The sequence below is a fragment of the Homo sapiens genome, chromosome 4 (assembly GCF_000001405.40).
Source record: "Homo sapiens chromosome 4, GRCh38.p14 Primary Assembly".
In the NCBI taxonomy this organism is placed as follows: domain Eukaryota; kingdom Metazoa; phylum Chordata; class Mammalia; order Primates; family Hominidae; genus Homo; species Homo sapiens.
The window spans coordinates 188,155,162-188,226,921 of NC_000004.12; the positions used below are offsets into that span (position 1 = coordinate 188,155,162).

The 71,760-nt window shown below is 43.9% G+C and overlaps 2 long non-coding RNA genes across 9 annotated transcripts, besides 3 other annotated features; both read left to right on the forward strand.

Moving 5' to 3' along the window:
- Positions 4,089-5,288: an enhancer, noted in NCBI's record as "P300/CBP strongly-dependent group 1 enhancer chr4:189080404-189081603 (GRCh37/hg19 assembly coordinates)". NCBI's record gives its function as "activates an origin of replication core promoter dependent on BRD2, BRD4, P300/CBP, MED14 and CDK7 cofactors, with strong dependence on P300/CBP, by STARR-seq in HCT116 cells {active_cell/tissue: HCT116}" and the evidence as "EXISTENCE:reporter gene assay evidence [ECO:0000049][PMID:35650434]".
- LINC02434 (long intergenic non-protein coding RNA 2434) lies at positions 4,892-5,978 on the forward strand. Of its 8 annotated transcripts, none has more exons than NR_187420.1 (3): positions 4,892-4,958; positions 5,055-5,171; positions 5,340-5,978. It is a non-coding gene; the product is annotated as a long intergenic non-protein coding RNA 2434 (long non-coding RNA). The 8 variants fall into 8 exon arrangements; NR_187422.1 differs by having other exon boundaries at positions 5,356-5,978; NR_187423.1 differs by having other exon boundaries at positions 4,892-4,941.
- A 14,003-nt stretch (positions 5,979-19,981) lies between these two features.
- Positions 19,982-26,629, forward strand: LOC105377607 (uncharacterized). Its single transcript, XR_939619.4, has 3 exons — positions 19,982-20,196; positions 22,962-23,119; positions 24,698-26,629. It is a non-coding gene; the product is annotated as an uncharacterized LOC105377607 (long non-coding RNA).
- Positions 33,477-33,646: an enhancer, noted in NCBI's record as "experimental_76925 CRE fragment used in MPRA reporter constructs". NCBI's record gives its function as "activates a minimal promoter by MPRAs in K562 erythroleukemia cells, with activity observed for both the introgressed and non-introgressed 4:189109877 variant alleles {active_cell/tissue: K562}" and the evidence as "EXISTENCE:reporter gene assay evidence [ECO:0000049][PMID:34662402]".
- Positions 40,739-41,437: an enhancer, noted in NCBI's record as "H3K4me1 hESC enhancer chr4:189117054-189117752 (GRCh37/hg19 assembly coordinates)". NCBI's record gives its function as "activates a minimal SCP1, AML or CMV promoter by ChIP-STARR-seq in primed H9 embryonic stem cells {active_cell/tissue: H9 hESC(primed)}" and the evidence as "EXISTENCE:reporter gene assay evidence [ECO:0000049][PMID:30033119]".

The following is a 71,760-nucleotide window of genomic DNA, read 5'->3' on the forward strand; positions in this document are numbered from 1 at the left end:
ATCTTTATCTACTCTTTTGCTCTGATTATTCCCAACTTCCTGGTGTACCTCCCCCTGCCCCTGCCACAATCAACCTATTATGCTTGGAGAGTACCGGTACCTTATCTGACCTTAGATTACTTTACAAGGCCCTCTTACACTAAGTAACTGAAGAATGTGGCCAATCCAGCCTTCTATATTCTTGGATTTATCCCTGGCTTGTACCTTGGAAGGATGAGATCCAATACGCCACCATAGGAAAATGAAAAAATGCTGAAATGTGCAAAGGTTAAAATAAAAATTGCATGCAATTTTACAACATGCAGATAACCAGTGCTTATATTTTTGTGTATATTTTTCTAACCCTTTGTTTTTTAATGTATGTATGTTTTTAACAAAATGAAAAAAAGGTTACCTTAATATTACATAGTGAACTTCCTTCAATCATTAGATAGTTCTTTAAAATATGAACTTTTATATTCCTAAATGTATAAGCATGTGTCTTCTACAAATTAGCACATTTTATTACATTTCTTATGCAAAAATCTACATTCAATAAATGATACGATATTATCTAATAAACACTTCATATAAAAATTTCTCACTTGTCCTTGTAATGTTCTTTATAGTTGTTTTTCAGTCTTCCAGTAACCAGAAATAATATAGGAGCATGCATTGAATTTAATTGTCTCAGAAACTATGATTTTTTTTTTTTTTTTACTTTTTTTTTTTTTTTGAGATGGTGTCTCACTCTGTTACCCAGGCTGGAGTGCAGTGGTGCGATCTGGGCTCACTGCAACCTCTGCCTCCCAGGTTCAAACAATTCTCCTGTCTCAGCCTCCCCAGTAGCTGGGACTACAGGCGCACACCACCATGCCTGGCTCATTTTTGTATTATTATTATTATTTTTCAATAGAGACTGGGTTTCACCATATTGGTCAGGCTTGTCTCGTACTCCTGACCTCAGGTGATCCACCCGCTTCGGCCTCCCAAAGCACTGGGGGATTACAGGTGTGAGCCACCACACCCGGCCTGATTTTTTTTTTTTTTTTTTTGAGATGGAGTCCCACTCTGTCGCCCAGGCTGGAGTGCAATGGCATGATCTTGGCTCACTGTAACCTCCACCTCCCGGGTTCAAGTGATTCTCCTGCGTCAGCCTCCCTAGTAGCTGGGTTTACAGGCACGTGCCACCACACTCGGCTAATTTTTGTATTTTTAGTAGAGATGGGGTTTCACTATGTTGGCCAGGCTGGTCTTGAACTCCTGACCTCGTGATCCACCTGCCTTGGCCTCCCAAAGTGCTGGGATTACAGGCATGAGCCACCACGTCCGGCAGAAAATATGATTTTTAATGGGAGTAGTATTTCATTATATGACTGTCCCTAATTTATGTAATCATTCCACTATTGTGCAGCATTCAGATTTTCTGTTGGTAACTATTATACCTCCCACTGTGGTGAACACAGTGCACATAAGCCCCTGGGTGTCTCTCTAATTCTTCCCCAAGTGTGTCTCCGGCAGGCAGGAAAGCTTACTGTGTGTCCTGCACCGTGTGCGTGTTGGTTGTACCCTCCCTTCGTTCTACCTGCACTGCAAGGCGTCCCAAAGGCTTCCCTCACACCCCCACACCGAAGGGACAGACACACTAGTTCCAGACCAGAGAAAGACCATGTTTGCCCCTGCCTTGCGGTCTCACCAGAGCATTGCGTTTATTCCCCAAGAAACTACACTGAGTGGAATTGGAGTAGGGCTTAGACTTTGAAACTAGACACTCAGGCTGGGCGATGGCTCACACCTGTAATCCCAGCACTTTGGGAGGCTGAGGCGAGTGGATCACCTGAGATCAGGAGTTCGAGACCAGCCTGACCAACATGGAGAAACCCCGTCTCTACTAAAAATACAAAAATTAGCCGGGTGTGGTGGTGTGGATCTGTAATCCCAGCTACTCAGGAGGCTGAGGCAGGAGAATCGCTTGAACCCAGGAGGCAGAGATTGCGGTGAGCTGAGATTGCGCCATTGTACTCCACCCTGGACAACAAGAGCAAAACTCTGTCTCAAAAAAAAAAAAAAAAAAAAAAAGGCCTGGCGCAGTGGCTCACGCCTGTAATCCCAGCACTTTGGGAGGCCGAGGCGGGCAGATCACGAGGTCGAGAGATTGAGACCATCCTGGCTAACACAGTGAAACCCCGTCTCTACTAAAAATACAAAAATTAGCCAGGCGTGGTGGCGCATGCCTGTAATTCCAACTACTTGGGAGGCTGAGGCAGGAGAATCACTTGAACCCGGGAGACAGAGGTTGCAGTGAGCCGAGATGGCGCCACTGCACTCCAGCCTGGTGGCAGAGAGAGACTCTGTCTCAAAAAAAAAAAAAAGAAAAAATAATTTAAAAATTACAAATGATAAAATTAGGCCCAGTGTCTTAGAGAGTATCAAATAAATAAGGGCCTGAAACTTAAGTTTCTCTAGCTCCATTGTACATCTGCCTCTGGGTTAGCCAGATACGAAGATGAAGCACAAAGGCAGTAAAGCCAGGTCTGCTGGGTTCAAATCTCAGCTCCACCACTCACCACTTACTAACTGTACCAGCTTGTCTCCCCATGCCTCAGTCCCCTCATCAGGAAAATGTGTTTGAAAATAATATCCGGGCCAGTACATGGTAACCTCAGCAAGTTGGGAGGCCCAGGCAGGAGGATCGCTTGAGCCCCGCTCAAGACCAGCCTGGGCAATATAGTGAGACCCCAAGTAATACTATTACCAAAAATAAAAAGAATGAGCCAGGTATGGTGGCACACACCTGTGGTCCCAGTTACTAAGGAGGCTGAGGTGGGAGCATCACTTAAGCCTGGGAGGTCGAGGCTGCAGTGAGCCGTGATTGTGCCATTGCATTCCAGCCTGAGCGACAGAGCGATACCCTCTCTCAAAAAAAAAAAAAAAAAAAAAGGAAATAATACTGCTTCACAGGGCTGTCTAGGGCTGTCGTATGCATGAAATGACATAACACTTGTACTTGGAGCATCACTTAATTTCAGGTGTAAGCACTCAACAGTGCTAACTATGAATCGCTCCTCACCAAGCTTGGACGTCTACACTAGCATGACGCTGTTTGAGGTTTTAGACACTGCCCTGATTCCTCACAGTTCTGACCAAGAACCTGAAACTGAGGTCGGAATATTGCCTTCTATTCCTCCCATTTCTGCCTGGGGGTCCTGGTTCTGTCCTTACTGTCCTTACGGAAACTCTACCTCACCAGTTTTGCAATGGCCTCTGTGGGGTCCCCCAGTAACCCTTCTCCCCTACTTCACTTTCTTTCTGTGCCCTGACCAAGAATCACAGAGTGTCCTGACAGCTCTTCACCCAGCCAGGTGCAAGCTTCTCCCAGCACGCCCAAACCCAAACCGGGCCCAAACCGGAGTCTCGAACATTCCCAGACACTCATTAAGGTCTCGAGGTTGTCGCCCGAAACACGGAAAGAAACTGGCCCTGGCCCCTAACCAAATTTCTTAAAACTCTCACATTCCATAATCCCTGAACCCCTCACTGCAGACACACGCAGGTAGAACACCTTTTTTTTGAGATGGAGTTTCACTCTGTCACCCAGGCTGAAGTGCAGTGGAGTGGTCTCAGCTCACTGCAGCCTCTGCCTCCCGGGTTCAAGCAATTCTCGTGTCTCAGCCTCTTGAGTAGCTGAGATTACAGGCGCATACCACCACGCCCTGCTAATTTTTGTATTTTTAGTAGAGACGGGGTTTCACCACGTTGGCCAGGCTGGTCTTGAACTCCTGACCTCAGGTGATCCGCCCGCCTCAGCCTCCCAAAGAGCTGGGATTACAGGTTTGAGCCACTGTGCCCAGTCTCTCTTTTTTTTTTTTCTGGTTATTATATAAATACTTTTTAAAAATGTAATTTAATTTTCAGTTCTGGAATGTATGTGCAGGACACGCAGGTTTGTTACATAGGTAAACATGTGCCACGGTGGTTTGCTGAACCTATCACCCCGTCATTTAGGTATTTAAGCCCCGCATGTATTCACTATTTATCTTGATGTTCTCCCTCCCCCTGCCCCACCGACAGGCCCCAGTGTGTGTTGTTCCCCTCCCTGTGTCCATACAGAGCACCCCTTTCTCTCCAAGGATCGCTGTGGCCTCTGTAAGCTCCCCTCATAACTGCTCTGAACTGAGCACCCTGCTGATGAGGGCTTCTTTCTTTGGAATCCCAATCGACCCCATCCTGGAACAGTTCAGAGTACTCCCTTGTGGGAATTCCCCCGCCGCTGCTTTTGGGGTGATTCCAGCGTTGGGTTGGCTGGACAAAACAGCCTCGAAGCATACTGCCCCAAATCTGGTCCTTCTGAGTTTCTGATTCCCTCACTCTTCATCTCTTATGACGCCTTCCTAAACATTCCTGAGAGTTTCAAACATTGTCTTTCATTTGACTCAGGGATTCATCATCCGCTTCCTGTTGAAATAGTAAACGCCTCCACATGGACTCACGGGTTCACCTCCTTCCGGTCTGAACAGTGAACTCCTCCGCATCAACTCACCCATTCACCCCTTCCGGTCTAAACAGTGAACGCCTCCGCATGGACTCACGAGTTCACCTCCTTCCGGTCTAAACAGTGAACGCCTCCGCATCGACTCACGGGTTCACCTCCTTCCGGTCTGAACAGTGAACTCCTCCGCATGGACTCACGGGTTCACCTCCTTCCGGTCTGAACAGTGAACGCCTCCGCATCGACTCACGGGTTCACCTCCTTCCGGTCTGAACAGTGAACTCCTCCGCATGGACTCACGGGTTCACCTCCTTCCGGTCTGAACAGTGAACTCCTCCGCATCGACTCACGGGTTCACCTCCTTCCGGTCTGAACAGTGAACTCCTCCGCATGGACTCACGGGTTCACCTCCTTCCGGTCTGAACAGTGAACTCCGCATCGACTCACGCGTTCACCTCCTTCCGGTCTAAATGGTAAACTCCTCTGCATTGTAAGTCAGTGTCTAGAGTGGTGATTTGCTTTCTGGGGTGTGTTTTTCACAGTGATGGTGGATCCACAAATTTCAAACAAATTCTTTCTCCACCAGTTCTGTTCGGTTCTATTTTGGTGGGGCCCACGCGTCATCACAGAGTATCTGGGAGCCCTGCCCTCTTGCAGATGGGAATGAAGGCCCAGGTGCTCTGGAGAGGTGACTCTCCTCTAGGTGAGGGGTGTGTGTGTGAGAGGAGTGAGGTGCGGTGTGGGAGGGTCCTTGCAGGGTCCGGCTGCTTTCGGAGGCTGTTTTTCTCAGCTCCCCGTTTTGTCCCTCCAAATTGTGCCCCTCTCCTTCCAATTGTCACTCTCCTTTCCCCCAACCCTCCCTGTCTCCCAGTTGTCTCGCTTCTCAGAAAGGAAACACTGGTTCTGTAAACCTGTTTGAGAAGAAAAGCTCGAGGTTTCTTGGCCTCTCTGCTTCTGGAGCCAGGGGAAAAAATAGCCCCAGGCTGAAGACAGGAGGGACCAGATTGCTGCTTGGTGATGCGATCTCACTGCAGAGGCAGCCAGGAGACCCTCCTGAGACGAATCGGAGAGTCCATGCTGCTTTTACACACATCCTAGTTCTTTTATAACTAGCCTTTTCCTATTAACGGACATCATTCAAAAGCCAGTTTTAAGCAACATAAATATTGAAAACAATACTATACTATTTAGAATTAATTATAAGTTTTGTTTTTAAAGCCTAAATCTTTTATTGTTGTTTGAACCCTGGGCACTGAAGCTAATAATGTAACTTTTCTCCCTTCTTTCTTCTTTGGCATAGATTTAAAGAACTGTTAGACTCATTTAAAATGCTATTAGGCATTTTAAAGAGTAATTGTTAAATGTGTTGTCTCTTGTGGGACTGGAAATGTTCTGTTCTTATCTGGCGCTGGTTACATCCTGTTTTTCATTTGGGAAAGTGCATTGAGCTGGAAATTTATATGTTCAATTTCTGTATGTAAATTGTACTTCAGTAAAAATTTTCAAAAAAGTGGCTGCCTTTTATAGCAGGTGTCCCATGCGCATATATATATATATATATATATATTTTTTTTTTTTTAAGAAGATGACCTCAAGACCAAGACCTGTTTAAAGGTGGGGAAGGAAGCAGGATTTGGCAGAGGGATAAGTCTAGCTGCCATGCAGGGACAGCTACAGGCTGCCTCAGCCACACACAGGGCGCCCTGGAGCTAAATTGGCTCTGCAAACTAGCCTGGCTGGAGTTGGACTGAGATATCCTAGCCGTTAGGCACTCTTGGGCAAGGTGGCTCCCCCAGCCGAGGCAGTTCCTGAAGGGGCTGACAGCTGCAGTCAGTCTATCTGCCCAGGGGATTCCCAGCAAAAGAGGCAACCAATTGCTGGGAGGAATCTGGGACATGCATCAAAGTGTCCACGTTGGCCTGGCGCAGTGGCTCACACCCATAATCCCAGCACTTTGGGAGGCCAAGGCGGACAGACCTGGAGTCAGGAGTTCGAGACCTTCCTGGCCAACATGGAGAAACCCCGCCTCTACTAAAAATACAAAAATTAGCTGGGTATGGTGGCACGTGCCTGTAATCCCAGCTACTTGGGAGGCTGAGGCAGGAGTATTACTTGGACCAGGGAGGTGGAGGTTGCAGTGAGCCGAGATCGGGCCACTGCACTGCAGCCTGGGCAAAAGGGCGAGACTCCATCTCAAAAAAAAAAAAAAAAAAAAAGTGTCTACCTTAATTCTGGAGACCAGGACTTCAGGAGGGAAGAGGTGGAGCAGAGTTCTGTTGGCCTTTCATTTTAAAACTCCATTTTATTTATATATTTATTTATTTATTGAGACAGAGTCTCACTCTATCACCCAGGCTGGAGTGCAGTGGTGCAATCTCTGCTCACTGCAACTTCTGCCTCCCAGGTTGAGGGGATTCTTGTGCCTCCGCCTCCCGAATAGCTGGAATTTCAGGCACGTGCCACTATGCCCAGCTAATTTTTTTTTTTTTTGTATTTTTAGTAGAGAATGGGGTTTTGCCATGTTGGCCAGGCTGGTCTCGAACTCCTGTCCTCAAGTGGTCTGCCCACCTTGGCCTCCCAAAGTGCTGAGATTACAGGTGTGAGCCGCTGTGCCTGGCCCAGCACTCTGTATTATTTAATTTTTAAAAATCCATGTAGGTGGCCTGGCGCAGTGGCTCATGCCTGTAATCCCAGCACTTTGGGAGGCTGAGGCAGGCGGATCACGAGGTCAGGAGATCGAGACCATCCTGGCTAACACGGTGAAACCCTGTCTCTACTAAAAACACAAAAAAATTAGCCAGGCGTGGTGGCAGGTGCCTGTAGTTCCAGCTACTCGGGAGGCTGAGGCAGGAGAATGGCGTGAACCTGGGAGGCAGAGCTTGCAGTGAGCTGAGATCGCACCACTGCACTCTGGCCTGGGTGACAAAGCGAGACTCCGTCTCAAAAAAAAAACAACTATGTTTACATATAGAGATATATATATTATCACATACTGAATGTACAAAGCTGTCCTTAATTCTTCAGGAGTTACATACATTGCTGTTGTTTTTTTTCTTATGAGCTACTATAAGGAAGAGGCTGAGAATGTCTTTAAAAAGAGCAGGCTGTGGAAGATCTAGTTGGTAGATCTTAGTTAGTATTCTGCTCTAGAAATCAGATTCTATTTTATCCGCCTCTTCTCATCTCCACCGCTTTTATCTTCCACTTCATGGATAAGATCTTGGCTCTGTGTTTGGATTCAGATGCTTATCTTTTCCCAGAAGCTTGGCCCTCTGGGGACTGTCATCCTGCCTTCCTCCCCTGATGGGTAATGGCTGATGGCTGCAGCTTTGTGCTTAGACGAGCAGCCACTGAGCCAGGCTGAGCTGCTGCTGGGCAGCCTCGGTGTGCATATGCAATCAAGGCAAAGAGAATAGCTATGACTGCAAGTCTCTTCTATGCATATGTCCTTTCTCGCTAATAACGATGATGATCTCTTGGATAACATATCCCAGATATTTCATGAATTCTCACATTTATGAAACGTCTGTAACAGGCCAAGTATGTGTATAACAGTTACACTACTTTTAGAAGGGTTAAAGAAGTTGCCTAGGCCGGGTGTGGTGGTTCATGCCTGTAATCCCAGTGCTTGGGGAGGCCAAGGCAGGAGGATCACTTTAGGCCAGGAGTTGAAGATTAGCCTGGGCCACATAGTGAGACCTCCAATTCTACAAAAATAAAATATATTAGCCGGCTGTTGCGGCACATGCCTGTTGGCCTAGAACTCAGGAGGCTGAGGAGGGAGGATCACTTGAGGCTAGGAGTTCAAGACCAGCTTGGGCAATATAGTGAGACCCTCATCTCTACAAAAATAAAATAAATTAGCCGGATGTGGTGGCACATGCCTGTAGTCGCAGCTACTTGGGAGGGCAGGAGGAAGTCGAGGCTACAGTGAGCCATAATTGCGCTACTGCACTCCAGCCTGGGTGACAGAGCAAGACTGTGTCTCCATAAGTAAATAAATAACCAGGCCGGTTGAAACAGCATTTGAATCAAGATGGTGGTCAATAGAATGCTGGGAACCACTGTGTTATTTTAATGATACTAAATTTGCTCATACAGAATTTCTATGAGAAAAAAAATCACAGGGGGAAGGAATAAGATGTTACAAGAGACCCAATTTTTTTCTTTCTCATGTTTCAGTTTCCTTCCTCTTTTTCTCCATTTTGCATTTGGTTGACCAGCACAGAAAAAAAAATTTTTTTCTAAAAAGCAAATTTATAAAAGTAAATTTATTTACTTTTTGGGGAACAAAATGTAGAATCTTAAAATGGCAGCAAAGTTTAGTCATAAAACAGAATCAGTAGAGTAAAATCTCACATTCTTGGTTATTAATTAACCAGAGGGTCCCATGAGTATTGCAAGCCAAGTATCAGTGCTCTGGACTTGAAATAACCAATAGTTTTCTCAATAGGGCTGAGGGTTTGCCGACTGCTGATTGATATTCATCAGCAAACCCCTGACATCCTGGTGTCAACATCTTAGGTAGCAGATGTTAACCTCTGGAACATTAATAAAAGGTGGTAGATCAAGGCCATACTGATGAGAAATTGGGGTATTATGGGAAGTCAGTCATTAAGAAGAATTATCCCTATAGTTTATAAGGATATATTTTATACATGTTTATCATTTTACCACCTTGTGAAAGGTCATTTTTAAAAAAGACCAAGATGGCCGGGCGTGGCTCACACCTGTAATTCCAGCACTTTGGGAGGCTGAGGCAGATGGATTGTTTGAGCTCAGGAGTTCAAGACGAGCCTGGGCAACCTGGTGAAACCCCATCTCTACCAGAAATACAAATATTAGCCAGGCGTGGTGGTGCATGCCTGTAGTCCCAGCTACTTGGGAAGCTGAGGCAAGAGAATTGCTTGAACTCAGGAAGGAGAGGTTGTAGCGAACCGAGATCACACCACTGCACTCCATCCTGGGCAACAGAGCAAGACTCCGTCTCAAAAAAAAAAAAAAAAAAAGTCTGGGTGTGGTGGCTCACCCCTGTAATCCCAGCACTTTGGGAGGCCAAGGTGGGCAGATGATGAGGTCAGGAGTTCGAGGCTAGCCTGGCCAACATAGTGAAACCCCGTTTCTACTAAAAATACAAAAAAATTAGCCAGGCATGGTGGCGCATACCTGTAGTCCCAGCTAGTCGGGAGGCTGAGGCAGGAGAATCACTTGAACCCAGGAGGCGGAGGTTGCGGTGAGCTGAGATCAGGCTCAAGCCTGGGCAACAGACCTAGACTCTGTCTCAAAAAATAAAAAGGAAAAAAAAAAAAAGACCAAGATGACTTTCGTCTTTTTCTTCTTTTGAGATCTACACAGGAACAGCTTTGAGGGCTGCTGTGCCTACACCTCAGCAGAGAGAAAAGACCACTGTTGGAGAAAGTTGTTAATTAAGGAACTTATTAAATGATAGAAACAAAGGAAAGGAAAACAATTTTGTCAATTTGGGCCAATGCTGACGAGCTAATTATTTTGCTAACCGAGATTCAAGGAGAGGAAAGAAAATCAATGAGCTGAAAAGGCATCTTATTTAATCTAAGAAACCTATTCAAAAAAGTTTGAGAACAAATTTTCTTTTCTTTTTTTTTTTTTCAGACAGAGTCTTGCTCTGTTGCCCAGGCTGGAGTGCAGTGGTGTGATCTCGGCTCACTGCAACCTCTGCCTCCTGGGCTCAAGCAATTCTCCTGCCTCAGCCTCCTGAGTAGCTGGGATTACAGGCACCCAACACCACACCCGGCTAATTTTTGTATTTTTAGTAGAGACTAGAAATACATGAGGTTTTGCCATGTTGGCCAGGCTGGTCAGGTCTTGAACTCCTGACCTCAAGTGATCCACCCACATCAACCTCCCAAAGTGCTGGGATTACAGGTGTGAGCCACCACGCCTGGCCTAAATTTTCTTTTTCTTTTTCTTTCTTTTTTTTAATTTGGTATCTCACACTGTTGTCCAGGCTGGAGTGCAATGGTGCGATCTTGGCTCACTGCCAGCTCCGCCTCCCGGGTTCACACAATTCTCCTGCCTCAGCTTCCCAAGTAGCTGGGACTACAGGCACACACCACCAAACCTGGCTAATTTTTTGTATTTTTAGTAGAGACGAGGTTTCACCATGTTAGCCAGGATGGTCTCAATCTCCTGACCTCGTGATCCACCTGCCTTGGGCTCCCAAAGTGCTGGGATTACAGGTGTGAGCCACTGCGCCCGGCCTAAATTTTCTTTTTCTGAAAGAAATAATGAAACCTCATTAAGTCACTATGTGCTAACTGGATGTTGATGATCTCATAATAGGTAAAGGCCAGGTGCTATACCAAAGATAACCCCAAATAGTGTAGATTAAACAGCAGAAAACTTTCTCTCAGGTAACCTTTCTTGGTGAATTAGTGGTCTCTGCTCCACAGAGTCATTCAGGAACTGGGACTAGCAGAGTGTCTCCGCCACACCCAGCACAGGGTTTTAAAGTCAGCTTCAGTCATGACCACTTCAAGCTGCTAGAAGCTGGGCAGGTAAGGGAGCCTGGAAGTTCAGAGCGAGAGGCTGTTCTTTCTTTCTTTCTTTCCTTCTTCTTTCCTTCTTTCCTTCTCTCTTTCTTTCGAGTTTTGCTCTTGTTACCCAGGCTGGATTGCAATGGCGTGATCTTGGCCTACTGCAAACTCCGCTTCCCGGGTTCAAGCGATTCTTCTGCCTTAGCCTCCTGAGTAGCTGGGATTACAGGCATGCACCACCATGACCAGCTAATTTTGTATTTTTAGCAGAGACAGGGTTTCTCCATGTTGGTCAGGCTGGTGTCAAACTCCCGACCTCAGGTGATTCGCTTGCCTCGGCCTCCCAAAGTGCTAGATTACAGGCGTGAGCCACCGTGCCTGGCGAGAGGCTGTTCTTTACCCGGATGACGCAGAAGCTTCAGCATCTCCTTGCCTCAGGTTCCACTGCTCATCCGGTCCAGGTGTCTGCGAAAATGGCTAGGTATTGGGTGCAGCCAAGCGCTAAGAGGAGAGCACATTTAGGGACCCCAGCAACCTCTGCAGCAGCTGCACTAAAACCTCACACACGTTACCTGCTTGACGGGAAAAATGCTTTGAAAAGCGTGCAGGCTTTCAATTCCTTATCCCCCTTGGGCTCAATGTGTTTTGAAAGTCAGGAATTTTTGGTTTATAGAAAAGTAACAAATTACACGCACTCTCCACTGTGTAGGACCCCAGTGGGGTCCGAGGCAGCACCCTTTACACAAATCGGTCAATATTCCTGGAGTGAAACATAAAAGTATTCATACGAAGTGGGATCAGTAAAGACTAAAAGCATCCTCCTGTCAGTGCGGGGCAGGTTGTCTCCGAATACACTTTTTTCCCCCGGATTGAGGAAAACACTTTTTAGGCCTGGATTGATAAATTGTTGATAAGAAATTACGGAACTGAATTAATGGTAAAACCATGTAAGTTAAGCATGATTGAGTAATTTTAAAGCAAAACTTCTAAAGCAATTATAATGACACAAGGTCAGATAATTTTTATTTAAGTTCTATCCTTTAAAATTATGGTTCTTTATATATAAATATAGTATTTGTGTGTATGGCAACTACAATAATGACAGGGTGGCTTAGAATTCTAGGAATAGGCCATGTGTGGTGGCTCATGCCTGTAATCCCAGCACTTTGGGAGGCTGAAGCAGGTGGATCACCTGAATCAGGAGATCGAGACCAGCCTGGCCAATATAGTGAAACCCCATCTCTATTAAAAATACAAAAATTAGCTGGGCGTGGTGGCGGGCGTCTGCAGTCCCAGCTACTCAGGAGGCTGAGGCAGGAGAGTCACGCGAACCTGGGAGGCAGAGGTTGCAGTGAGCCGAGATTGCACCACTGCACTCCAGACTGGGCGACAGAGTGAGACTCTGTCTCAAAAAAAAAAAAAAAAAAAAGTCTAGGAATAAAGGACTAAAAGAAGTCCCACACTCAACAGCAACACAGCTAACAAAGGTGGAAACGATGGCCCAGGAGGAGAGAGGATGGGCACAGGATTGGGAGAGTCCCTGTGTCCCCTGAGCAAAATTTCTAAAAGTAGATACTGTTTAAAAGGGAGGAAATACATTTGACATTGTGGCTGTCATGAGTGCAAGAGAAAGTGGTCAGTGGATGGTGCTAGGAAGCACCATTGTTCTCATCCATAACTGACTCTCACCCAGCTTAACCCCAGGACCTCTTCCTATAAGGCTGGAACCCCACTAGACCTTTGCCTCCAAGGGCCGCCCTGAACTTTCCTTTTCCTCCTTTTTGGAAGAGAAACTCGGAAATGCATGCGTTTTCATTCGGAGCTTGCTAACCATCCCTCAGTGCTCTCACATTTGGGTGCTGATTTGCGTCTCTGCACTTAGCATCACGCAAAATGTAGAAATGACCACTTTTTCCTGATGCCCAAGAAAAACTGGCTGAGATGCAGGAGTATCCCCAAACAGGAACTTGTGCCTGATCAATGTGAGCAGTGTGAATTTGGTCCTCCCGCTCCGGATGAGCTCAGCTTCACTCCAGGGTCCTATGAGAAGTGAGGGCTGGAAAATCTCTGTGTGAGAAACAGTATCACTTGAGGAAGTCTTAAGGCTTCTTAGAGCAGTTTCAGGTTCGAAGCAAAATTGAGAGAAACATAGAGAGATTTCCCATAAACTCCTGCCTCTGCACACATGCATCCTCCCCCATGATCACCTTTGCCCACTAGAGTGGTACCTTTGTCAGAACTGATGAGCCTACACGGGTACATCTTTATTATACAGAGTCCAGGGTTCACACTCGGGTTCACCCTTGGGCTCAATGTGTTTCAAAAGTGCTGCACATTCCTTGGGTTTGACCAGTGTATAATGACATGCATCCACCACTATCGTATTGTACTGAGTCGTTTCTCTGCCCTAAAAATCCTCTGTGCTCTACGTATTCATCCTTCTCTACCTAGTAACCCTTGGCAACCATTGATCTCTGTAATGTCTCCATAGCTTTGCCTTTTCCAAAACACCATATAGTTGGAATCACACAGTATGTCACTGACATTTTTTGGAGCAAGGATTTAGTGACTATTCCTTTCTACTAGGATAGACTGCTTCCTTGCCTACATCTTCTGCTGTGAGACAGCTTCACAGTCATCTCCATTTTGCTCTTAATGTGGGAAGAGTATTCCCATTTCTCACCATCTGTCCAAGAATACCCAGAGATGCCTGACAACTGAAAACAGCTTATGTTTAATAGCTTGATAGGCTACGATCTGATGGCACGACTCCCTAAGGAGGATCTGATCAGATCGCTCATATGAAAATACATTCAGTTCTGCTATTCACTTGTTTTGAAAATGCAAATTTGTTCCAATGCAATTGGTGTATTGGAGAACAATTCAAGCAGAATGAGAATTTCATGTTTGTGTATGCATGATTTCATCCATGAAAAACACTAGGTGAGCAGAGACAACTGCACTTAGCTGAATCCAGCTGCCCAGGAAGGCATAAAACAGTCACACACTCACACACACGCACACGCACAGACACCCCTCAACATCTGCCAGCCACCTCAGTTCACTGACAATGTTATGAGCCACACCCATGCACATTTGGTGTTAACAGCTTTCTGTTTGATTTCCTTTCTTTTCTGTCCCTCCTGATAACTCTCCTTCTACTGCTTCAGAATAACTCATAAGCTATAATCCTTCTGATGCCCACTTCCACAAGCAAACTTCAGATATTTTTCAAGGTACAGTGCCATATTTATTGTAGTATTTATGTATTTCTTAACCATTTAACAAGTGTAAAGCTGTGCTACAGTGTTTATTAGGTTCCTTCTTTTTTAATGTGTCAGCTGACAACGTTTCTAGGTGTTGTGCCCAGGACCCCATAAACCTAGTAGTTTGTTGTTGTGTTTCTTTATTTTTTTAATTAATTAATTAATTTATTTTTGAGACAGAGTCTTGTTCTGTCGCCCGGCTGGACTGCAGTGGCGCGATCTCGGCTCACTGCAACCTCTGGCTCCTGAGTTCAAGCTATTCTCCTGCCTCAGCCTCCCGAGTAGCTGGGACTACAGGTGCATGCCACCATGCCCTGCTAATTTTTTTGTATTTTTAGTAGAGATGGAGTTTTACCATGTTGGCCAGGATGGTCTCTATCTCTTGACCTTGTGATCCGCCCACCTTGGCATCCTAAAGTGCTGGGATTACAGGCATGAGCCACGACACCCAGCCAAACCCAGTAGTTTTTTATTACACAATTCTGTAGATTGCAGCGATTTTTAGGAACACATGTGGCACTCCAGCAGCAGAAATGACTGTGTATGACAGGATGCAAAAATGGAATTCCTTTTCTCTAGGATTCCACTGAGAGTCTAAGATCATTTATGTGTCAACTTCCTCATTTGCAAAGGAGTTAGAAAAAGAATCACTTTTTTATTTACTCTTGCATGGGCAAGTACTAAAGTTGAAGATGGAAATTTATTTGGAAATTGGAGGTGCTAAAGCAAAATATCCAGGAGGCCATTAGCCTGGGGTTGGTTCTGTACCTGGAACACTTACACAGGCAAACCAAAGTTCAACTTGGAAGCATTTCTTGAAACTGATTATTATTATTTTTTTGGGGGGGGGTTGGGAGTGGTGGGGGGGAGACAACAACCAATAATCAGCCAATCAGAAACAGCCAACTAGCAACCAGTCACAACCAACTAGCAACCAATCAGTGAACTAGCAACCATTCACAAACAACCAACTAGCAACCAATCACAAACAGCCAACTAGCAACCAATCACAAACAGCTAAGTAACAACCAGACACCAGCAGCCAACTAATGATTAATTATAAAAAGCCAACCAGCAACCAATCACGAGTAGCAAACCAGTAAGCGGTCACTAACAATCAACTAGTAGTCAATCACAAACGGCCAACTGGGAACCAATCTCAAACACCCAGCCACAAACAGCTAATTAGCAACCAATCACAGGCAGCCAACTAGTACTCTATCACAAGCAGCCAACTAGCAACTGGTCACACACAGCCAACTAGCTGTTAGTTATGTAAGTAGGGACTTTTCACAAGATCATACTCAAATGAGGCCTGGCTGGAGTCAGTTGAGTAATTCCTTTGTTTTCATGGTCAGCCTGCAAAAGCTTGCTGTTCAGTCTGCTGGAGCAGAGCTCTCTGCATCTCTTCTGTGTCTGAGTGCTGCCCGATTGCTGAATGCCTTAATGCTCAAACTCTGTAAAATTTATTTTGTCTAAACTTTTTCCTTTCATGGAAACTTTCTTTGGAAAGAGTAACTTGAGCACCTGGGTCCCTAAATCTCCCTTCTCTGGGAGAAGGATGGGTGTACTGTCCCCTCACATCATGCCTGGTAAGAGGAGCTCCAGGCCCCTGCTACAGCTGACTGTGCGTCCATGGAGCTTGTGGTTACACAGTGGAGCAGTGCCTGCCTCACAGCTGAGAAGAGCCAACAACCCGGCTCCAGTGATCTGAAATACATGACCAACACTAAATTTTGTGTATTTGCCACAACTGCTTGAAAGAATCATTTAGAATGGTGTCACAGGTCCTGAGAATAGAGATGATGACTGAAGAGGGTTGTGGACAAGATGTAAGGACATAAGTAGAGGGCAGAGAGGACACAAGATGCCACGCTCCTGGCTGTGAAGATAGGGTAAGGGACCACAAGCCAAGAAATGCAGGCAGCCTCTAGCGGCCGGAAAAGGCATGGAAACAGCTCCTTCGCTTATCTTCCAGAAGGAATGCAGGACTGCCTACACCTAATCTTAATCGAGTCAAAATAATGTCAGACTTCTGAGACCTCCAGAACTGCGAGATAATAAATTTGTGTTGTTTTAAAACCACAGAAGGCGTGGTGATTTGTTAGCCCAGCTATAGAACACTTAACACGAATCAAGGGTGGAAGCAGAGGAGAAGGGGAAGAAGGGGGAAAGACCTTCAATTCGTCTTGGAAAGTAAGGCTCACAGTCAACTGCACACTGAGTACAAATTTACCTCCAGGGACTGAGGCCAACCTAGCTCAGGACCAGGGCAAAAGCACCTTGAAGTGCTGAGACCAGTCTCATCATATCACCACCAATAGCACAGGGAGGCTCAATTCCAGCAGACACACCCTGTGACTCCATTGATGACACAGTCTGTCTGCAATTGGCAAACTCTTCTTTGTCTGTGAGTAAAATGATGTTGTTTACAAGCAAAGTTGAAAGCATGAAAGATTTTCGATAAACTCCTCAGGGCTCATTACAATTGGAATCAATTTTATGCACTCTGGTTTGGGTAGCATCCTTCTATGATTAGAGGGTGGATGCCAAGCAGCCTATCGTGTTAAAAATAGGAAAAAGACTATAGGATTGTCTAAGCAGAGTGGAAAAACAGGCTGAAAGAGTTCAGTGGGTTTGTGTAACTTTGTCTTGTAACAAAGTCAGCAAGTGAAAAGCTAGGGAAGGTTTTTTCCTCCTCTTCTGCCTCAATTTTCTTTTTTTTTCTGCCTGAATTTGAATATAGATTTCATCTATTTAAACAGAAATACAGTCTATCCTCTTTGTATACTGATCTCTTGTATTCCCCGCTTCTTCACTTTTGTTTCTTCCTCATTACTTACAAGCAGGATGGAAGTCAGGTAGAGCCGACTGCATTCCAAGTCCTTCACTTTCTCTTCGGGTAGCTGGGCCCTGGGTCTGGCATCTTGTGAATGTAAAATGAAGGTTGCCTTTTGTCTGGTCCTTCTTTCGTATAACAGATCATAGTGATTGGCACTCGTCACACACACATTTTTATTCCAGAGTATAGTCTCAGAAAATCCTGCTGAAGGTTCAAGCCAAGAAGACACTTCTATGCCAATTAATCCTAAAACCACCCTTGCATAATTATAAATAATGAGAGAACTCTAACATGACCAACTCCATCTTGCTTTTAACCTTAACTGCTCACTTGTTTTTGTTTTGCTTATTATAGTAGAGAGACCAATAAAACTATGAGAGGAATGTAGTCATAGTTAAACTTGGAGTCAAGGGAAACTGATCCCCTTTCTTGTCTGGAGATTAAAGGTACATTCATAAAACAAAATTAGAATTATGGTAGGGGATTAAACTTCGCTAAGGACTAGGAAGCATTAATGACTTGCCATTGCTTAGTGATTATTAAACTCTTTCTTTGCTGCAATAACTGTTGTTCTTGGGCCAGGCAGGGATGGCTCATGCCTGGAATCTCAGCACTGTAGCAGGCCAAGGCAGGAGGATCACTTGAGCCCAGGAATTGGGGACTAGCCTGGGCAACATAGTGAGACCTCGTTTCTACAAAAAAATTTTAAAAATTAGCTGGAGGCTGGGCGCAATGGCTCACACCTGTAATCCTAGCACTCTGGGAGGCCGATGCAGGTGGATCACCTGAGGTCAGGACTTTGAGGCCAGCCTGGCCAACATGGTGAAACCCTGTCTCTACTAAAAATACAAAAAAAAAAATGGCCGGGTGCAGTGGCTCATGCCTGTAATCCCAGCACTTTGGGAAGCTTAGGCAGGCACATCATGAGGTCAAGAGATCGAGACCATCCTGGCCAACATGGTGAAGCCCCGTCTCTACTAAAACTACAAAAATTAGCTGGGCACAGTGGCCCCTGCCTGTAGTCCCAGCTACTCGGCAGGCTGAGGCAGGAGAATCGCTTGAACCCAGGAAGCGGAGGTTGCAGTGAGCCAAGATCGCACCACTGCACTGCAGCCTGGTGACAGAGTGAGACTCCATCTCAAAACAAAACAAAACAACAACAACAAGAAGAAAAATTAGCTGGGTGTGGTGGGGTATGCCTGTAATCTCAGCTACTTGGGAGGCTGAGGCAGGAGAATTGCTTGAGCCGGGAGGCGAAGGTTATAGTGAGCCAAGATCATGCCACTGCACTCCAGCCTGGGCGACATGCAACAAGACTCTGTCTCAAAAAAAAAATAATAATAATAATTAGCTGGGTATGGTGGTGAATGCCTGTAGTCCCAGATATTTGGGAGGCTGAGGTGGAGGTTGAGGCTGCAGTGAGCCATGATTTCACCACTGTACTCCAGCCTGGATGACAGAGTGAGACTCTGTCTCAAAAATAAATAAATAAATTAAATACCTTCCATCTCACTGGCTTTTTCAGGGAGGCAGTGGAAGAACCTGTCAGTCTGTGACAATCCCTCAATATTGGCTATCAGTGACTTTTATGGTCTGGATGGTCAAAGAGAAAAATGGCGCCAGAAAAACCCAGCATGTCCCTATTTAATTAGGAAAAGGGGAATTAGTATTACTGTATGCCTACTATTTGCTAGGTACTGATTAAAGTGTTGGTTACTTAGAAATATTTCATTTCTTTATCATGTTCATAGTTCTACCAAAGCGTAGATTTAATTGTCAAATAGCACAATCTCTAGCAACTGGTATAACTTACGCTATTAATAAATGCTAGGTCTTTGGAATACGAGTGGAGTTTGAAACTTTATTTTGCTTTTTAGAAAGTGGTGGATTTCAGACAATTTTCTTAACCTTTTCAAGCCTCATTTATTCAACTGACCTTTTACCCAGTGTCTGCAATGGATCTACCACTGGCCTGTCCTGAAGGGGTAACAGATAAAAGACAAAGTCCCTTCTTTGCAGAGAAAACCATTAGCCTTTAGTTTCTTCCATGTCAAAATTTGAATAGTACCCATTTTGCAGTGTGTTGTGAGAATCAAATGAGATAAGTTTTTATGAGAGTGCTTCACATTTAGAAGAAACTCAATAAATGTTAATTTCTTGCTTTCCCTAGCGGCAGCCTAGGGGGAAGGAAATTTTTCAGCTGGGAAACTTTTATTTGTGCTTCTCAAATAATATTAACACTGCCTTGGGGGTGAGTGGTTCTGAATAACAAGCATGGGAACAATATTAGAATGAAGGTACCTCCATGGATTGGTGAAAATTGTAGTGAGATTTTGGTCAATATTCAACATTTGACAGTAACCTTATTATAAGAATAATTCTATTATATTCAGTTTTATTGTTTGGTGAGATGTGCTGAAGCGTAACCTCACTGATGGAGACAAAGTGAGAGATAGTAGTGATTTGGAGTAGAATTAACAGAAGTGTGTATTACTGATCCTGGGCTTATTAAATGGTCTGTTACAGCCAATGCAGTAACTCCTGTAAGATGTGCTGATAAGAGTAGAGTAATACTGTGACCATTCATTCGCAAATGGTAGGACCAAAGTTCTCTCTTTTTTTTTAAATGGAGTTTCGCTCATGTTGCTGAGGCTGGAGTGCAGTGGCGCGATCTCAGCTCACTGCAACCTCCGCCTCCTGGGTTCAAGCGATTCTGCTGCCTCAGCCTCTCTAGTAGCTGGGACTACAGGCAAGTGCAACCACGCCTGGTTAGTTTTTGTATTTTTAGTAGAGACGGGGTTTCACCATGTTGGTTAGGCTTGTCTCGAACTCCTGACCTCAAGTGATCCACCTGCCTCGGCCTCCCAAAGTTCTGGGATTACAGGTGTGAGCCACCGGGCCTGCCCTGGACCAACGTTCTTCTAACAGGACGAATATGCTTAACTCGTATGAAACTGGACTGCAGTCTGCTCTAAAGGTGTGCCTCCTTCTTTGGCGAATTTATAAGGAAGTCCCCACAGCCCTCAGGACAGAGACTGAACAAGGGATGTGACTGCTGTGAATACTCCCAGCCAAAGGCCATCAGGACACCCGGAGTTGAACAAGGTAACAAGGAGACCATCCTGTGGGGACCCATGGCACGTCTCAGGAAGAGGGTGACAGCACGGGCTTGTGATGGGGTTTGAGCTTATGCTAGGTGATTTTGAGTGAGTCATCAATGAGACATGGTTTTTCTCTGGTGCTGAGAGCAAGCAGTGGAGATTCTGTGATAAAACGTTGTAATAATTTTTATCTAGGAGGCAGGAGGAACACAGGAGGGCTTAAGCTGTAATCCACACAGAGGCAGTTGTTCACGTTAGCGGAAGAATGGGATGTTCAGGCAGTATTATGGTTTGCAAAGTCTTGTGTTTTTTTTTTTTTTTTTTTTTTTTTTGAGATGGAGTTTTGCTCTTGTTGCCAAGGCTGGAGTGCAGTGGCGCTATCTCGGCTCACTGCAACCTCCGCCTCCTGGGTTCAAGCGACTCTCTTGCCTCAGCCCCCTAAGTAGCTGGGATTACAGGCATGCGCCACCACGCCTGGCTAATTTTGTGTTTTTAGTAGAGACGGGGTTTCTCCATGTTGGTCAGCCTGTTCTCGAACTCCCAACCTCAGGTCATCTGCCCACCTCGGCCTCCTAAAGTGCTGGGATTACAGGCGTGAGCCACCGTGCCCGCCCAGTGTTCTTGTTTTATTCTGTGCTCAGACATGTTTATGGAGTGGTCTTGTTTTTGTCTCCCTCCATCACAGTCACAGAGTGACCCTGTTGATGCTATGCTCTGTGAAATTGTTTACTTTCACCAGAACACCTGGCCCAGCTGTGAGCGTCAGGCCAGCTCCTACCAAATGAATGGCAGGAGCTGCTCTTTTTCTTTTGTGTTTTTCCTGCCCTCACCACATGGCCTATTTCCTTCCAGTCCAGTAGAAATGGGCAGTGACTGGCCCAATAGTAGGAGCCCTTAGCCACTGACATCTGGAACAGGCTTAAGGCTGGTGAGTCTGCAACACTCAGCAAGGAGATAGTCTGCCAAATAGCAGAAAAAAAGGGGAGAAATGGAGGGATTGAACAGGGAGATTAGAGAGAAAGAGAAGGGTGGAAAGGGAGACTGGGAGAGAGAGGGAGACAGAGGGAGAGAGGGAGACAGAGGGATAGAGGGAGACAGAAGCAGAGAGAGGGCCCATGGAGACACGCTCCTTTCCAAGTCTATAAGCTTCCTTCCTTTGTTTGCAAGAAAATGTAAATTATATAGGACTTACACGTAGGAATGCTCTTTTGAAATCCACCTATTCCATTCGTGCATAATTTTGTACACTTCCCTTGGAGTTTGGTATATGATTGGCCACCCAGCAATGCAGGAGGTGCTTAAGGGACCGAAAGCGCCTCTTTTTTTTTTTTTTTTTGAGACAGAGTCTTGCTGTGTCTCCCAGGCTGGAGTGCAGTGGCACAATGTTGGCTTACTGCAACCTCCGTCTCCCGGGTTCAAGCGATTCTCCTGCCTCACCCTCTTGAGTACCTGGGATTACAAGCATGCGTCACCATGCCTAATTTTGTATTTTTAGTAGAGGCGGGGTTTCTCCATGTTGGTCAGGCTGGTCTCCAACTCCTGACCTCAGATGATCCGTCCGCCTTGGTCTCCCAAAGTGCTGGGATTACAGGCGTGAGCCACCGAGCCTCGTCCTAATTTTTGTATTTTTAGTAGAGACAGGGTTTTGCCATGTTGACCAGGTTGGTCCTGAACTCCTGACCTCAGGCAATCCGCCCGCCTCGGCCTCCCAAAGTGCTGGGATTACAGGCGTGAGCCACCACTCCCGGCTGGAAAGCACCTCTTAAACCTGAATTGGGCCGGGCACAGTGGCTCACGCCTGTAATCCCAGCACTTTGGGAGGCCAAGGCGGGCGGATTGCCTGAGGTCAGGAGTTTGAGACCAGCCTGGCCAACACAGCAAAACCGTGTCTAAACTAAAAATACAAAAAATTATCCGGGCGTGGTGGTGGGCGCCTGTAGTCCCAGCTACTCGGGAGGCTGAGGCAGGAGAATGGCCGGAACCCGGGAGGCGGAGCTTGCAGTGAGCCGAGATCGCGCCCCTGCACTCCAGCCTGGGCGACAGAGCGAGACTCCGTCTTGGGAAAAAAAAAAAAAAAGGAGATGGGGGCAGGAATAGGCATTATGCCGGGAGCAGAAGGGAATGCTCCCTGTAGTTCAGAAAACAAAACCAAACAAAACACACTCCAACACAAAAAAATGACCTGAGGGCAGTCAGGATCGAAAAGTTGAGAATTTTCACAATGTTTTGTATCCTGTTGGACTGTGTTTCCTGAGAGAATGATAATGAAGTTTTCAATAGAGGGCTTAGAAATACAAAAATTGTTTCTTGAATACAAATATGTTTACTAAGTTGCCTTAAATATATTCATGTATTTAAACTTTATTTTCTGTACCTCAATTTGGTCACCCCAAAATTAGGTTTAGAGTAATTTTTTGAGATATGCTGTAGTGGAGTGAGGAGAAAATTCGTTTGGTGCTGCCTAAGAGCTATCCCAATGCAGAGCTTTGCAATGAGACTGGAATTCCATGCAGGAAGGGATTCTCCAGCCAAACGGGGTTTAGAATATGCCTCCTCCTAGCTCCCATCATTGCTGCAAATCTATAGGAATACTGATCACACAGAGAGAAAAGAACTAACTGGTAGTGTCGCCGCAGACTAGAGAGTTTGGATGAGAAAAGGCGGGCACTGTAGGGTGCATAGCACCGTGGAAGGAAACACTCAGTGATACGATAATGACAGAAAGAATAGGCTTGAAGCAAGTATATATGCAAACACTGAAATTTGCAGGGGTTAGAAATTGCCCTGAAGGAAGAGGTGGACAACTCTGCCAGACACTGGGAAGATCAGTGCGGAACACACGGCCAGGATCCAGCCAGTCAGAACTGACTCCCCCATCAATCACATCTTTGCAGAAAAATCTACACCAGAGCTTGCTAGATTCCTAGGTTAGTGAAAAAGATTTTTTCTTTTTTTTTTTTTTTTGGTAACTAACATTGCAAAGTAAACATTATATCATGTTCATTATACATAAGTAATGATTTCAGCTATTGTTTGAAATCCATGGTCAACATCAAAAAGCCTGTAGGTTCTGTTTTCTAAAACTGATAGGACAAGCTAAGAAACCTTACCCCCATCCCCTTATGCAATCTTGAGGAGTCATGCTCAGAATAAATTAGATGAAACACTTAGATGTATTAGATATGAGTCATTTCTGCTTCTCAGGTTGAAAGTTTTTTGCATTTAAACTGTGAGACCAAGCTGAAGACAAAAACTATCTAAATATATCTTAATATTATGAAAACTACTATTGATATGACAGGATCAACCTAGGATCAACATGCTCAGAACATTTATTTTAAATTTCATGTAACTTTCTTATTTGTAATACATCGGGCAGGTGAATGGTTCAAAATTCAGGTACAATAAGACATACAATGACAAGTAAATATTTGACTTTTTTTTGGTACTATTGAGAGGTGAAAATGTGCTGCCTGCCCTCGCTCGCTCTCAGTGCCTCCTCGGCCTCAGCGTCCGCTCTGGCCACACTTGAGGAGCCCTTCAGCCGGCTGCTGCACTGTGGGAGCCCCTTTCTGGGATGGCCTAGACTGGAGCTGGTTCCCTCTGCTTACGGGGAGGTGTGGAGGAAGAGGCGAGGGCGGGAACCGGGGCTGCCCGCGGCGCCCATGGGCCAGCGAGGGCTCGGCGGGCCCTGCATTCAGAGCAGCTGGCAGGCGCCGCCCGCCCCGGGCAGTGAGGGGCTTAGCACCCGGGCCAGCAGCTGCGGAAGGTGCGCCGGGTACCCCAGCACTGCCGGCCCACCCAGGCCGCACTCCAATTCTTGCCGGGCCTCAGCTGCCTCCCCGCAGGGCAGGGTTCAGGCCCTACAGCCTGCCATGCCTGAGTTTCCCCTCCGCTGCGGGCTCCTGCGCGGCCCGAGCCTGCCCTACGAGCGCTGTCCCCTGCTCCATGGCGCCGGGTCCCATCGACTGCCCAAGGGCTGAGAAGTGCAGGCGGGCGGCATGGGACTAACGGGCAGCTCCGCCTGCTGCCTCGCCACGGGATCCACTAGGCAAAGTCAGGCAGGCTCCTGAGTCAGGTGGGGACTTGGAGAATTTTATGTCTGGCTGGAGGATTGTCTGTGAGCTAACCAGCACTCTGTGTCTAGCTTAAGGTTCGTGGGTGTGCCAATCAGCACTCTGTATCTAGCTAAGCTCGTGGGGACTTGGAGAACATTTATGTCTAGCTAGAAGATTCTAAATGCACCAATCAGCACTCTGTGTCTAGCTCAGGGATTGTAAATGCACCAATCAGCACCCTGTCAAAATGGACCAATCAGCTTTCTGTAAAATGGACCAATCAGCTCTCTGTAAATTGGACCAATCAGCTCTCTGTAAAATGGGCCAATCAGCAGGATGTGGGAGGGGTAGGATAAGGGAATAAAAGCAGGCTGCCTGAGCTAACACTCCCAACCCACTGGTGTTGCCTTCCACATTTAAGAAAGTTTGTTGTTTCATTCTTTGCAGTAACTCATGATGGTGTTAACTGTTGGGGTCTGTACTACGTTTATCAGCTGTAACAGTCACTGCTAAGGTTTGCAGTTTCCTTTCTGTTGCCAGCGGGATCACGAGTCCACCGGGAGAAATGAACAACTCCAGACGCGTGGTCTTAAGAGCTGTACCACTCACCATGAAGCTCTGTGGCTTCACTTCTGAATCCAGGGAGGCCACGAACCCACCAGAAGGTAGAAACTGTGAACCCGTTCAAACATCAGAAGGAACGAACTGGACACGTTGTTCTTAAGAAGTGTAACACTGATCGTGAGGGTCTGTGGTTTCATTCATGAAGTCAGTGAGACGAGGAACCCACCAATTACAGACACAGTATGATGAACCAAAAACCCCAACACTTCCCTGCCATAAAACAGGAATCAAATGAGGCCAGTAACAAAGACAGTTTGAGTCCAGGGCACTGAGTGAAGGCACTAGATATGCTGGGACTCATCATTGCTTTGGAACAGGGACAGGATCTGGGTACGAAGTTTCTACCGCTCTTGTGGTGGGGAGTTGGGTTGGGCATCACTTTCATACGGCGAGAGGAAACGGTGGTGTCATCTATGTTAGCACTGGCTGCAGTGGAGCTTAAAAAACATGTTGCAAGCTCTCACATGGGTTCAAGTCTGAATTTCCACTGCTACGTGGTCTGAAAACTGCAAGCAGGAATTTACATTTAAAGCACATGGAGTCTATAGTATCCCCAGGTACTTCAGAGAAGCAAATATCAATACTCCCTCGAGGAGTAAGTCTTCAAACAAGGCTTCCAAGCACCCCACAGGGTTAGTGGCACCAACTTTTAACTACTGTAACTAATAAGGAGAAGCCAAGGGTACATATGAAGAAGTTGTTTATGAGCATTTGCCAACAAAAAAAGACCTGCAAAGACGTCAGATACTGTAAGAACAGAATACAGAATATAAAATGGGTATTCTTAATATGTTTCAATGAGTAAAGGCAGAAATAAGGTGAAGAGTCAGGATGAAGGGATCACCGAAGATGAGCAGACAAATTTGGGCAAAACTAGAAATGTAAACTATAATAATTGAAGTAAAAAGAAAACTCAATGGAAGGGTTAAAAAATTGCTGGAGATGAGAGAACAATTAGTAAACTCAGTTATTCAAAAATTATACTATTACACAAAGAGATCAATACATTAAAAATAGAAAAGTTTAAGAGACAAGTAGAAAATCCACCGTACATATAATCAGAATTTGAGAGGCAGATTGTTGAAAAAAAATGCAAGGAATAAATTTTTTTTTTTTTTTTTTTTTTTGAGATGGTCTCACCCTGCTGCCCAGGCTGGAGTGCAGTGGTGTGATCTCGGCTCACTGCAAGCTGTGCCTCCCAGGTTCAAGCGGTTCTCCTGCCTCAGCCTCCTGAGTAGCTAGGATTACAGGCACACGCCACCACGCCCAGCTAATTTTTGTATTTTTAGTAGAGACAGGGTTTCACCATATTGTCCAGGCTGGGCTCGATCTCCTGCCTCGGCATCCCAAAGTGCTGGGATTACAGGCGGGAGCCACTGCACCTGGCCAAAATATTTCAAGAAGTAATGACCAGTGTTTCTGGAATGAATGAAAGACCCAAATCCATCGTGTGTCTTTCATTCCATTTGATTTCTCATTTGGTTTTTCTTTTTGCAGCTGGGAAGTTTCAGGGTTATTGGCTCATCATAGTACCAAATCATGACAGATCCAAAGAAAGACAAATAAAAGCCAGTCAATATTAGGACATATTAACAGTGCAACAGCAGAACAACATAAACAATAAGGGATCGTGAAAGAAGAGACACTTTGCCACCGGGCGTGGTAAATAAGCATATGTAAAGATGATGTCAACATCTTGTATCACCAAGTATTACAAATTTTTAAAAAAGGAAATAGCACTACACACCTATTAAAAAGGGGAGCAGGCAGGGTGTGGTGGCTCATGCCTGTAGTCCTAGCACTTTGGGAGGCCGAGGCCGGCAGGTCACTTGAGGTCAGGAGTTTGAGACCAGCCTGCCCAACATGGAGAAACCCCGTCTCTACTAAAAATACAAAAGTATTCGGGCGTGGTGGCAGGCACCTGTAATACCAGCTACCTGAGAGGCTGAGTCAGGAGAATCGCTTGAACCCGGGAGGCGGAGGTTGTGGTGAGCTGAGATTGCGCCACTGCACTGCAGCCTGGGCAACAAGAGCCAAACTCCGTCTCAAAAAAAAAAAAAAAAAAAAAAAAAAAGGGTGAGCATCCCAAACACCAATGCTGGCAAGAATGTGTAGCAATAGGAACTCTGATTCATTGTGCTGGGAGTGGATGTACTCATAAAATGGTACTGATACCATGGAGGGCAGTTCGGTGGTTTCCTATAAAACTAAACATTCTTTTACTACATAGTCCGGCCATTATGCTCCTTGGTATTTACCCAAATGAACACATCAATGTTTATAGTAGCCTTATTTGTAATTGCCAAAGCTTAGAAGCAACTAAGATGTTGTTCCTTAGGTTAAAAAAGAAAAGAAACTGTGGCACCTCCAGACAATAGGATATTATTTAGTGCTAAAAATAAATAAGCTACCAAGTGACAACACCACATGGAGGAATGTTAACTGCGTATAAATGACAGAAACAAAAACCAATCCGAAAAGGTGATGCACTGCATGATTCCAGTCATGTGATGCTTCGGAAAAGGCAAAACTATGGAAATGGTAAAAAGGTCAGTGGTTGCCAGAGGTTAAGGATAAAGAGAGATGATTAGGTGGAGAACAGAAGATTTTTAGGATAGTGAAACCATTTTGTCTGATAATATAATGGTGGATATGTGTGATTATACATTTGTTAAAAACCATGGAATGTACAACCCTAAGAGAGAACCCTAATATAAACCATGAAATTTGAATAATAATGATGTATCATTGCAGGTCTGTAGATTTGTCAAATATGCACCACTGTCGTGGGGGATGGTAGTAGTGGGGTAGGTTGTGTGTGTATAGGGACCAAGGGTATATGAGAACTCTCTGTACTTTCTGATCAATTTTGATGTGAAGCTAAAACTGGTCTAAAAAATAAAGTTTATTAAATTACAAAAATCTAACAGGGTTAAAAGGAAATGGGAAAATTAATTTAAAAATGTATATGGGCCAGGCGCGGTGGCTCATGCCTGTAATCCTAGCACTTTGGGAAGCTGACACGGGCGAATCATGAGGTGAAGAGATCGAGATCATCCTGGCCAACATGGTGAAACCCTGTCTCTACTAAAAATGCAAAAATTAGCCAGGCGTGCTGCAAGGTGCCTGTAGTCCCAGCTACTCGGGAGGCTGAGGCAGGAGAATCACTTGAACCCGGGAGGCAGAGGTTGCAGTGAGCCGAGATCGCACCACCGCACTCCAGCCTGGGTGACAGAATGAAACTCCATCTTAGAAAAAAAAAAGAAAGAAAAAACATGTATATGGCAGCATAAATATCAAGAACAAATGGGAGAAACTCTTCAAGTGGAATGAGGTGGGAACATATCCTTCCTCAGACATCAAGACGCATTATAATCCATAGACTATAAGACAGTGGCACTAGCACAACAATAGACCAACAGAGAAAAGAAATTTGTTAGATTGTCTGGAAATAACACAGTGAAAGTGTGGAGGTTTGATAAGTGGTGAAATTATCCTGTATGTGAATGGGGATAATATGCGCTAGTCCATTGAATTAATCGTCTCTCTCTGACTGTTTCTCCCTCTCACTTTCTTTCTGTGTGTGTGTGTGTGTGCATACATGAGTGTGTGTGCATGCGTGTTTGATGGGGACAGGAGGCAGGGAAACGCTGGGTAGAAGAAGGTGGTTCTTCAGCAAAGGCCCCACCTTCAAGCCTGGAAACTGTGGCTCTAAATGAAAACAGTTATCTCTGTTTTCCCGTCCAATTGTTGCTTTATTCAAAACCACCCTGGCCCGCCACCCTCATGCCCCTCCCCCCCTGACCCCGCATCCTGTACTCATAAAACCCCCAAACCCCAGGTTCAATGAGCAGGAGGGCGGCACAGCAGCAGAGCAGCAGAGCGGCAGAGTGGAGAAGGAGAGAAGAGAAGTGTCTGAACATGGGGAGGAGTTTGGCTGGGGGCGGTCATAGAAGAGATTCGCCATGAGATGGCTGAACTCCAGGGGACAATCATCTTCCCACTCCATCCCCTCTCCACCTCCCCATCCCACTGAGAGCCACCTCCACCTCTCAATGAAATCCCTGCATTCACCATTCTTCAAGTCCATGTGACCTGATTCTTCCTGGAAGCTAGACAGGAATTCAGGATTCCTGTACCAATTCCATTGGGTACAGGAACCAAAAAGACTGTCACGTTGACTCTTCACTGAGCTGTTAAACACTTTAGCTTTCCCTGGGTGGCAGGGCTAAAGGACATTGTAATACCCCTAGCCACTGCTGGGGGGTCAGAGCCCAAATGTGCTCACCCCAGCTCACCTGTGTGCTCTCCCTCCCTTAAAGGGTTTGAACACGCACCAGCCGAATAAATGAGCCACATGCCATCACATGTTCCGCGAGGGGTCAGAGAACTCTCCTGTTTCATGTTGACGGATGTTGTAAGCATTAATGGTTTTAAATGCAAAAGGAAAACTCGGAAATGTTAAAGATAGTATAGAATAATTTCATTATGGCCTTTGAATAGGAAAGTATTTCTGAAACAGCATGTAAGATGTACAAGCCACAAAAACATCTTGATAAATTTGACTACATTAAAATTAAAAACTTCTTTTAATCGAAAGATACAATAAAAAAAGCATAAGTGATACACATGCAGGGAAAATAATTTTTTTCTTTTTTTTTTTGTGATGGAGTTTTGCTCTTGTTGCCCACGCTGGAGTACAATGGTACGATCTCGGCTCACCGCAACCTCCCTGTCCTGGGTTCAAGCGATTCTCCAGCCTCAGCCTCCCGAGTAACGGGGATTACAGGCATGCGCCACCACACCCAGCTAATTTTGTATTTTTAGTAGAGACAAGGTTTCTCCATGTTGGTCAGGCTGGTCTCGAACTCCTGACCTCAGGTGATCCACCCGCCTTGGCCTCCCAAAGTGCTGGGATTACAGGCAAAAGCTACCATGCCTGGCCTAATTTTAAAAAATACATGAAATTAATGAAGCATTATGATCCAGAATATATAAAAGTATAATATATCAGTAAATCAACAAAAATGGGGAAAAGATGTGAAAAAATTTCACAGTAGAGGAAATAACCTGTTAGAAAAATCTGTAAAAGGTACTAACAAGTACTTTACAGAACAGGAATATAAGTGGCCAGTAGATATATATAAAAAGATTCTCAATTCGTAATAATCAGTAAAAGGCAATTTAATATTTAATGAAATCTCATGATACACCTAATACATAGGTAAATATGACCAGGATATAGAACAAGGATGTCCCTGGGGCAGTTGCTAAGAGTGTGAATTGGTGCAATGACTTTCAAAATCAATTTGGCATTATCTTGTAAACTGAATGTGAGTATGCCCAATTCTAGTATGTGCTGTAGGAAAAATGTCTACCCCTTTGCACAAGGAATCATACAAAATAATGTTTCTAGGAGCATTGTTAATAATAGCAAAAGACAAGAACAAAACCTTGCAAGTAACCAAATGTCTATTGGGTCTATTTGTGGGAAAATGGATAAAGAAATTGAGGTTTATTCATGAATTGGACACTATATAATGGTGAAAATGAATAAACTTGAATTACACATGTCAGGGTGATCGAAACTCAGAAAGTTAATACATTGTGGAAGCAAGTTGTGGAAAGATATGCAGCATGATACTGTATTATAAATTCAAAGCCAAGCACACTAGGCAGTGTATTAACAGCTGTGCAACACGTATGTGAATGGAACTCTTGGAGAAAACCCAGGGCCAGGGATGAAGTAACAGAAGCGAACAGGAGCTTCAGAGATAACAGTGACGTTCCATGTCTTAGTGTGGGTGAAGGGGTCAATGGTGTTTGTTTCATGAAAATCTATCTCTATCTGCTATCTGTCTGTCTGTCTGTCTATCTATCTATCTCTCTATCTATCTATCTTCTATCTAATCTTATCTATCCATCCTATCTACAGATGTATATGTTTGTGTGTATATAAATATACATCTGTCACAAACATTCTCTTATGTGTATCAAATATTTTCATAATAAAAACATTTACAAAATCTCCTACTCTTTCTAGTCCTGTTATTCCATAGTTTCCCCTTCTGTGTCTTGTTTTGTAAACTTAATGTGTGGGCCAGGTGCAGTGGCTCACGCCTATATTCCCAGCACTTTGGGAGGCTGAAGCGGGTGGATCACCTGAGGTCAGGAGTTCGAGAGCAGCCTGGTCCAACATGGTGAAACCCTGTCTCTACTAAAAATACAAAAATTAGCTGGGTGTGGTTGTGGGTGCCTGTAATCCCAGCTACTCAGGAGGCTGAGGCAGGAGAATCACTTGAACTTGGGAGGCTGAGGTTGCAGTGAGCTGAGGTGGCACCACTGCACTCCAGCCTGGGGGACAAAGTGAGACTCCATCTCAAACAAAAATAAAAAAAGAAAATAAAAAAATAAACTTAATGTGTGGATGTTGTTCCTTCCCAGTATACATTATTTTCCTCCAGCTTTATTTAGGTATAATTGATAAATTAAAATTATATATATTCAAGTAATACAATATGGTAATTTGAGATATGTTTACATTGTGAAATGACCACAGTCAAGTTATTTAACAATCATCATCACACATAGTTACCTCTGTGTGTGTGTGTGTGTGTGTGTGTGTGTGTATTATGTGTATGTGGTTAGGACACCTAAGATCTACTGTCTCAGACAATTTCAAGTATTCACTGCCTCCTTGTATATATGGATGCAGTGTATACTTGAAATTGTCTAAGAGAGTAGAAGCTTTTTATCTTCTGTCTTTCTTTTTCTTTTTTTTGAGACGGAGTCTCTCTCTGTCGCCCAGGCTGAAGTGCAGTGGTGTGATCTCGGCTCACTGCAACCTCCGCCTCCCAGGTTCATGCCATTCTCCTGCCTCAGCCTCCGAGTAGCTGGGACTCAACGCCCGGCTAATTTTTTGTATTTGTAGTAGAGACGGGGTTTCACCGTGTTAGCCAGGATGGTCTCTATCTCCTGACCTCTTGATCCGGACCCTTCTGCTGTTAAAGCTTGAAACTTGTATTCATTTTATCTGAGTTAGGTCCTCAGGAAAGAACCTTCAGTCCTCTCAAAAAAAAGTGTCGAAGAACTGAAACTCACCAGATCATATGCCTTCTTGTTTTCTTACACATTGTTATATTTATTTCCTGCTGTATAAATCCCTAGTTGTAGTCAGTCAGGGAGAGGATTTGAGACTGAGCTCCCATCTCCTTGGCTGCAGCATCCCATTAAAAACTTCTTCCTTGGCAATACTTGTTGATTGGCTTTCTGTGCAGTGAGAACAGGACCTAGACCAAATCCCTGGTGTTTTGGCAACAAAATGATGTGTAAAATCTCTATGCAGATAGCTATAAAACATTGCTCAGAGAAAGAAATACTGCACAATTTTAGGTTTTTTTTTTTTTTTAGATGGAGTCTTGCTCTGTCGCCCAGGCTGGAGTACATTGGTGCAATCTCAGCTCATTGCAACCCCTTTCTCCCAGGTTCAAGCAATTCTCCTGTCTCAGCCATGCAAGTAGCTGGGATTACAGGCTCCCACTATCATGCCTGGCTAATTTTTGTATTTTTAGTACAGATGGGGTTTTACCATGTTGGCCAGGCTGATCTTGAACTCCTGACCTCAAGTGACCCACCCACCTTGGCCTCCCGAAGTGCTGAGATTACAGGTATGAGCCACCTCCCCCAGCCAGGTCTTTCTTAATTAATTCAAGGTGGACTATATATCCAAACATAATTGCTAAAACTATAAAGCTTTTCAAAGAAAGCATAGGAGAATATCTTTGTTACCTTTTAGTAGGCAAAGATTGCTTACACAGAACTTGGGAAGCACACACACACACACACACACACACAAACCCAGATAAATTAGACTTATTTGGCATGTAATTATTTACTTTGAATCATAGTACATTTATGTACTGTAACGGAAAAGGGTCTATTGTCTATTCCTGAGGCACTAACTTCCCTTTCTTATGGACGTTTAAGTCTGCAAGTGAATTTTGTATTTTTCAAAAGCTATTTTAAACCTTTATGCTTTTCCACACTAACCCTACCTTTAACCCACTTTCCTCTGTTAATTTTTTTCACTTAATGTGTCCTAGTGATTGTTCATATTACTACATAAAATTTCTTTGTTTTCTTTTTTTTTTTTTTTTTTTTTTGTTGAGACAGGGTCTCTCCGTCACCCAGGCTGAAGTGCAGGACCTTGGCTCACCACAACCTCCACCTTCCAGTTCAAGCCATCCTCTTATCTCAGCCTCCTAAGTAGCCGGGACTACAGGTGTGCACAACCACGTCGAACTAATTTTTTGTATTTTTGGTAGAGACAGGGTTTTGCTGTGTTGCCCAGGCTGGTCTTGAACTCCTGACTTCAAGCGAGCTGCCCACGTCAGCCTCCCGAAGTGAGCCACTGCGCCTGGTCTAGTACATAAAATTTCTGTATTTGTTAGTTTTAATTTTTTCAAAGTTGTAAATGTACATATTTCAAAGCCTCAAGTAGTTCTATAAGGATTAATATGTAAAACTGTACTACTATATTTGGCCAGGCATGATGGCTCACGCCTGTAATCCCAGCACTTTGGGAGGCTGAGGCAGGCGGATCGTGAGGTCAAGAGATTGAGACCATCCTGGCCAAGATGGTGAAACCCCGTCTCTACTAAAAATACAAAACATTAGCCAGGTGTGGTCGTGGGCGCCTGTAATCTCAGCTACTTGGGAGGCTGAGGCAGGAGAATTGCTTGAACCCGGGAGGCAGAGGTTGCAGTGAATTGAGATTGCGCCATTGCACTCTAGCCTGGGCAAAAAGAGAGAAACTCTGTCTTAAAAAAAAAAAATTAAATTGTACTATATTCATCTCCTTCTAGTTCTTATTCTTCAGAGACAATAATTAAGCTCACATAGCTTTTCTTTTGGTATTTAATGTAATCGCATGATTTTAACGACTATACTGCTAGTTCTGTATTTTGTTGTTGTTATTGAGTCCTAAGCTTAACTACTGACTTCTCACTAGATCAAATTTATTTTATTTCATCACATTTCACATACATTTACACATTTTCATGTACCATTCTACCAATTTACTTATATTTGTTAGATAAGTATTCAATATTTGTATTATGACTATATAAGCATGATTTACACTACAGATATGTAGAATATGGACTTTAACTCTCCCAAAAGAGGGCTGCTAATAATTTCTCCCATCTTTATATGTGTAAAGTCTATTCTTTCCCACATGAATCTGGACTGATCTTGTGACTAGCTTTTTCTCAGTAGAATGTGGCAGCTCTAAGCCTTGTCCCTCAGAGTCATGGCAACTTCCATGTTCTGTCTTTGGGAGACTTATGACAGCTTGTAAGAAGTCTGACTATTATCCTGGACAGAGAAGCCCAGTCAGTCCTCAGCCATGCTAGCTACCACTTCAGCCAGGGCACCAGACAATATGAGTGGAGTGGGGTTTTGATGGAGAGCTTTTTCGTGATTCACATTCCTCCTTTTTTTTTTTCTTTTTTTCTTGGACTAAGGAATTCTTTTTTGGATTGAAAGTCTAAAATCCTTGTAACTTTCATATTTTATTTTGTACTTCTTAGAATCATGCTCTACTTTTTGGGAGATCTAAATTTTAATTTTTAATTAATTTCTCGGTTAAGTTTTTAATTACAGACATCATATTTTTCTCTTTTTCTCCAAAATAATTCTCCTCTTCCTCCTTATCCTTCTAGACCTATTTTTCTTTCAGGGATGCCATATATCCTTTTATTTCTCTGTGGACATTAGTGACTATTTTACAGAGTTTTGGCTTCCTGCATAGTCTCAATTTTCTCCAAGTTACTTATTATTGTTTGTTTGTTCTATTCTATTTTTAAGGTGAGAGGCTGTCTTCAGTTGCCTAGAGACACATGGTTGTCTGCTCATAATTAAGATTGGGGTATTAGTGGCTGGGCGCAGTGGCTCACGCCTGTAATCTCAGCACTTTGGGAGGCTGAGGGAGGTGGATCACCTGAGGTAAAGAGACTGACACCATCCTGGCCAACACAGTGAAACCCTTTCTCTACTAAAAATGCAAAAATTAGCCGGGCCTGATGGCGCACCTGTAGTCCCAGCTACTTGGGGAGGCTGAGGCAAGAGAATCACTTGAACCTAGGAGGCAGAAGTTGCAGTGAGCCAAGATTGCACTATTGCACTCCAGCCTGGCGACAGAGCAAGACTCCATTCCCCCCACCCCTCCTAAAAAAAAAAGATTGGGGTATTAGCAAATTGATTGGGCAAGGCTTAAGCCTAGCCCCATTGCAGAGAGATTTAGTCAGGCTGACTTGTTGAAGCCTCACTATGCCAGTCTCTAAATTTTCTTCCTTGGATAGGTCAGATTTCTCAGAGAAGTAGCTTCTTGTCTGCTTGGAGGACAAGATCCTGGATATCAGGCAGGCATTCTGCATATCAGGTGGGGGAAGAAGGCTGGATACGTGAAATTCTGTATGTGAGCAAAATCCAGTGTGATCCCTTTCTGTTAATGTGGCATCTCAGGTCTTGTCTGGTGATCCTCTGATCTACAGAGAAGAAACCTCCATCCAGCCTTCTGTTGGATGACGTGAGCCAATTGCTCAAACAGACCTTCAGCTTCTTGGAAACAATCCTGTGTTTAATTGCACTTCCTAAGATTCCTGGAGCCAAAAATTACTGAGCCTTTTGGGAATTCTGCAAGCTGGTTACTTCTGGCCTTTTCCTACCACTGGCTTAGTATTTATTATGTTCGGATTTGCTCATTTAAATATTACTTCCTTTTTTCCTTTCAGAATTTTGGTGCTTTTTATTTCTTTTCCAGGTTTTTGTTCTTGTGGGGTTTTATCTTCAAAATAATCCCTCTGTATCATTTCATGGTATTTTTGGAAAGATTTGGTATTTAGACAACTATCATAAAATGAAGTCACCTTTGTTTAATGGCCTTATAAAAACATTATGCTGTGAATATATAAGAATTTACTTATCCAGTCAAATATTTTGTTTTTTTAAGTATGTTGTTAGACAATTAGAAAATGTCCCAGTTGAAGACTAAGAAATGCTATTTCAAATTTGTGTTTATTTTACTATGTGAACCTTGAGCATATTTTTATTAGTTTAGAAAACATTTGTTTTTCTTCACTTGATCTTAGCCAAAAGGCTGAGAAGAAATGACATTTGTTTTTCTTTAATGTGAACTACCTATCATGCTTTTTCCCTCATTTTTCTGTTGAAATTTTGGTGTTTCTCTTCTGAAATTTTATGTCATGTGCTATTAGTAACACATAATTCCTTTAGGCTGACTCTGAGCACACTGCCTATGAGTTAACCTGCTCTGCAAGGAGCAGCACTGTTCAGTCAAAGCTGCTGTCTAGGCCGGGCGCGGTGGCTCACGCCTGTAATCCCAGCACATTGGGAGCCCAAGACAGGCGGATCACCTGAGGTCACGAGTTCGAGACCTGCCTGGCCACATGGTGAAACCCTACTAAAAATATGAAAAAATTAGCCGGGCGAGGTGGCGGGCACCTGTAGTCCCAGCTACTTGGGAGCCTGAGGCAGGCGAATCATTGGAACCCGGGAGGCAAAGCTTGCAGTGAGCCGACATCGCATCATTGCACTCCAGCCTGGGCGACAGAACGAGACTCCGTCTCAAAAAAAAAAAAAAAGCCTGCTGTCTGACACCAAAACAATGGACATATTACAGTTTGGTTTTGGTCTTTTGGCTTCACTTATGTTGTATGCTTCTGTGTGTTTGTAAAGTAGAACTCTAATAAAATTTACTTTTAACTTCTTCAAACTGAATATTTATTGGATGAGAAAATTATAATATCACTTGAAAACGTTGTAATGTTTCAATAGTTTTCAATTTTGTCTCCATATTAAAAATGTTTTCTAATAACACTCCTAACATATTCTGAAATAAGACATCAATAAGGAGCACACGATCTTGTGAACACTCATGACGTGATGCACCAGCCCGTTCCCTTGTCTGCCCCAGCTTCATGCCACTGCTCCTCAGTCTCCTCCTCACCCCCCAGGGGCTCCCCTCTTTCCGCCTTTCAGGTCCTCTCAGCTCTTTCAGAGGCGCAGAGTGGTGTAGAATGAAGATTCTGTGGGGGAGTCATAACTTAGAGTCTTCCACTTGAAACCCAAACGAAGAAGTGTGGGGAGAGAAGGCTGGGGACAGATTACTGGAGATTGCCAGTACCCTAGAGTCAGGGGGAGCAAGAGGAGCCCCTGGGAGATACTGAAAAGGAATGATTACAGCAGTCAGAAAAAAAGTTGTCAAGACAGCACCACAGAAATTAAAAAGAAGAGAGTTGACTGGGCGCAGTGGCTCATGTCTGTAATCCCAGCACTTTGGGAGGCTGAGGTGGGCAGATCACGAGGTCAGGAGATCGAGATCATCCTGGGCAACATGGTGAAACTCTGTCTGTACTAAATATACCAAAATTAGTTGGGCATGGTGGCGTGTGCCTGTAGTCCCAGCTACTTGGGAGGCTGAGGTAGGAGAATCACTTGAACCCAGGAGGCAGAGGTTTCAGTGAGCCAAGATCACACCACTGCACTCCAGCGTGGCAACAGAGTGAGACTCCATCTCCAAAATAAATAAAAAATAATAATAAAATAAAAAGAAGAGAGTTTTTAGAAGAATAGTTGGAAGAACTAACAGTTTTAGAGATATCAGATAATAATACCACCAGCAGTAGTCTGCTGGAGAATTCTATCCTGATCAGAGGAGGGTCATTCCTTTTGTTCTAACCGGGCCTTCACCTGATTGGATGGGGTCCACCTACAGTCTAAAGGATAATCCTCAGAGTTTATTGATTTAATGGTAATCTCAGGCAAAACCACCTTCCAAATAGACACACAAAATTAACTGTCATGGAGTGGTAGAGAAAAAATGTACCTTTTCAGTGAGATGAATAGAGAAAGAAAGGGGAATGGTGCAATAAATGAGATGATCAATTGGGGAATTAAGTGGACTAGAGAAAAAAACAATACTATGCCAGAAGTTTTTCTTTTTTATTATTTTGTTTTTTAAAGATGAATGAAACATAAGCATGTTGTTTTGCTGGGGAGACGCATTAGCAGAGATGAAGAGCAGGAAGGTTTTCAGGGTCGTAGTGTCGGCTGTCACTTCTGAGCCTCAATTTTCGCAGATTCTCACAAGAACTTCTGGCCCTGATTCATGGATTTTTGCTAGCTATATCTACTAGTATCTCCCACCATTCCATATGCAATACAGTTAAGTTTATTTTTTCCATTTCCCTTTATCAAAACCTTCCCCTAATTTCACCTTTCACATGTCTGTCAGTGACGTCAGTAAACGTCCAAAGGTCTATGACCTTGCAGAAGAAATCACAAACGCACGCGTGAACATGAACTGTTTCCCCTTAAGAACTCTACCTTGTTATTAGCCGACCGTGGTGGCGGCCGCCTGTAGTCCCAGCTACTCGGGAGGCTGAGGCAGGAGAATGGCATGAACCCGGGAGGCGGAGCTTGCAGTGAGCCGAGATCGCGCCACTGCACTCCAGCCTGCTGGGCGACAGAGCGAGACTCCGTCTCAAAAAAAAAAAAAAAAAAAAAAAAAAAAAAGAACTCTGCCTTGTTGATTGTACATACTTACTGGAATCTTTTATTTTTTATTACCAGGATTTGCGGTCGCAGGTCTTTTTTCCTGATCACAGTATTGATATATCATGAGAACCATCAGGATAGCTCCCTAAGGAAAGGTTTCTCAGGAGGTTTTGCAGAGGGGGAGTGATTTTCATGATTCTTAGCAGTTCTTGAAGAGAGAATGCAGAATCTCAGCTCCGGTATTCCATGGAATCTCTGTTGTTTTATTCGCAGAGTCGCTTTGCCCATTTTTCCTCCTTGCATTTATTAGAGAGAAAGGCATCTGGTTATCACCATTGGCCTAAAAAGATTTAGTAATTAAGGATCTTCTTAAAATTCGCATTCTATAGCATTAAGATACACAGATGAGAAGGTGTTTCATGGAAAATAAACTTTGCAAGCAAAATATAAAAACCCATTTATAGTAGGAAGAATTGTGAGTCAGCTAGCTATCTCAACCCTTCAAGGCACACAGAGCACCACAGAAGTGAATTACACTGAATTATCCAATATTTGAATCTTGCCGCTGATTGAAAAATGGTAATTTTTACAACAAAATTGACTAAATAAAGTGTTGCTCCATTTGTACACTGGAGAATATACAGCTATTATAGAAAAGGTGGAACATCTATAGAGATGCTCGTCAGCCAACAGTGGGATTACTTCTCAGTAAATCCATTATAAATTGGAAATACTGTAAGTCAAAAATGCATTAGGTACCCCCAAGTAACCTGACTTGATCACTACACATTCTCCGCACATAACAAAGTATCACACGAGCCCCATAAATATGTACAAATATTATGTATCAATAAAAAAATGCCTTTAATACCCCTAGCCTCCTGAACATCAGCGCTTAGCCTACCTTAAGTGTGCTCTGAACACTCACAGCAGCTACATCTGGGCAGAAGCATCTGGCAACACAGTGCACTGCAGAGTACTGGCTCCTTACCCAGGTCATCACATGGCTGACAGGGAGCTGTGGCTCGTTGCCACCACACAGCATTGAGAGAGTATTCTGCCTCTTTCTACTGAAGCATATTGCTTTTGCATCATCTTAAAGTCACAAAACTGTAAGTCAAACCATCATGTCAGGGAATGTCTGCACACATTGATAAAGAAATTTTCCCAGGGCCAAGCGTGGTGGCTCACGCCTGTAATCCCAGCACTTTGGGAGGCCCAGGTGGGCAGGTCACCAGTTCAGGAGATCGAGACCATCCTGGCCAACATGGTGAAACCTCGTCTCTACTAAAAAAAAAAAAAAAAAAAAAAATACAAAAATTATCTGGGCATGGCAGTGCATGCCTGTAGCCTGTATTCCCAGCTACTTGGGAGGCTGAGGCAGAAGAATCGCTTGAACCCAGGAGGCAGAGCTTGCAGTGAGCTGAGATCGTGCCACTGCACTCCAGCCTGGTGACAGAGCGAGACTCTGTCTAAAAAGAAAGAAAGAAAGAAAAATTTCCAATATCCACTGGAATATAAAATGTGCAAAAGGCAAAAGTACATGGTATAATATACTCCATGTACTGGAAAAATATGTTCATACATTGAAAAGAGATTTCTGAAAAAATGTCCTAGAAACTGGCAGCAGCGCTTGTCTCCAAGTAGAGGGAACTAGGTGGCTGGGATGTGGAGAAAGGCAGGAAATCTACTTTTCCTTATATGTGCTTTGGATTTTTTGAATTATGTACATTTTAAAACATGTACTTCCAGTACATGTTTTAAAAGGAATGAAAATTTTCATTATCAATTTTGGGGAAGAAAAGCAAAGAAGCAGCAGAGACACAGGGGCAAGAACATAAGGTAGTTTGCGAAAGGTGGGATTGTGACGTGCTGGACCTCCAGCATCCGTAGTGATGGTCACCCACACGAATAAGGCGGGCCTGGTCTGGGCTCCAAGCCAGAAGTAAAGGCTGTCACTGAGCCAAATCCTTTAGAGGCCATTCAAAACTTCCCTTTATGTAGCGGCACAGTACCTGAGATACAACCTGTCCTCTATGAATGCCATTTTCACCTAATGACTGCTGTGAAGAAGAGTCTAGTGATCTTCTAGAAGAGTCTACAGCTTACAGTGGCCTGCAATGCTGGCTATGCAACAGGCTGTCCTGTGATGTCTTAACAATATAGCACTGTGCGGTCCCTCCCTGGAATTAATAATCAAAGTTTCCAGAGCTGAGGTCCAAAAACCACTGGATTGCAGTTTTTAACAGGCAGGTAGGTAGCAGGCAAGGAGAAGGGGTTGGCTTAGTACCAGGAAAATTAAATGAAGAAAGTGAGGCATCTACTCTAAAATTGGATCCTTCTTTCCTGACCTGCCTTCAGCTCGGGACTATGAACACAGTCTCTGAAGAGCCCTATGTGCTTCTTGCCAGAACATTTTTCTGAAAAAATAATAATAGCTGCCATTCATTGAGCACATGTTTTATTCCAGCACTGAGCAAGGAGTTTTAGATTGCTGACTTTCATTCTCACAGTGCCTCAGCGAGGAAGGCATATCTGTTTTACAGATAAGCATCGCAAGCTGAGAAAAGTAAGATAACTGCCCGAAGTCAGGAGAGCAGTGGATCTCTGTATTAATTACTCTGCTGGACTGCCTTTAAGTTTCAGAGACTTGCGAGCTCAGAGGAAATCCCGGACTCTAGGAATCGGGTAGGGGGATTGGATTTGGAGGGCCCAGGAAGCTGGCTGCATGCCGCGTGCTCGGGGGTGCTCTCTGCCAGAGCCTGAAGCCTTGAGCTCCACTTCTGCACGGCAGCATCTCAGACTCCAGGGCCGTGCTCACCTTTGCACAACACCTTTACTTTCACATTAGTGCTTTGCCCTTACAGGGGTCGGCTAGGCTAGCAGAGAGATTAGGGATGTTTACTGGGGAGAGAAGCACATGATCACAGTTAAGAGGCTTAAGTTACATTCCCCTCCAGTTCCTACCCACTCACATTGAGATGTGAGAGGGTCAGGGAAGTGCTGGGTAGAGAAAGGTGGGTCCCTGGCTAGGGGTCCACCCTCAGGCCTGTGCCCACAGACCTAGGTGAGGACAGGCACTCCTGTCTTCGTGCCCAAATACTGCATTTTCCAAGACCACCCTGGCCCACTACGGCCCCGACCTGTGCCTATAAAAACCCTGAGACCCTAGCAGGCACAGACACAACCCACTGGACTTTGAGAGGAACATGCCCGTGTTAGAGTACACAGGCAGCTGGACGTCCAGAGGAGCAGAGTGGGGAAGAACACGCTGGCAGGCCATCAGCCGGCGGAGATGGGGGGCCGAGGGGAATCTGGCCGGGGCCGTTGGAGGGGAGTCCGGCCACCCAGCGGCCCGACTAAAAGGGAAAATCACCTTCTAAATCCATCCCCTTCCCCCTCCCCACCCACCTGCTGAGTGCTACTTCCTCCACTCAATCCCACTCCATCCCCTTCCCACTCCCCACCCACCTGCTGAGAGCTACTACCTCCATTCAATCCCACCCCATCCCCTTCTCACTCCCCACCCACCTGATGAGAGCTACTTCCTCCATTCAATCCCACCCCATCCCCTTCCCACTCCCCACCCACCTGATGAGAGCTACTTCCTCCATTCAATCCCACTCCATCCCCTTCCCACTCCCCACCCACCTGCTGAGAGCTACTTCCTCCATTCAATCCCACTCCATCCCCTTCTCACTCCCCACCCACCTGATGAGAGCTACTTCCTCCATTCAATCCCACTCCATCCCCTTCCCACTCCCCACCCACCTGATGAGAGCTACTTCCTCCATTCAATCCCACTCCATCCCCTTCCCACTCCCCACCCACCTGCTGAGAGCTACTTCCTCCATTCAATCCCACTCCACCCCCTTCTCACTCCCCACCCACCTGCTGAGAGCTACTTCCTCCATTCAATCCCACTCCATCCCCTTCTCACTCCCCACCCACCTGCTGAGAGCTACTTCCTCCATTCAATCCCACTCCATCCCCTTCCCCCTCCCCACCCACCTGCTGAGAGCTACCTCCAACATTCAATCAGACCTTGCACTCATTCTCCAAGCCCACGTGTGATCTGATTTTTCTGGTACACCAAGGCAAGAACCCAGGGTACAGAAAGCCGCCTGTCCTTGCAATAAGGCAGAAGATCTAATCGAGCTGATGAACACGACACCTACAGATGACGAAAGCTGAGAGCACCCTGTAACACACGCCCACTGGGGCCTCAGGAGCTGTAAGCATTCACCCCTAGACACTGCCATGGGGTTGGAGCCCCACGACCTGCCCGTCTGCATGCTCCCCATACAGGTCTGAGCAGCAGGGAACTGAAGTCAGCCACTCCCCGTGTTGCACGCCATGTGAGGGGGACAAGGGAACTTGTCCCGTTTCAACATGAGGAAAACTCTAGAATTAGTCCATTTGAAAAATTGAGGCCGTGGTGCCTGGCGCAGTGGCTCACACCTGTAATCCCAGCACTTTGGGAGGCTGAGGCAGGTGGAACATGAGGTCAGGAGATGGAGACCATCCTGACCAACATGGTGAAACCCCGTCTCTACTAAAATACAAAAAATTAGCCAGGTGTGGTGGCGGGTGCCTGTGGTCCCAGCTACTCGGGAGGCTGAGGCAGGAGAATCACTTGAACCCGGGAGGCGGAGCTTGCAGTGAGCCGAGATTGTGCCACTGCACTCCAGCCTGGGCAACAGAGTGACTCCATCTAAAAAAAAAAGAAAAAGAAAAAGAAAAATTGAGGCTGTATCTCCTCACCATCTCTGACAGCCCTGCTCTCCTTGGTCCCCTCTCAGGAAGCCCATGCATCAGGACCCCCACCCTCCAGAGGTGTTCTGCCCATCCCTCCTCACACAGCTCCCCACTTTCCCAACTCGCCACTATGACCCCAGACAGTCCATTGTTTGGTGCACAATTTATCTTAAACTTTTGAAATCTTCACTGAATATTTTTTTTTCTATCCTCTTGCTTTAACTAAAACTTGGATATCCACTGAGCACAGTGATTGCCTATAATTCTTTTTTTTTTTTTTTGAGTTGGAGTTTTGCTCTTGTTGCCCAGGCTGGAATGGAATGGCGTGATCTCGGCTCACAGCAACCTCCACCTCCTGGGTTCTCCTGCCTCAGCCTCCTGAGTAGCAGCTGGGAATACAGGTGTCCACAACCATGCCCTGATAATTTTTGTATTTTTGGTAGAGACGGGGTTTCGTCATGTTAGCCAGGCTGGTCTTGAACTCCTGACCTCAGGTGATTCACCTGCCTTGGCCTCCCAAAGTTCTGGGATTAGAAGTGTGAGCCACCGTGCTCAGCCAGTTGCCTATAATTCTTTAGATTGAAGCAGCTTATTATTTCACAAACTAAAAACTTCAGAGTGGCTACTTTCATAAAATTGTTCTGCTGCCTGAGCGTGAGGCCCGTTCCTTTTGAGGCTCACAGCCTCCAGGAAGCCTGCCTGTAACTTCCCTCATGCTCATCCAGGACTCCTTGCCATTCTACACTACTCACTGGAGATTTAAAAGCCAGGGTCACTTTTTTCTCCACCCTGAACCCTGTTGCATCATCCGAAATGACTTCAGTGTTCATGGGGTTGCCACATTATGCACCCGAATTTCTAAGTTCCTTGGCCTCCTTATCTTGAGAGACAATGGATTTCATTTCATTTCAGCCACGGCTTCCCACTGGACTTTGCCATAAGAAACTGTACTATGAAATCTGAAGTTTAAGTTACTGTGTTCACAATTTATCACTCCGAAAACTCTCCTATTATATCTCAAAACTCTGTCATGCCCAAATCCCTGTCTGTTATAAATTAAATGTCTACCTTTTCTGCCTTTTCAAATGGGAGGATCAGAGGTACTGGTAAAGAATTTCACAGCTTTAGAGATGAGTGCCGCTCTGTAACTGCATGGTATCTAAGCTCGATAATCAGGAGTCCCTGTCTCCTTAGCCACCTTGATCTCATTCTCATCAGGAGATACTTCAGACATTTTCTATTCTCTTCTGACCACCAAGCTCATTTCATCCCCTGCAGTTAACCTTGCAGACACAGAAAAGGATTGCCCACGCTGTTCTCACTCCCACAAAATCAGCCCTGCAGAAGAATCCCTATCCACGCCCACCCTTTCCCTTTTCTCCCCTTACAGTGACACGGCATATAAAGCTAATGCTTTCTACTTCATTATATTTTTTTAAAGCCTGTGCTCTGAATTGTATTTCCTTCCACTAACTCAGTAAGTGTAGTCTTAATGATGACATCTCCCTGCTATGTTTTCAACCTTTGCTTACTCATCAGCATGAAAGCGTATTTATTTCCTTCCCAACTTGAAAAAACAAAACTCCGGTTCCTTGGCTTCATACACCTTTTTAAAGTGTTGTCTATTTAGTTGTAACTGTTGTCTCCATCATCCCATTAAACTGTTTTCCCAAAGAATGAAAACCTACTTGTTGCTGGGTCCAACCCTTTAAAAGCTTTACTTCTATTTTTACTCTATCTTAACAGCTAAATTGTTTTGAATTCCTAGACACCACTGCTGTCTCTACACCACACCAAGCTCTCAGGCTATACTTCTCCATCTTCTTTCTAGGCATCTCTTTCTCTAATATATATATATATATATTTTCTCTAATATATAAATATATATATATATATATATATTTTTTTTTTTTTTTTTTTTGAGATAGAGTCTTGCTCTGTCGCCCAGGCTGGAGTGCAGTGGCATGATCTTGGCTCACTGCAAACTCCTCCTCCCGGGTTCGAGCGATTCTCCTGCCTCAGCCTCCCGAGTAGTTGGGATTACAGGCACGCGCCACCATGCCCAGATAATTTTTCTATTTTTGGTAGAGACGGGTTTTCACCATGTTGGCCAGGATGGTTGCGATCTCTTGACCTTGTGATCCGCCCGCCTTGGCCTCCCAAAATGCTTGGATTACAGGCATGAGCCACCGCGCCTGGCCTTTCTCTGTTCTTTAAAAGCTGTTCTTCAGGTTTTGGTTTCAGCACATCAATCTCCTTTCTTTACTGCATTAAACAAAGTTTATGGGGGGCCGTTGTTGGGACTGCGCTCCTACACTGGGCCCCACAGACCCGTCCAAGCCACATAATCAAGCTGAACTTCAAAACCGTCGGCTTTCCAAAAACAGGAGACTTGCAGCCACCAATCAGAAGGGGCCCAGTTGACCTGAGCCGGCCTGGTAAACAAGTACCCTTTGCTTTAACCTTATGAGAAAAGTAACTTTTGAAATTAGCAGTCTGCTTTCATCCCAGTTTCTGCCTTCCTCAGTCCTTCTCTGCCTATAAAGCTAAACCCACACGTTCAGCTCATCACAGCACCCACGCTATTTTGTAAAATGAGATGGTGTCTGGTCCTATAATAGCTAATAATAGCCAATTAAATTTCAACTAAATTTGTTGTTAATTTTTTTAACAACCAATTTATTTTTATGGCTTCAATTTCATCGCTCCCAAATCATTTTCTGTAACTAAGTCCTTTCTCCTGAACTTCAATCCTACATATCCAGCAAGTCCTGTAGACTTCCTCCCAGGAACCTCCAACTAAATGTTGCAAAATATTAACTTACAGTCTTTTCCCTCTAGCCTGTCTTTCTTTTTTTTTTTTCCTTTGTTTTTTAATCCATTTTTTAGCTTTATTGAGGTATAATTGACAAATTAAAATCGTGTATATTTAAGGCGTACAACATATTTTGACATAATACACACTGAGGTAATCACTACAATCAAGTTAATTAGCATATTTACCCCACTAGCCTTTCTTTTTCCTCTTCTAATACAGATGAATGACATCACCAACAATCCAGTTTCCAAAGCCAAAAATTCTTCTTCTCTTACATTATATCTAATTCATTCTGAAAATTTGAAAATTCAGTCTCTGAAGCTGCTCTTAAAAGAATTCCCTTCCTAGTCAGGCATGATGGCAAGAGCCTGCAGTCCAAGTTACTTTGGAGGCTAAGGCAGGAGAATCCCTTGAGCCTAGAGTTCAAGTCCAGCCTGGGCAACATAGCAAGACAGTTACTGAAACACTTCAGCCTCTGTGTAGGTCCTGCTGCTCGCCACACAGAAAGTCAATGACTGAGACGATGAGTATTGCCAAGGAAGATGGCTTTAATCTTTGCTGCAGCCAAGAAGATGGAACTCAGTCTCAAATCCATCTCCCTGTGGTACTAAAACCAGAGGTTTTTATAGCAGGGAAGAAATGTAACAGTGCGTAAGAAAACAGGAACCAGGGAGGGGCAAGGAAGCCATCATGATGAATGAGGCGTTCAGCATCTCATTGGATGTGCTGATCTGGTGACTTTCAGTTCTTTGATACTCTTTTTTTGAGAGGCCTGAAGGTCTTTTCCTGAGGGATAAACTCAGAAAAAAAATATGTTAATAAGTTTCAAGCTTTAAGACCACGCGGGTCAATTTCTGTGTTTATATAAAAAAAATGTCTATGAGACAATTGGGTCAGTTTCAAAACCACATCTCTAAAAAACAAATAAATACATGAATAAGAAAAGAATTTCCTTTCTGTCTAACTGCACTGTCATTTCCCTGACCTAACTATGGTCATTTCTCAACTGGATCATTACATTAATTTCCAAGTTGGTTTTGCTTCCAGTCATTCTCATTCCAATTCATTCTCTAGAATTTTCAAAAATTAAGTCTTATAGATGAATTTCTTCCCTATAAATTTTCAATGGCTTCTTAAAGAGGTCCCATATCTCATGATCCATCAGCCTGTATCTTGAGAGGCCATATTGCACTATCTTACTGCTTCTATCTATACACACACACACTCTCTCTCTCATTCCACACTTCACCCATATTGGATAATTCATGTTCTCTTTTGATGTCAACCCTTTTGCTCATGTCTCATTTGCTCAGAAAACTTCCCTGTTTGTCCTATGCCTCTTCTCTTGCCTCCAATACACTGCCTTGTCTGAATGGGGTCATCTTTTAATCACCCTTTAGCCTCCTCTCAGACACCTTTTTACCTGAAACCTTCCTAGAATCTGTACCAATAATATTAATTCAAGTGGAGTCTGCTCTTTCTCATAATCACTACTCACACCGTCACCATGGCCACTCCACAAAATACACTGGGGTGGAGCGGTGGGATGGGGAGTGAATTTAATTTGGAACATTAGGTGTCTGAAGTACCCTTGTTTATCTATGAATAAATTTATAGATATAACGGTCTGAAGCTTGAAGAGATCTGGGATTGAGATACAGATTTGAGAATTTTTGGAATATAGATGAGAACTAAAACCATTGGAGGGGATGAGATATTTGGAGAGTGTGTGCAGAATGGGAAGAGGCGAGAAGAGAAGACAGAAGAGGAGAAGGGAGGATAGGAAGCAGGACAGAACACTGAGCGTGAGGAGGGTTCGTTGGCCCCACCCAGGTACGTGGTTGGTTCTTTGGATAACCAGCATTCTGATCTCTTGGATAATTACATCTTTCCCCATTGTGTTCAGCCTTGGTGTATCAAAAATCAATTGCTGTGCCCTGCTGTAGCTGAGGAATGTGATTAAAATCTCCTAGATCATTTTGTCTTGAGTAGAGTAGCACAAGGACAGGAAAAGGCACAATAGTTGTAGAGTATTTATTTTAGATCAGGAAAACTGTTGAGGCTCTCGCATGAGTTCTTGCTGCTCAGATTCCTGAGGCTTCATGGTTTCCCATCCTCTTATAAATAATTCTACTTCTTTTTTTTTTTTTTTTTTGAGACGGAGTCTTGCTCTGTCGCCCAGGCTGGAGTGCAGTGGCGGGATCTCGGCTCACTGCAAGCTCTGCCTCCCGGGTTCACGCCATTCTCCTGCCTCAGCCTCCCAAGTAGCTGGGACTACAGGCACCCACCACCACGCCCGGCTAATTTTTTGTATTTTCAGTAGAGACGGGTTTTCCCCGTGTTAGCCAGGATGGTCTCGATCTCCTGACCTTGTGATCCGCCTGCCTCGGCCTCCCAAAGTGCTGGGATTACAGGCGTGAGCCACCGCGCCCGGCCCATAATTCTGCTTCTTAAGCCTTCCCTTACAGCCAGGGAGTTACAGATATGGTTCCAACAAAGTCCTTTCCTGCTTAGAATGCCGGAGCCAGCTTTTTTCTTTTTTCTTGCCTTGCAAGAACTCAGTTACACTAAGGAAAAACGACATTCATGCGATGTTAGATACTAGGAGGAAACTCCAAATGAGATAGAACAGCTTCTAAGGGTGCCATTCAAGATGTTTCAAGAACCAAAGAATTGATGTCAAAAGGAAAACGAGTATTTCAAGATGAAAGTCATTATTAATAGAGTGGTTTAAATATTTTACTAGTTTTATTAAATAAATTAATGAAAAATATAAAATTAAATTAAATTTAAAGTTATATCTCACTTGTATTTTTAGTTACTCATCAATTTTTGTTTTTTAATTGTGTTCTTATAGATTGTTTTGTATTTTTCTTTTCTAACCTTTTAATGTATGACTATTTTTATTCGTATTTTCTATGCTAGTAATGAAAGCATTTAAAGTGTATTTTAAAAAATAAAGCTAATTCATTCCATCATTTTAGTATTTGTTATTGCTCCTTTAAATATATTCTTTTATTTTAGTTTTGATTTCATCTTTGACCCAGGAGATCCTTAAGAGTGAGTTTTGAAAATATTAATGTATAGGAACAGGAAACGAAACACCACACATTCTCTCTTATTAGTGGGAGCTGAATGAAGAGGACACAAGGTGGGGACAACACACACTGAGGCCTGTGGGGGTGTGTGGGTGGAGGGAGAGCATCAGGAAGAATAGCTAATGGAGGCTGGGCTTCCTACCTTGGTGATGGGATGATCCGAGCAGCAAAGCACCATGGCACATGTCTACCCATGCCACAAACCTGCACATCCTGCACATGCACCCCTGAACTTACACAAAATAAAAGTTGAAGAAAAAAAAAAACAAAACAAATTTAACATATTTGGCCAGTTCTATTTTATCTTCTAGGAATAGTTTCTCCTTTTTTGTATTATGGTTAAAGAATGTGGTTATTTATTTCATTTTGGAAATTATCAAAGTCATGTTTTTATATGTAATTTCAGATACACTTTAAAATAAATGTTCTGCAGACACTTGTTTTCAGCTTACAGAATTGAACAGACACAAACATAAACAAAGTCTTTTTCATTATAATATTTAGTCAGTTGTATCCATTATTTCTGGTCTCTTTGATCTGTTACAGAACTGGATGAGTGTGTTGAAATTTCTTAGGATGGTTACATTTCCATTGATTCCTGCAGTTTTACTTTAGTGTGGGAGATGAAAAAGTAAAGATTCATGAGAGTTACGTTCTCCACTGTGAATTATGCTCCTTATAAATTACAAAGTGCCCTTCTCATTTTCTTTTCATTTGCCTTGAATCCAATGTGGTCTAGTATCAGCAGCCGAACTGCGGTTTGTTTCCGTGTTTAATCGTCTGCAATGTATTGTTGACTAGCGTTTACATGCTGCCCTGCTTTGTCCCTTCCTTCTAGGCAGAATATTTTTTTACTGCTTCGTCCCTTCCTTCTAGGCAGAATATTTTTTTACTATAGCTTTTTTAAAAAAAATACGAAACTTGTTCCCCCTTTTTTAAAAAGGTGAGTTTATCTACTTAACCTTATAGTTATGTTTGGATTTAATTTAGCTTTATTAGATTTTCTCTTTTTAATGACTGCTGTTTGGAAACCGCCTGGTTACTTGATAGCCAGGGCATCACTGAGGTCATTCTTTAACCCTTCTCATTACCATAGTACTTAAAATTATCACCATCATTTTAAAGAATAAACAACATGATAATCTCTGTCTCTCTCTTTGTGTATATATATGTGTGTGTGTGCATGTATATATATACTTTCTCTATATATTCATATAGATAGTCTACCTATTGACACAACATGAATACACTATAGATGTGTGTGTGCGTGTGTCAGTGTATGTTTGTATTTCATATTTATAACATCCCAACATGACACATGCTTTTTACTTAGGTACACATGTTAACATAGTTTTAGAGATGAGAAATTGAGGAGAAGCAAAATTAAGAAACCTGTTCCAATGTAACCTGGCAAGTTGGCAGATCTGGCATATTAATTAATGCATTATGTGCTATTACTTTCGCGGCCTCTGAGCACTTTTTTTTTTTTTTTTTTTTTTTGAGACGGAGTCTCACTCTGTTACCAGGCTGGAGTGCAGTGGCGCAATCTTGGCTCACTGCAACTTCCGCCTCCTGGGTTCAAGTGATTCTCGTGCCTCAGCCTCCCGAGTAGCTGGGATACAGCTGGCCAACATGGTGAAACCCATCTCTACTAAAAATACGAAAAATTAGCCAGGCATAGAGGTGCATGCTTGTAATCCCAGCTACTCGGGAGGCTGAGGCAGGAGGATAGCTTGAACCAAGGAGGTGGAGTTTGCAGTGACCCGAGATAGTGCCATTGCACTCCAGCCTGGGCAACAAGAGTGAAATTCCATCTCAAAAAAAAAAAAAAGGAGATTTTATTTTTAGAACAATTTTAGATTTACAGAAAAATAGAGAGATGCAGAGTTCTCATACCCTGCACCTGGTTTCTCCTATTATCAACCTCTTAACCTTTGTTACAATTAATAAACCAATTTTGATACATTAAAGCAGTTCCTTGAATAACATGTTTTTCCCAATGTTAGTTTGTTACAATGTTAATTTTTTTTTTTTTTTTTTTTTTTGAGATGGAGTCTGGCTCTTGTTGGCCAGGCTGGAGTGCAGTGAGCAGCATAATCTCGGCTCACTGCAACCTCTGTCTCCCGGGTTCCAGCAATTCTCCTGCCTCAGCCTCCTGATTAGCTGGGATTATAGGGGCCCACCACCACTCCTGGCTAATTAATTTTTGTACTTTTAGTAGAGACAGGGTTTTGCCATGTTGGCCAGGCTGGTCTCGAACTCCTGACCTCAGGTAAACCACCCACCTTGGCCTCCCAAAGTGCTGGGATTACAGGTGTGAGCCACAGCGCCTGGCCTACAATGTTAATTTTTTAAAAGTGGCTTCCCAGCAAGGTCACCTGTGTGGAGTTTACAGGTTATCCCCATGTCTGTGTGGATTTTCTTCAGGTTCTCACGGTTCTTCCAGTTCCCAAAGCTGTGCTCATTGGGTTCACCAGCACGTCTCCATGGTACTGGGGTGAGTGAGTGTGGGTGAGTGCGGGTGTGGGAGAGTGAGTGTGGATGGGTGAGGGCGAGTGTGGGTGAATGAGGGTGAGTGAGAGTGTGGCTGAGTGAATGTAAGTGAATCAGGGTGAGTGTGAGTGTGAGGGAGTGAATGTGAGTGAATATGAGTGAGGGAGGGTGAGTGGATGAGTGTGGGTGGGTGTGAGTGAGTGAATGTGAGTGGTGGGTGAGTGTGGATGTGAGGGTGAGTGTGGATGTGAGGGTGAGTGGATGAGTGTGGGTGAGTGTGAGTGAGTGAAAGTGAGTGGTGGGTGAGTGTGGATGTGAGGGTGAGAGTGAATGTGAGGGTGAGTGTGAATTTGGGTGAGGGTGTCATCTTGCCCTGGGAGAGCGTCCTGGCCAGGAAGGGTCCTGCCTGGCACCCTGAGCTGCAGGGATGGGCTGTGGCCACCCGCGATCCTGAACTGGATAAGCAGGTAAGTCATTATCTCACTTGTTTTTATTAATCTTTCTTAAATGTACATCTAGCTGACATTTATTTCAATGTTTAATATGAGAACTGTTTTGGTCTTTACTTAGAAGTTCAGTCATGTTTCTGTGACCAGAAATACACTACAGGAACTTCACCCTGGTCTGTGGCATTAGCCTACGGGAAAATTTGTTTTGTTACAGTAATTTAGCTTCAAATCACAGTTTCCACGAACCTATGGCCAAGGTGGACTTACCTTAGAGAGGATTTGCATGTGTGGTTACTGAGAGCTGCTGCGCATGAGGAACTGGGCCAGATTCCATGGGGATGGCAAAAATGGATCAAGAAATAATTCTGTTCTCCAGCTATTTATAATGTAACATAGAAAATAAGACACACATAAATTAACTATAAGGTCATTTTTGCTCAGTGTGGTGGAAGTAGTTTAAATAAATACTAGAATATGGCCAGACACAGTGGCTCACACCTGTAATTCCAGCACTTTGGGAAGCCAAGGTGGGCGGATCACGAGGTCAGGAGATTAGGACCATCCTGGCCAACATGGTGAAACCCCGTCTCTACTAAAAATACAAAAAACTAGCCGGGTGTGGTGGTGGGCGCCTGTGGTCCCAGCTACTCCGGAGGCTGAGGCAGAGCGAGACTCCATGCCCCCACAAAAAAGTGTGTGTGTGTGTGTGTATATATACACACACATACACTTTATGTTTACATATTTATATTTATTTAGTTTATATATATATAAACTAGAAAATAGAGAGATAATTAATGAAGAGAAATGGTAGTTTGGAAGAAACAGAAAAAAAACATAAAAGTAGGCTGGGTGCAGTGGTTCACACCTGTAATTAGCATTTTAGGAGCGCGAGGAACAGCTGAGGCCAGGAGTTCGAGACCAGCCTGATGCAGACGGTGAAACCCCATCTCTACTAAAATACAAAAATTCAAAAATTAGCCAGGCATGGTGGCGGGCACCTGTAGTCCCAGCTATTCAGGAGGCTGAGGCAGAAGAGTCTCTTGAACATGGGAGACAGAGATTACAATGAGCTGAGATCGCGCCACGGCACTCCAGCCTGGGTGACAGAGCGAGACTCCATCTCAAAAATAAAAATAAAATAAAATACTAGAATAATTGATAGAAGGATGTTTTTGTGACCAGAAATATGCTATAGAACTGAATTCTTCTCTATATCAATTAGCCTGTTGGAAAATTGGTTTCATTATTCCAAGAACCTATTGAGGAGGTCTAAGGTCTCCTCCTCTATTGAGGAGGTCTAAGTGAGGCCTTACTGTCCTATTAACTAAAGTCTGTGTTTTATTCTGACATCTTTAGTTTTACCTGATGTCTTTTTCAGTTCCAGGATCCCACCTTGCCCTGAGTTGTCACGCCCCGCAGGCTCTCCTTGGCTGGGGCTGTTTCTCAGATTTTCCTTGTTTTCGAGGACCTTGACAGTTTTGAGGAGTACTGGTCAATCATTCTGCAGGATGCCCTCTGTTGAAATTTATCTGATGTTCTTCTCATCATTTGATCGGTATTACGAGTTCTGGAGAGGAAGACAAGAGCGGCAAAGCGGCGTTCCTCTCGCCTCACATCAGAGGTGCATACTACAGGATTCCTCACAGTGGATGTTGACCTCGATCCCCTGCCGAGAAGCGTTGGTTAGGTTTCTTCATTGCAGACCCACTCCCCCCACCCCACACTGAACTCCTCAGAGGGAGGTCACTGTGTGCAGCTCACACGTACGGAGCAGTGACTCACGCTTCCCTTCTGCAGGTGCAGTGTCCATCGATTGCTAGGAATCCTTCTGTTAAGGAGATTTGTCTCTTCTCCCCATTCATTTATTTACTTGTGCTGTGCAGTCATTTATTTATGTTGGTGGAGACTCACTCCCTGCCCTTTCCGAAGTGCTCTGTGTTTAGGTGATAAATTACGTACCCATTATCTTTGTTTATCACCCACAGCTCCAGCTCATCTTACTTCTTACTTTTGTTTTGCTTTGGCCTCAGATTTGCCACTTATATTACATTTTCATGGTTGTGCTTGTGGCACATTCCGTGTCGCGTGGTGCAATCCTGGAATATTGTGGGGAATACATAATTCTGTAGGTCACGCCTGAGTACGGGAAAGAGAAGTGCACGGAAGTGTGTATGGTGGTCTCATGCTGCACAGGTGTGGCAGCAGCCTTGTGTCTCTGGGTATCAGAAGTAATACATGGAGTAGCATAAATTGGAACCATGCAAAGAAATTTATTTACGAATCGTGTGGCCGGGCACGGTGGCTCACGCCTGTAATCCCAGCACTTTGGGAGGCCGAGGTGGGCAGATCACGAGGTCAGGAGATCGAGACCATCCTGGCTAACATGGTGAAACCCCGTCTCTACTAAAAATACAAAAATTAGCCGGGCGTGGTGGCGGGCGCCTGTAGTCCCAGCTACTCCGGAGGCTGAGGCAGGAGAATGGGGTGAACCTGGGAGGCGGAGCTTGCAGTGAGCCGAGATCGCCCCACTGCACTCCAGCCTGGCAACAGAGCGAGATTCCATCTGAAAAAAAAAAAAAAAACAACAACAAAAAACTAGAATCATGTACTTTCAGCTTTGCTATCAGTCATCTCACCCTTGGAAAGCCAGAATAAGTTACTCTGGGCAATGTCAAGGAAGATTTAATTTCAGATTGATGTTGTTTCCTCAGACAGTCCATTCTTCTTTCCTTTCAGTCAGTCTCACAGGCGTTTCCCCAAACAAACATCCCTGCTTGCAACTGTATCTCCTAACACAACCGATCACAAGAGCACGCAGCCAAGCTGAGGGCAGAATACGGATGCGTGCATCCTATTCACTAACCTGCTAAGGCACTCATGCTGGATAAGACCCTCACATCTTCCCCCATTCCTAAATCCCTAATGCATCTGTCCCCCCAATCTTAGCAAGCTTAATGCTTAAAATAAACAGTTTTATGTAGAAAGTTATCCCATTGACTTTTCTGGTCTTCTCCTCTACAAAGAAACTTGATATAAACATTTGTGGATAGCTTTTTCAATGAGCATATACTTTTATCTTTCTTGGATAAATACCTAAAATTGGCTGGGTCATACGGTAGGTGTGTATTTAACTTTGTAAGAAATCGCCAAACTCTTTTCCAAAGTTCCGTGTATTCGACATTCCTACTACCAGCATGTGAGAGTTTTAGTCCCTCCACATACTGGGCAACACTTGGTACAGTCAGTTGTTTTAGCTTTAGACATGCTAGTGGGTGTGCAGTTGTATCTCATTGCAGTTTTACCAAATGGCTTTTTTGGTGATGTGTAATATAGTCTGATGGAACTCTTTCAACTTCCTTATTTTTTAAAATTGATACATAATAATCATACCCATATATGGGGTACATGTGATTATTTATTTATTTATTATTTATTTTTTTTTTTTAGACAGAGTCTCGCCCTATCTCCAGGCTGGAGTGCAGTGGCGCCATCTGGACTCACTGCAACCTCCGCCTCCCAGGTTCAAGTGATTCTCCTGCCTCAGCCTCCTGAGTAGCTGGGATTACAGGCGTCCCCCAACACGCCCAGCTAATTTTTGCATTTTTAGTAGAGACGGGGTTTCACCGTATTGGCCAGGATAGTCTGGATCTTCTGACATAGTGATCTGCCCGCCTCGGCCTCCCAAAGTGCTGGGATTACAGGTGGGAGCCACCGTGCCTGGCCATAGGTGATATTTTGATCTCTGCATACAATGCAGTGAACATGTCAGGATACCTATCATCGCAAACCTCATTTCTTTGTGTTGGAACATTTTATTTATTTATTTATTTATTTATTTATTTATTTATTTATTTATTTTTTTTTTTGAGACGGAGTCTCGCTCTGTCGCCCAGGCTGGAGTGCAGTGGCGCAATCTCAGCTCACTGCAGGCTCCGCCTTCTGGGTTCACGCCATTCTCCTGCCTCAGCCTCCCGAGTAGCTGGGACTACAGGCGCCCACCACCACGCCCGGCTAATTTTTTGTATTTTAGTAAAGACGGGGTTTCACCATGTTAGCCAGGATGGTCTTGATCTTCTGACCTCGTGATCCGCCCGCCTCGGCCTCCCAAAGTGCTGGGATTACAGGCGTGAGCCACTGTGCCCGGCCGTTGAGAACATTTTAAATCTAGTTATTCTGAAATATACAATAAATTATTGTTAACTACTGTTACTCTACTGTGCTATTGAACACTAGAACTTATGCCTTCTGTCTAATTATGTTTGTACATGTTAAGCAACCTCTCTTCATCCTTCTCCGCCAGTTCCCAGCCCCTGGTGACCTGCATTCTGCTCTCTCTTTCAATGAGATCAACTTTTTAAGCTCCCACATATGAGTGAGAACGTATTTGTGTTTCTGTGCCTGGCTTATTTCCCTTCACATAAAGTCCTCCAGGCTCATCCATGTTGCCGTGAATGACAGGACATCATTCTTCTTATGGCTGAATAGTATTCCATTATATATATTTACCACATTTAAAAAATGAATTTAGTTTATAAATTGTCATAAATTTAACAAATTTTAAATCTGTTCATTTATTTAACAAACATGTATTAAGTCTTTTATATGCCAAGCTCTGTGTTAATGCGGCATTGGTTATACAAAGATGAATTAGATATTTATTTTTGTTTTGGTAAAGTTTGCAGTCTAGGAGCAGATGTGTTGGACATGTTCAAAGTCAAATTACAGTATATTGAGGTGTGAACTAGGTGGAAATTTGGGTTTTGAAAGTGAAAATAAGGAAAACATAAAAACATGAAAGGATCTCAATATTAGGTTATATAGAGAGAGGGGAGGCCAAGGAAAGAAAGTGGGAAGTAGAAACTGGAGATTGGAGGAAACTAGGAGAGAGAAAATTCTGAAGATTTCAAAAGAAGAAAGATTCTCAAAGCAAGGCATGGTTAACAAATACAAATCTGAGGAGATGCCTACTGGTGTGAGATCTGAAATGAACACCTTGGGTTTGGAAAAGGGAGTCCACAAATGATCTTAATATGAGTATTTTTTTGTGTTGTAATAAAGGTGAAAGTCTTTTATCTAGCAGTAAGCTAGAAAACTTTTACTGATTTTTAAACAGAAATTCTCTAGAAGGTTTTGATTTTTTTCTTTCTGTAGGTCACATATTTTACTGTTACTTTCATTCTCAACATTTCTAATACAAATACTATATATATATATATTTCTTTTTTTTTTTGTGAGATGGAGTTTTGCTCTTGTCGCTCAGGATGGAGTGCAATGGCGCGATCTTTGTTCACTACAACTTCCGCCTCAGCCTCCCAGGTTCAAGCGATTCTCCTGCCTCAGCCCCCTAAGTAGCTGAGATTACAGGCACCTGCCACCACGCCCAGGTAATTTTTGTATTTTTAGTAGAGACGGGGTTTTGCCATGTTGGTCAGGCTGGTCTCGAACTCCTGACCTCAGGTGATCTACCTGCCTCGGCCTCCTGAAGTGCTGGGATTACAGGCATAAGCCACAGCGCCCGGCCAAATACAATATTAATTTGGATTATATTTAGCTGTGTGTTGCTGACAGTCATACACACTATTGAGATTTTATTTATTTTATATCATTTTCTTTTTGTTAAAGTCAATTTTAGAATTCGTATAGCATTTTTGAATTTTTGTTGTTGTTGTTATCAAACAACAATGTTTCGTTCATTTGTTTTTCACTATTTGTTCCCAGTGTTTTTGGTTATATCTAAGTGTATCGTCTGAATTCTTAAAACACTAACATTTGTGGCAGTTGTTGCCGTACTGATTTCTTCCCAGTTTTAAAAAGAATGACTGGGATTTTGGAGGAAGTTTAACATTAACTTTTAGTTTAAAATAATTTTGTTTCATCAGAAGAGAAACTATTTTTTCCTTTTTCAAAATATTTAAATTGGGAACGAATATTGTTCTTTTAAAAAATATTCTTCTGGCCGGTTGCGGTGGCTCACGCCTGTAATCCCAGCACTTTGGGAGGCCTAGGCGGGTGGATCACGAGGTTAGGAGATCGAGACCATCCTGGCTAACACGGTGAAACCCCGTCTCTACTAAAAATTAAAAAAGTAGCCGGGCGTGGTGGCGGGTGCCTGTGATCCCAGCTACTCAGGAGGCTGAGGCAGTAGAATTGCTTGAACCCTGGAGGCAGAGGTTGTAGTGAGCCGAGATCGCACCACTACACCCCACCCTGGGAAACAGAGCGAGACTGCATCTCCAAAATATATATATTTTTCTGATATTAGTTGAAAGTATATGTGTGTGTGTGTGTGTATTGTGTGTGTGTGTGTATATATATATTTGTTTTCTTCTTTCAGTCTTTTTAACCTATGGTAATGGTGTCTATTCAGATTGCTCTATTCTCACTCAGCTGTAGATGCTTAAGACCGTCAAGCTCTCTATCTTGCCCTGTTCGAGTGGAGGCAGCGTAGGAGTGGATTTGGACCATTCCCGGTGTCTGAAACGATTGTTATTCATCCAGCGTGCCCGCAGTGAACTTCCGGCGTGTATGTTCTTTCCCTGGCCCTCTGCTTCTTACTCTCTGTAGTAGAGTGTAGCAGATCCTGTTTGTGACTTGTCCATATTCTTTTGGCCCACTGTGGAGGTCTGATGCAGCTTGGTGACAACTCCTTCTTCGTCCACCTCCATCTCTCAGAATGATGGTGTGAGGCTTCCTGAAATACACCTCACAGCTTATCTGAAAAGCTCCCCAATAAACTATTTGAACCCAATTCTTGCCTCAGAGTTTCCAGTTGAAAAAACACAGACCAAGACAGTGGCTATGGTTTTGCTTTCCTGAGTGCACGTTGATTTCTCTTAGGAGTACCAGATCCTGCCTGGAACCACGCTCACCTGGCTGTAGTCTGAAGTCTTCCATTCTTTTATATTGACCACATTTTCCATTTCTACTTTCCTCTGACTGATCCCACTTCCCAGAAAACCCACAGAGCAGATCCTGTTTGCTGAAACCTTGCTCCAGAATGAATAGACTATTTTTTCCTCCGCAGCTTAGTTGCCAGATCGTGCTCCTTCGGCTATAGGATGGAGTTGAAATTTGCTACAGGCCTTTGCACACGAATTCGTCTGTTGCAAAATTTCTGAGGAGGCTGTGATGACTTGTGTGTTAGTCCCACTTGGTTGGCCCCATCCACTCTGGTTTTTTTCCTCCCCTTTCACATGGACTCATTTATTACATTCTAGAATGTCTCCAATATGAGTTTTCCTGCAGAATGGTGCACTTTATAATAATAGGTGGTTTCTTGTTCTTGTTGCTGAATGATTATGTTCCTGCAATAAATTCAGTTTGTTCACAGTATTTTAAAAAATTAAATCTATTACTAAAAAGTCTTCATTAGTATTTTCTTTGATTTTTTTTTACAGATATATTCAACATACATAGGTGTATAATTTTTAGACATTATTTTATTAAGGTTTGGAAATATATGTTTGCCAACGGGAATCAATTAGGTAACATTTCAACTTCTACAATGTTACACAGGGGTTTAATTTTTAGAATTAATTTTTTGGACACGAACATTGTAGCATAAAATCTAATTTGCTGCACATATTTCAAGTGCTTTGAAAATGTTTTATATTTCACTTTATTTATGAGTCTACCTTATGAAAACTGTGGGTTTTTGTTACATCAATTTTTATAGTTTACTTTTTGGATACAGTTAGAATAATGAAACAACTCCCTTGACTGTACCACAGATACACAGAATACAAGTATCTCCCATACCTAACGGTAGTACAAAATGGGGTTGTGGAAAAGTTGCGGCAGAATGAAATTTCTCAGTCCTTAGATCTTCGTCATTGCTGAGTCATGTTGACATTTTTGATTAAAGGTCAGTTGGTTCTTTCATCTTCGTCCTTGAATCCTCTTCTGCCTTCTGCTTTAACCGTTGGCTCACTTTGAGTAAGGCCTTTGCCCAATTCTGGAAACTGTTGGCTTATATTATTTTCCCACTCTACTAAAACTTCAAATCTTTCTATTCATACACATAAGCAAGAATGACCCCAGCCTGTTTTTGAGAAGGTTCTTATAGCGGTGTAACGAGAGGTGCATACATGCTGATGGGCTGCAATGAGGTTCTAAAAGGGATGCCCACATCACTTACTGGAAACAAAAAGGCAGGAGTGTTGCCCTTGTGCAGAAAATAAATACTTCAATGCTGATTAGGAGTGGCTTTACTTCACCAGAAAGTCACAGGGCAAGGCTAGTGGTTATAATTATCTCTATGATTTTATATAAATGTAAAATCATAAGGCTGAATTATAATAAATTGTCATTTTTATAGGTTAAAAAGATGATTCAATGTCAGCAATTTAATAGGATTCAACTTAATACTATTTCCTTTGTAAGTGAGAAAACGGAAGCACAGGGAGGTTAGACGACTTCTGAGATCACACAGAGCTGGCAAATGAAGTAATACACGTTAGCTTGTTACACTGTGACACTTCCCAACATGAAATCCCTGGGAGAATTTTTGGCATACTGATTTTGCTTTGATAAAACCATTCTTGCTTTTGTAACAGCTAACTGTTTTAATAAATTAGGAAATGGAAAAAATGGGTGCCAATTCCAACCATTGAAAAGGTTTATATAATTTAATAATCCCCATTAAACTAGGTGATACAGAGTTTATGCTTTATACATTTTAAAGTTACGTTTCACTTTCTACCTGACCCTAGATTTAGATATCAATCGCTATACATTTTGCAAGAAATATAGAAAATATATTGATTCGTCTTACTTGTTTTTACTTCCTGTCTTTTCCCTCCCTCCCTCCCTCCTTCCTTCCTTTTCCTTCCTTCCCTCTTTTCTTCCCTCCTTCCCTCTCTCCTTCCCTCCTCCCTCCTTCCTTCCTTCCCCCCTTCCTTCCCCCCTTCCTTCCCTCTCTTCTTCCCTCCTTCCCTCCTTCCCTGTCTCCTTCCCTGTCTCCTTCCCTCCCTCCTTCCCTGTCTCCTTCCCTCCTTCCCTCTCTCCTTCCCTCCTCCCTCCCTCCTTCCTTCCCCCCTTCCTTCCCTCTCTTCTTCCCTCCTTCCCTCCTTCCCTGTCTCCTTCCCTCCTTCCCTCCCTCCTTCCCTCTCTCCTTCCCTCCTCCCTCCCTCCTTCCTTCCCCCCTTCCTTCCCTCTCTTCTTCCCTCCTTCCCTCCTTCCCTGTCTCCTTCCCTCCCTCCTTCCCTCTCTCCTTCCCTCCTTCCCTCCCTCCTTCCCTCTCTCCTTCCCTCCTTCCCTCTCTCCCTCCCTCCCTCTCTCCCTCCCTCCCTCCTTCCCTCCCTCTCTCCCTCCCTCCTTCCCTCTCTCCCTCCCTCTCTCCTTCCTTCTTTCTCTCTTTTCTTCCCTCCTTCCCTCTCTCCCTCCTTCCTTCCTTACCCCCTTCCTTCCCTCTTTTCTTCTCTCCTTCCCTCCTTCCCTCTCTCCTTCCCTCCCTCCTTCCCTCTCTCCCTCCCTCTCTCCTTCCTTCCCTCTTTTCTTCCCTCCTTCTCTCTCTCCCTCCCTCCTTCCTTCCTTCCTTCCCTCCTTCCCTCTCTCCTTCCCTCTCTCCTTCCGTCTCTCCCTCCTTCCCTCTCTTCTTCCCTCTCTCCCTCCCTCCTTTCTTTGCTCTACTTGGGGTGTGTGTTTAAAACGTTCTTTAATTAATCGCTTACTTATTTTAACTTTCTTCTAGAAAAAGTGTTTAAATCTAAAACTATAATGTTAAGCACTGCTTTGATTAGATTCCGTGGGAAATGATACAAAGTATTTTGATTTTCACAGTTTTCTAAACAATATGTCATCAAGTATTCAATTTTCTCTTGACCAAGTTATTATTTAGAAAAATACTTTTAAATTTTCCAGTATATGGTATTTGGTGTTTAAACTCATACAATTAATTAAAAAATTCTACAGATTCCATTTGGAATTTAAAAAGTGGTATAATTACATTAAAAATTATGCAGAAAAATGAAAAAGCCATCCCCACCGGGCTAAAGTAAAACTTTAGGTCCATTTGGTAAATTAATCTTTTCTCACATGCATACTTACATTTATAGAATTGTACAAATAAGTTTTTTTGCAAAATTTACAGTTCGTTTTAATGTATTTCTACCAATTACTCCAAAAAGAAAGCTATTCATTTACCATTTATGCCGTGAGCATTTTCCATATTGCTTGCATAAATGTTTGTAATTATTAATTCTATTGGGAAGCATAGTATTCTAATGACCGAATGTACTAAAACAATTTTTTAAATCATTGGACATTTAATTTATTTCTATTTGAGGGCTATGATAAACAATGCTCAGTTGAATTTATAACTCCTTCCCTGTTTTAGATTATTTTCTAAAGACATATTTACATAAATGGGGTTCTGGCCCAGAAAGTATGAATATTTTTATGGCTCTTAATGTAATGCCGAATTGCTTCCCTAAAGCACTGGAGCATTTAAAAACACAATCAGAAACGTGTGAGAGTACCCATTTCTTTATTCCCTTGCCAGCATGAGAAATTATCATTTTAAGCCATTTTTTTCTAATTGAAGAGATCTTAAAGGGTAATGTGTTTTAATTTGCATGCGTTTTAATTTTTTGTAAGTGTTTATATGTTTCATTCCTACTTCTGAATCTTTTGTTCATGTCATTTGACCCTTTATGTATTTCCCTGTTATAACGTATATCATTATGGCTGACTTTAATAATTATTATTACATCAGTGCAATCTGTTTTTGCATATACTGCATTTTATTCTCTTCAGATACTACTCATGATACAAATATTCATTGGTATAGTGAGAACAATACTTAATGTTTGCTGTTCAATACAGACCTTCGAAGGCATATTCAATATCACCTACATTCTATTTGATTAAATACATTCAGACACTGCATTACACTGACAATACATGTAAAAATTATAACGGTATAATGTCTGAGGTAGCCAGAAAAACATGAAAATCACCCGTGTAGCCAGGAAAACAATACCATCCACCGTCACCTCTCAGTGTTAACATTTACGCATTAACAATGGTTTTCGTGTGATTAGCAGCTGCTTTGCAGGATGATTACATGCAAACCACGCCTATCTGAATCTTGGGGAACACTAAATCTATTTTTAAACTAACAGGGTAGAAAAGAAAGATGGCCCAGTGTTGGCTCCAAGCAACCTCCATCTGGACCTCTTCCTGTGCATAGAAGCGCTCCCAGGGTGTGGAGGTGGGGCCGCCTGGAACCAGGGGCTGGAGCAGCAAAGACAGTTGCTGTGTTCTGGACCGTTGTTTTGACCACGGCAATTAGCAGACCTGAGACGGAAAACGTTCCCCTGCGACCCTAGCAGGGGCGCGGCGTGGGGGTGGCTCGCTTCTTCAGAGCTGCTCAAAGCCCCGCGGGCGCAGACAGAGGGCGGTGCGGCTCCTCCCCACGGCGGTGTCTGCGGTGAGTGTTGACGGCTCCTGAAGCCCCGGGGGCGCGTGTTACAAGGCGCCCCCTTAGTTTGCCGTCTATAGGCGGCTCGTGTTAAGCAGCTCAATAGACCCCCTTCCTTATCGCAAGGACAGAGGGATTTCTGCATTCCGGGTTCTTGCTTTGGGGTACCTGAAGAATCGGGGCACACGTGGGCTTGGAGAATGAGTGTCAAGTGTTATTGAGTGGAAGTAGCTCTCAGCCTATGATGGAGGCAGAAGGGAGATGGTTTTCCCCTCGCGTGGGGCCGCTCGGTGGCCCCGGCCAAACTCCGCCTCGTCCTGCCAGTGGATGGCCACCAGCGTGCTCCTCCCGAGGTCCCCTCCACGACCAGCCGCTTGCACCTTCTTCTGTCCATGTGCTCCTCTGGACGTCTGTGTGATTGCCTGCTAGAGTCTCGGTTTTGTGTTGTTGTTTTCTTGAGACGGAGTCTCGCTCTGTCGCCCAGGCTGGAGTGCAGTGGCGCCATCTCGGCTCACTGCAAGCTCCGCCCCCCGGGTTCCCGCCATTCTCCCGCCTCAGCCTCCCGAGCAGCTGGGACTACAGGCGCCCGCCACCACGCCCGGCTAATTTTTTGTATTTTTAGTAGAGACGGGGTTTCACCGTGTTAGCCAGGATGGTCTCGATCTCCTGACCTCGTGATCCGCCCACCTCGGCCTCCCAAAGTGCTGGGATCACAGGCGTGAGCCACCTCCCCACCCCGCCCACGGTCTCGGTTTTTATAGGCCCGGGATGGGGGCGTGGCAGGCCAGGGTGGTCTTGGAAAATGCAACATTTGGGCAGGAAACACCTGTCCTCACCTAGGTCCGTGGGGGTGGAGCCCTAGCCAGGGACCATTCCCTCCTCTACCCAGCACTTCCCTTCCTGGCTTCGGTATTATTTAAAGGGACCACGCTCTTCCTTTCCCAGCACTTATGTATCAGATCCAGTCTAAACAGATTCCCACTGAGTCCAGATGGGGGGATTACTACCCTCAGGCCTGTGTGCCTGGTGGCTGTCTCTGGAGTGGAGTCTGTTCCCGCCATGAAGCTGTCGAGGCGGTCCCTCCAAGCTGATTGCGTTGCTGTTGTCGCTGCTCTTTCATATTTCTCCTGTGTCTCCTTGAGCCCCAGATCGGGACCTGCTCCTTTCGCAGAGCGTATGATCTGAGGGGTTGTAATCTGGGTTGGAGGCTTTATCTTCTTTTAGAACTTGGTCCCCTGCTGCCCTAGTAGTCCCCTTTCCCCATCTACCAGCACCCAGCAGCACCCTCCTCTGTGGCCCCTGAGCTGCTTACAGAAAACCAAAACCAAAATCAGGAGTGCTTTTGGAAGCAGAGTCAGCCTCCAGGTCTTTGCTCCACATTCGGCTTACCCTGTGGATGGCTGAGGGGAGTGAAACCAGGGAGCTCAATTAACATCTGGACCCTGGCCCAACCTGGAAGAGATCTCTTGGACTTGTGAGAATTAATTTAGGTTCAGAAAGTGCTTAGAACAGTGCCTGGAACAACGTCAGCTCTTAATAAATGGAAGCTATTATCTTCTATATATAGGTTAGTTCTGTTTCTCAAGTTCTCCCTGGATAAAGTTTTCACGTGATCAACAATGGCTGCTTGTTAGAAATTGTTGGAATAAAATAAAAAGCATGCCCAGTTGGACTGTGTGTTTAATGTGTACGGTATTTTTAAAAAATAACTTTTCCTATTAATTCTTTTGAACCTTTTTGATTTTTTTTTCACTGAGAGCAGAGGAAAAAGCTACATTCTTCATCAGTTCTAAATACTATAATCAAGAGTTAGACTCATTAGAATGGAAGGCTATGCAAACTTTGACTTTAGATCCTGTAGAATGTCTAATGTACAATAGGTGCTTAGTGAGCAGTAATACATAAAACTTATATAACTTTTGTACCAAGTAGAGTTGTAAGTGCTTGCTTTACCTATATTAACTCATCCATCTTTTAACTCACTCCTGTAACATTAGCAGCAATGTATTTTTTAAAATTTTCTAAATGAGGAGGCCGGGTGCAGCGGCACACACCTGTAATTCCAGCACTTTGGGAGGCTGAGGCAGGCGGATCATGAGGTCAAGACCATCGAGACCATCCTGACCAACATGGTGGAACCCCATCTCTACTAAAAATACAAAAATTAGCCTGGCGTGGTGGTGGGCGCCTGTAGTCTCAGCTACTCGAGAGGATGAGGCAGGAGAATCGCTTAAACCCGGGAGGCGGAGCTTGCAGTGAGCCGAGATTGCGCCACTGACTCCAGCCTGGGCGACAGAGCGAGACCCTGTCTCAAAAAAAAAAAAAAAAAAAAATTGTAAATGAGGAAAACTGAGAAACATGGCCAAGGTCATTGAGCTGGTAGGACACATCTGGAATTCAAACCAAGATATATATTTTGAAGAATCTATATGAATAAAAGCCCCACTTTTGAAATTAAAAAATTCTGACAGAATCAAGTAAATGCAAATTAAAATAGTAACCAGACACCATTTTACTTCTATCAGGCTAACAAGAAAGAAATTATGACAACACTCAATAACCATGAGAATGTGGATCCAGGTAATGCGCAAACATTCTGGTAGAGTGAAGTAAGTGAAACCACTGTGTAGAGCGGTTTGGCAGCATCTGGTAAAGCTGGAATGTACACTCCCAAAACCTGGCAGTTTCACTCTCAGGTAAACACCTGAGAGAAAGATTCTTGCACAAGTGTTTAGGAAGGTGCACAGCATTGCATGTAAAAGCAAAATAATTGAAACAGAGTAAATTTCCTTTGTCAGAATAAATAAATTAATTGTATCATTGGTATATAATGCAATAACATATAGAAGATAAAAGGAATGAAGTAGAACTACATGTCTCATGCTTTCAGAGAAATCTCATACAAGTTGCAGAGCAATGGTAAAAGCAAATTACAGAATAATACGTACAGTAGGTGTGGCACCATTCTACAAAAATTATAGTATTAATCACTTTATTGTTTTCAAAAAACATCCGGTGAAGACATGGGTACACTTCAAAAATGACTGTTAGGACTAATCCATGCTGACGGACGGCAATACCATAGTGATGAAATATCATAGTGATTAACATATGAGTGAAAAGAAAAAGAGTGATACATTTCATTGTCTTTCTAAATGCACACTTTGTTATCAATAATTAAAATTTTCTAAAAGCTTCCAAATTGGAAGCTTCAGGTCTTTCAGGTCTATCCATAGAGTATTTCTTTCTTTATCTTTTTTTTTTTTTTTTTTGAGACAGGGCCTTGCTCTGTCACCCAGGCTGGCTGGAGTGCAGTGACTCAATCTCTGCTCACTGCAACCACTGCCTCCTGGGCTCAAGCAATCCTCCCACCTCAGCCTCCGAATAGCTGGGACTATAGGTGCACACTATCACACCTGGCTAATTTTTTGTATTTTTTTGTAGAGCCAGAGTTTCACCATTTTGTCCAGGCTGGTCTCAAATTCTTGGGCTCGAGTGATCCAATCCACCCGCGTCGGCCTCCCAAAGTGCTGAGATTATAGACATGAGCCACCACGCCCAGCCAACTGAGTAATTAAATTGAATACTTATAACTGATTTGAAAAAATATGAAGCTACAATCCAAAGAACTCATTTATCAAAGTGCTTCCTTCTAGGTTGATGTATAAAATAGTTCTCTGGGCTAGGTGCAGTGGCTCATGCCTGTAATCCCAGCACTTTGGGAGGCCGAGGCAGTGGATCATGAGGTCAGGAGATCGAGACCATCCTGGCCAACATGGTGAAACACTGTCTCTACTAAAAATACAAAAATTAACTGGGCATGGTGGCACATGCCTATAATTCCAGCTACTCGGGAGGCTGAGGCAGGAGAATCACTTGAACCAAGGAGTCAGAGATTGCATTGCACCACTGCACTCCAGCCTGGCGACAGAGCGAGAGTCTGTCTCACTAATAATAATAAAATAAAATATTTCTCTGGCCTGGTGTGGTGGCTTACGCCTGTAATCCCAGCACTTTGGGAGGTTGAGGCGGGTGGATCATTTGAGGTCAAGAGTTCAAGACCAGCCTGGACAACATGGTCAAACCCCGTCTCTACTAAAAATACAAAAATTAGCTGGGCAGTGGTGGCTCATGCCTGTAATCCCAGCTATTTGGGAGGCCGGGGAGGGGGTGGATAATACCTTGAACCTGGGAGGCAGAGGTTGCTGTGAGTCCAGATCTTGCCACTGCACTCCAGTCTGGGCGACAGAGTGAGACTCTGTCTCAAAAAAAAAAAAAAAAAAAAAAGTTCTCCAAGTTCTCAAATATTTCTAAACTCTGATTGATGATGGGTAGCAAAGACAGAATGTGTATACTTCTAGCATGCTGACTGATTTGTGTGTGTGTATTTCACATTAAGCTTCATCCTGGAAGTTTTGTAGTTCAATCACTCTGATTGTATGGCAATGTGACTGTGTAACTACAGCTAGTACAGCTTCAATTTTGATTGGTGGAATACAGAAGCTGGTTTGGATGAAATTACAATAGTCACTCAGCAAATGTGTGGGCTTGGTTCCAGGACCCTGGCAGATACCAAAATCTGCAGATACTCTAGTCCCTGGTGTAAATGGTGTAGGATTTGTGTGGAACCCATGCACACCCTCCTGTATACAGTCATTTCTAGATGACTTACAGTACCTAATACAATGTAAATACTATGTAGTGCTTATACTGTATCCATTTTTATTTGTATTGTTTTTTGCTATTGTATTGCTATTTTTTATTTTACTTTTTTCAAATATCTGTGGTCAGCAGTTGGTCGGCTACACCAGCTGTCCTTCAAGGGCAGCAATATGCATTACATCTATCAACACTAAGCCTAGGAATCGCTAACCACAGCTGCTGATTAGAGAGCATTTTACTTTATCAGAGAACCAACAAACTGCTCTTGAAAGGAAGGAATTACTTACAGGTGCATCTGGGAAAGACGGGAAAGAGGTGGGTCACAGGCCTTCAGATGTAAGCACCTGTTATTGGGAGGACGGCTCATTGCACATGGGTCTCCCACAGTTCAGATGGGACGTTGGCAGAAGCTGGAAGTACAGAGTGAAAGTCCACCAAAGCATTCTGGCTTCTCTTATTGCAACTATGAATAATGATTATTTGGCTGGGCACGGTGGCTCACGCCTGTAATATGAGCACTTTGGGAGGCCAAGGCAGTTGGATCACCAGGTCAGAAGATCAAGACCATCCTGGCCAACATGGTGAAACCCCGTCTCTACTAAAAAATACAAAAATTAGCCAGGTGTGGCGGCATGTGCCTGTAGTCCCAGCTACTTGGGAGGCTGAGGCAGGAGAATTGCTGGAACCCAGGAGGTGGAGGCTGCAGTGAGCCAAGATCGCACCACTGCACTCCAGCCTGGGTGACAGAGCGAGACTCCATCTCAAAAAAAAAAAAAAAAAGATAATAATAATAATGATTCTTCATTAAATAAATAACAATTTCTAGGACAAATGTAAAGCCAGCTGGGTCACTGTACAATGTGAGAAACCAGGACTCTCTTAGGCAAAGAACTTCTGTAGTCCCCCTATTAATGACCATCTATGGGTCTAGCATTTTCTACACGTGGATGTTTCTACCAGTGTACTCGCCTGTTAGCTGACTAATTGCATTTCCTGGTCATTCCTCTTTCTGAATTGATTTCTGACATTATGGCATATCTTTAATTTCCACCTTCTAAGAACTCTTTTCTTTTTTTCTGAGACAGAGTCTCTCTCTGTCACCCAGGCTGGAATGCAATGGAGCGATCTTGGCTCACTGTGACCTCTGCCTCCCGGGTTCAAGAGATTCTCCTGCCTCAGCCTCCCGAGTAGCTGGGATTACAGGCACCCGCCACCATGCCCAGCTGATTTTTGTATTTTTAATAGAGACAGGGTTTCACCATGTTGGCCAGACTGGTCTCAAACTACTGGCCTCAGGTGATCCACCCACCTCGGCCTCCCAAAGTGCTGGGATTACAGGTGTGAGCCACCGCGCCTGGCTAGAATGCTTGGTTTTCATTATTTCCTTGAATAGACCTGTAGGAGCTTTGCCATCATCAAGACTGCCCTGTTAATCAAACCTCATAGTAATAAACAGACAGCCTGGTTTCCCAGCCAACAAAGATGCATGCATTTGACGGCTTTTGAATATTAATGTTGTTGAACACCTCCTGGGGCTAATCGACACAGGCACAGAAGACTTCTCCAGGCTCTTCAGTACAATTCCGAAGGTCTACATGTCCTTCATTAGCATCCTGCAAGACTTTCAGAATGTTGTATGAAGATGAATCTTTATTTACAAAATAAGCTTTGAAGTGATTTGAAGAATATGTGAAGAGCTTCTTCTGAGCCAAGTATTCAAGGTATTTGCTTCTTGGATCCAAGGATGTCATTCATGTGGGGTGCTTAAGTCTCAAGTTTCCTTACATCTCAGGAAAAGTGAGTGGAATACTTTCCTAAATTCATTCCTTCATGGATGTTGTGCCGGAGAGTCACAACTGCCTCTGCACATTGTGTATGACTGATTTCCTGATACTGATTTTCTTTTAAGAAAAATCCTAGCATTTGGAGGTAACAGTTCTATGGGAAGCTTTCATAAATTCTTCCAGTCGGGCACGGTAGCTCACATCTGTAATCCCAGCACTTTCGGAGGCCAAAGTGGGAGCATCACTTGAAGCTAGGAGTTTGAGAGTAGCCTGGGCAACAAAACAAGACCCTGTCTCTACAGAGAAGAAACAAACAGGCCGGGCGTGGTGGTTCACGCCTGTGATTCCAGCACTTTGGGAGGCCAAGACGGGCGGATCACCTGAGATCAGGAGTTTGAGACCAGCCTGACCAACATGGAGAAACTCCGTCTCTACTAAAAATACAAAATTAGCTGGACCTGGTGGTGGATGTCTGTAATCCCAGCTGCTTGGGAGGCTGAGGCAGGAGAATCGCTTGAACCCAGGAGGCAGAGGTTACGGTGAGCCAAGATCTCATCATTGCACTCCAGCCTGGGCAACAAGAGCAAAACTCCGTCTCAAAAAAGAAAAAGAAAAAAGAAAGAAAGAAACCAAATTCTTCCACCTTCCATTCCAAATGCCTAATACTGCGTAGGTCTGCTGCTATTTACATACGCAGGAGATAAAAGACAACAGCAATGAACTTGTATTGATGAGCTCTAATTAATCCTAAAATGCTGGTTTATCTTCTTTGATACTGTAACTGGCAGGATAAAGTCCTTCTTTCTCCACAAGGCAAGGATTGCGGAGAAAGCTGGTGCTTATTCAAGAACTCAAGAGGGTCCCGACAAGCAAAAAACTGTTGTCGACGGTCACTTGAGAGTTCTCTTTGTTTTGCTTATTCTTTTGGGTTTTGTTTTTCTTCTGAAACTGTATTACTAGTTCGGTGCCAAGAGCTTTTCACAACTAAGTTTTTGTTCCATGTTTCTCCCTTCCCCTGAAGTAGCTTTCATCATTCATTTATTCTTTCTTTCTTTCATGTATGTTCTCATCAATGTTTCTCATGATGCACCGACTCCTTCCCAGGCACAGGAATAAAACAGTTACAGTCTCTGATCGCAGAGTCATGGTTTTGTGGAGAGCGAGGGCAAAGAGGCAAGACCTGGGCTTGACACAATGCAGCCATTAGGTTTGGTAAATATTTGGTTAATATCATCCGTGTCCAAAACTAATGTAAAACCTGATAGCTTTGCTGCTTCTAGAAGAGGATTACGAAGACTGATAGTAGTACCTATTTAATCTTTTATTTTTATTTTTTTTATTTTTTTTTTTTGAGACGGAGTCTCGCTCTGTCGCCCAGGCTGGAGTGCAGGGGCGCGATCTCGGCTCACTGCAAGCTCCGCCTCCCTGGTTCAGGCCATTCTCCCGCCTCAGCCTCCCGAGTAGCTGGGACTACAGGCGCCCGCCACCACGCCCGGCTAATTTTTTGTATTTTTAGTAGAGACGGGGTTTCACCGTGTTAGCCAGGATGGTCTCGATCTCCTGACCTCGAGACCAACCCGCCTCAGCCTCCCAAAGTGCTGGGATTACAGGCTATTTAATCTTTATGTTTGCTTCTCAATATCATGAGAATCCTGTCAGACTCTTGTTAGAGAATGAAATTAATTAAAAACATGGAGTTTTAAGAATCCTTAGGGAATCTTCAGGCAAAAAAATAAAATTTGTCTTTTACAGTAGTGGTTTCACCCTTGCTCTCTAAGTGGTACCTATAATTCGCATTAGAACTTGTAGCCAACCATCGTC